The 60948-nt window shown below is 40.1% G+C and overlaps 1 protein-coding gene and 1 pseudogene across 1 annotated transcript; one reads left to right on the plus strand and one right to left on the minus strand.

Moving 5' to 3' along the window:
• Positions 1–35892: 35892 nt before the first annotated feature.
• Positions 35893–60398, minus strand: SLC16A9 (solute carrier family 16 member 9). Its single transcript, XM_003409275.4, has 5 exons — positions 59888–60398; positions 49729–49872; positions 40819–40914; positions 38415–39332; positions 35893–38007 (listed from the first exon to the last, which is right to left on the minus strand). Exons 1-5 carry the CDS (start codon positions 60081–60083, stop codon positions 37829–37831), a joined length of 1533 nt encoding a protein of 510 aa, XP_003409323.1. The 5' UTR covers positions 60084–60398; the 3' UTR covers positions 35893–37828.
• LOC100667673 (protein MIX23-like) lies at positions 56057–56769 on the plus strand (annotated as a pseudogene).
• Positions 60399–60948: the final 550 nt, after the last annotated feature.

Consider the following 60948-nt stretch of genomic DNA (forward strand, 5'->3'; position numbering starts at 1 on the left):
TCCAGGTTATTTTCTATGTACGTGTGTACATATACGTATACGTGCGTGTGTGTGCGTTTCAATGAAATAAGATAATATGCTATTTTATTACCTGTTTTTTTAGTCCATGGTCTCTACATTATTATTTCATCTAATAGCCAGATTATTTTCAGATTTTCCCTGTTGGCTCCAAAATGTCTTTTAGCTGGTTTGTTCTAACCAATATCCAATCCAGGGTAATGACTATATTGCATCTTTTATTTTTCCCTTAAATCTCTTTTAATCTAGTTCACTTCCCCGTGACTTGTCAAATTGCTGGTCCCAATTATCCTGGAGAATGTCCCACATTCTGGAGTTGAATTTGTCTTGTTGCTGTCTTGCAGGGTTTTTTTTAGCTGTTCCCATACCAGAGAAGTTAAATCTTTTAAAAGGCTTGATGGATTAGAGTTGCGTCACATCAGAAGACGTATTATATCTCAGAAGACCATTGGTGATGCCAAGCCTGACTCCAGGACTAGTGTGATGGCAGTCCGATATCACATTGCACGGTAAAATTTACCCCTTGTATCTGAGGGTATATCTCTGTGGTGTTACTCTGACACTATGGGAATGTTCAGTTGTCCCTCAACCCTTCATTTCATAATTTTTCACACAAATTGATCATGCCTGTCTGAATCAGTACTTTCATAGTCGTTTCCAAAATTGTATTTTCATCTTTCTTTCTTAGTATATTAAAAGAGTTCATTCCCTTTAGCATTATCACAACTGTTCCCGGCCATTTGTGGATTCCCTGGTGGTGCAACGGTTCAGTGCTTGCTGCTAACCAAGAAGTTGGTGATTTGAAACCACCCAGCTGCTCCATGGAGAAAGACCTTGTGGCCCCCTTCCCTAAAGATTATATCCTAGAAAACCCTTTGGGGCAATTCTATTCTGTCACATGGGGTTGCTATGAGCCAAAAATAGACTCAATGGCACCCAACCACAACACAACAACAACAGGACTTCATAACAATGGCTTCCACATCTGCCCTGTGTTATCCAGTACAGAAGTTAACCCTGGTCACTTCTTCATGAAATATCTCCCAGATGTCTCTGTGTTTTATAATGACGCTTTTTGAAGTGGAAGCTGGGATGGGGCAGTAAATCTCAACAGTGGGATCATAAAACAGTTCTTGGAAATAAGCACATTCTGAAGTGTTTTGCACATATTAATAGGAAGCATTCAATTTTTTTCCTCTTGTGGTTAACCCTCCCCCAACACCACCCTTTTTCCATGATTGTCCCTACTGTGAGGTCTAGGGGGAGGGCAACGTCCCTACCTAAGTTAAGGTCACTCATCCCCATCATTTGCCCTCTCTGGCCCTCGTGACCCAAGAGCACCTGACTACCGTTGCCACAGACTCCCAAAATTCTTGGACTATGAATGCTAGAAGGAAAAGCACACACTTTTATTGAGTTCTGTGTATCTAAACCTTCTGCTCAAAGAGTAATTCTGAAACAACTCCCAAAGTATGGATGAATAAACCAACAGCAGGAATATTAAGATTTTTGCCATGTGTTTCAGACATTTGGTTGCTATCCTGACCACATTACTCCACCCCTTCCCAGCTGGCAGAGTCCACTTCCTACTCTAGATACTAAAAAAGTCACAGTTAGGACATGAACTTGTGACCCATCCTGGCCGGTAGCACCCAAAGGAGAAGCTTTCAGGGGGCTTCTGAGATAGGTTTCCCTTCCTCATAAAAAATTTTTTTTTTAATTCCATGAGAAGAAACATCCCCCCGTGTTGATTTTGGATATGATTGTTTAGGAACGTGATGCCTGGAGCTATGGCAGCCATCTTGCTGCCATGAGAGAATATTTTTGAGGACAAAAGTCACCAGCTGGAATGGTGGAATCATTTGGAGAAGCATAGTGGTAATGGTTGCACAACATGAGGAATGTAATCAATGTCACTGAATTACACACGTAAAAATTGTTGAAATAGCAAATGTTGTATTATATGTATATCTTTTTACCACAAAAAAAAAAAAAAAAGTCACCAAGCTAATGATGGCAGAGCAGAAACATAAAGATGGAGCTGCTTACAACACTTGGGACTGCCTTGCATCCCAATCTGCGGTTATATGAGATAGTAAATATCACCACTACTTAAGCCAGTGTTAAATATAGCCCTAACATCCTAACAAATAAACCTAGGAAAGCAAGGAATAAGGGTTTGAATCCCTCTTTATCTCTCACCTGTGATAACAGGAGGTTCAAATCCATGGTTCTCCTAGTTTGTTTCTAGACCCTAGAAGATTCAAAGGAGACTCAAAGAGACTGCTACCCCTATCAAGCTCCACCCAGCTTCCCTCAAACCTGTGACTCAATGCTCAGCTCCTCACACATCTTTGCTCCCTTCCTGATAGGGGCCTATCTACGGAAAATAGCGCTTATGGCAATTAGTTTTAAATAGCTGAATGATTTCTCACAGCTGGCAATGGAAACTGCAATGGCAAATTGAAACTGCTCATTAGTGCCCCTCCTCAAGTGGCACACAGGGCACCCGCCCTACTTGCCATATCATACACCTCTGCTTCCTGAGCATGGTCTTATTCTCCAATGGTTTGGTCTGTGACTCATTGGTTAATCTTGGTCTTAAGTCTGCCCCTCCATTGAAGCTTAAACATGCCCTTAGGATGCAGCTCTGGGAAAGACATCTCAAGCACTAAACCTCCTCTTAATGGCTGCAGAGGCCCTAATAGAAGAGCCTGGTAGCGAAAGCCAAACAAATGCAGGGCAAATACTCTCAGTCTTCAGAGTATACTGCCCATGTAGCATTGCTTTGGATCATAACACTCCAGTCATCTGTTCAATGTAAGTATATTTTTCAGTTGAGAAGGAATGTTCCTACCCCTGCACTATTTCATGTTAACATTTTCCTTCAAGGTGCATTCCACCCATAGCTATCAAAACTCACGACCCACAGAGTCCATGTAATGTGCACTTCATACTAAGGTTAAAGTGGCAAATATGTGCTAAATTGCTCATTTAGCAGAATTGTGTTTTTAAGGACTCCCAATGCCTTAAAGGAGAGACTCACACAGGAACTATAGGCACTGAGGCCAGCTGGTAGGAAGAAATTTTCATCCCTGAGGTCCTTTTTCTGTGCCACATATACCTCACCACAGGCACAGTCCTCAGGAGTGACTGATATGCCTTTTGTTGTTGTTGTTGTTGTTGTTAGGTGCCCTTGAGTCAGTTCCAACTCATAGCAACCCTATATACGACAGAACAAAACACTGCCCGGTCCTACGCCATGCTCATGATCATTGTTATGCTTGAGCCCATTGTTGCAGCCACCGTGTCAATCAATCCCTTTCATTGCGGATCTTCCTCTTTTTCACTGACCCGCTACTTTACCAAGCATGATGTCCTTCTCCAGGGACTGATTTCTCCTGATAACATGTCTAAAGTATGCCTTTTAGCCCAACAAAATCTCATGAGGTGGTCCACAAATGTGAGCAGTGAGGCCAAGGGCAGACAGGACTCCACAGCATTGCCTCTGATCCAAGAAGCCTTCAAAGTCAGGAGCTATCTCTGTTTTTATTTAATATCTGACATTGCAGATGCCTTCTGACCCAGTTTGAGAAAAGCTACAACATAGGAAGTCAATAACTTGGAGGGTTTGGGGGTACATAATTTGTACAAAGCCCTGGTGTCACAGTGGTTAAGAGCTCAAGCTGTTAACCAAAAGGTCAGCAGTTCAAATCCACCAGCTGCTCCTTAGAAATCGTATGGGGCAGTTCTACTCTGTCCCATAGGGTCTCTATGAGTCGGAATCGTTGGATGGCAATGGGTTTTGTATAGCCCTGTAAATTACAACCATTGTTCCTTGTGCTTATTGCAATATGCAGTTAAAATCCTATAGACAGATGAACATTTCTTGCCATGGAAGGATCTCTACTCTGAGTCACGAAACTTCCTTCTCACTGGGCAGGCCCACTGGTCAGCAAACCAGTGCTCGGCAAAAAGTCATGAGATCATGAAACTTATCTCTAGGACTCTGTAATGGATCCCTTTCCTTCTCTCCTCTCTCACTCCTCTCAGTTCTAAGCCCATTGTCTAAGGGAGTATCTTGCACTCTGACATTTTTCACTCCCATTAAAACAAACAAACAAAAAATGCACCATTTGCCATCAGCTTGATTACAACACATAGCAAACCCATGTGTTGCAGAGTAGAACTGTGTTCCATAGGGTTTTCAAGGCTGAGACCTTTTGGAAATAGATACAAAGTGCCTCCGGGTAGGTTCGAGCTGCCAACCTTTCGGTTAGTAGTTGAGCACTTAACAGTTTGTGCCACCCAGGGACTCCTTCTTTCCCAATAGACCCTGTTAAAACTTCCTCTCAGCTAAATCTAGGAAAAATGTTCAGGGTGAGATAAGAGCTTAATGTGTTATTTCTCCCAAGCTCCTCTCATAGACCCAGAGGACAACACCTTACCCTAGGAATAATGGTGAAATCCCAGGGGAGAAAAGGATTGATTTGATCAGTGCTGCTCCTAGAATGTCTCCTTGGCCCATTTTAAACAAAACAATAACTTTTAACACTCCGAAAAATGCCAGGTAAGTATTAGCTATCATCATCATCATCGTTATCATCAGAGTCAGGACTAGAGTGAGGTGAGAGACATGCCTAGTGCACAAAATTTAGGGAGGCCATCATTCACAGAGTCATTTTGCATGCTCATTCCCTTCACCACAGTCCCCCATCATCATCAATGAATGCTCAGCAGATCCTAGGCCCTGTTCTCAGGACTTTTTATGTTATTAACTGATTTAATCAGACAAGGAAACAGAAGCACAGAAATCTCACCAATAGACAATTGGCCCAACTTACACGCCCAGTGAAGAGTGGAGCTTGGATTTGAATTGGTGGCAATAGTCAAACAGGTCCCCTAAAGTTCTGATGCTGGGAAACTGTTGGCCTCAGGGTATTGACCCTATTTGCCACTCTGAGCACAAGCATATCTGTGTGAAAATTGGATGACTTTTTTTTATAGGGGATTTGTGAAATGAATTAGTCAATTGGAAGACCCCTGGTGGCACAATGGTTAAGGCACTTGGCTGCTAACTGAAAGGTCAGCAGTTTGAACCAAAGAGTCACTCCACAGAAGATGTGGCCGTCTGCTTCTGTAAAGATTTATGGCCTTGGAAAACCTATGGGGGCAGTTCTTCTCTGTCTTATAGGGTCACTATGAGTTGGAATCAACTCAACAGCAATGGAATTTTATTAGTCAATCATTATTAAACAACAACAAAAAAAAACCTGTCACCGTTGTCTGTTCTGCCAAACTTTTGGTTAGCAGCCAAGCTCTTAACCACTGTACCAGGGCTCAAACTTAGTGGTAACTTAGTCGATAAGGTTTTGCCAGTGACTAACAGTGTGTGACCACAGGCAAATACATTGACCTGTCTGGACCAGTCAAGTATTTGCAAACTTATATGCCATTAGGGCAGAAGCAAATGATAGAAGAATTAAGGAGTATTGGTGTAAATAATAGGGAAATGTGTGGAGTTAAAGATACCAGTAAAGCCTCTGCCCTGTCGAAGGATTTTCTAATCCCATTTATTTTCAGCCTACGCTGGCCAAACCAACATCTCTGTTGGTGAAATTCAACTGTAGGTTGGGTTGCAGATCCACGAAGTGAGGTTAGTTTCTGGGGTGTATCACCAATGGCCAGGAGCTAATTCCTAGCTTGGAGCAACTGAAAACATTAGCTCAACATTTTACAGTAACAGCAGACAGAGATGCCAAGTTCTTTGGCTGAGCCGAGTCATCTGTGAAACATGGACACGATTCAATTTAAATAATAGAACAGTAGCAGCCTGGATTTTTTTCTGCATGGCTCACTACTTAGTTCAAATCGGACCCACTAAATTGCCTGGTTCCTCGGCAGGCAGTTTAGCTTGTAGGAGACATTCCATATTCAGTAACAAATCTCATTTCCTCTCAAAGTGAAGGAGACAACAAAACCCAGATGGCTCTTCAAGGCTCTTAACTATGCTCCATGGTCGCAAAATGGATGCGGCCTGATTTGGGAATTTTTCTTCTGAACCACAAGGTGGTGCTGCAGTACAGGAAATGCTTCTTAAGTGTGATGGCGTCCCCTTCCTGCAAAGCCTGCAAGGAGGGAAAAAAGTGGCTGAATAAAAAAGAAAAATGCCGTGATAGAAAGAGCTAACCTAAGAGCTGCAAGCCCTCAGCACACTGCAAGTTCCCACTTACGCCAGTAAACCCACGTGTGCCTCAGTTTCAGGCGCTCAAGGATGCAGGTAAATTAGGTATCAACATTCAAAGAAGCTTAAAGGAGGAATTAAATCTCTCTTGGATTTGGTAATGAAGGCAGCACCAAGCAGTAGGCCAGATAATTAATGTAATTGAGCTCAGCGCTGAAAGAGCTGCCATGGCTCAGTCTTAAATTCTGTGCCTGTCAAAGGGCTGTGTGTTTACAGGTGGGCTAAGCAGTGAAGGAGGAGTCCCATGCTCAACTGCTAACTGAATGGTTGGAGGTTCAAGTCCACCCAGAGGCATCTTGGAAGAAAATCCTGGTGATTTACTTCCAAAAAACCAACCATTGAAAACCCTACAGAGCAGGGTTCTACTAAGACAGAGATTCCCCAGGATGTGGAAAATTCCACTATTTGGAGCAGCTTTGTATCAGAACCCTGCTTTCTTTGCTTAGTCTACCCTGCAGCTTTTGCATTAGAATTCTGTTTCCTTTGCTTGACTTCCTCCCCCACAGCTTTACATTAGAATCCTGACTTCTTTGCTCGGAAGTTATATGTAAATCCCATTGCACCTTGAGAATGTTGCTGACTTAATTCATATGAACTTCCAACTAACAAAGGTCTTCAAAGTAACCTTCCCCCCTGCCCTCAGGGAGCAGATTTGGCAGCCACAGCTCCGACTGACTCCCTTCCTTACACAATGAAATAAAGGTGCCTTTTTTCCCTCCCTACCTCGGTCTCTTGTTTTCGGCCAATTTGAGTCATGCTGAGCAGAACCTGGGGTTTCCACCCACTAACATTCCTGGCGAGTGAGCCAGGAATCATCCGCTTAGTTCCTGAGGTGGATTGGAAAACCGACAGACCCCGATGTCTGGCGCCACCAGGAAATTTCTCCTGGACTTCTTGGAGCAGCTCTGAAAGCTGACCTGCCTCAGACTAACGGTGACTTCCCAACTGGAGGGACGAAATGTGCCTGGGTTATTTGGTAATTCCTAGGTAACACCTTAGAAGAGTCTCAACAAGTGGGAGGAATTGACCATTGAGGGCATAAAATTCTCTAGGTACCTGTTAGGTTGGTGAACCTGATTAGGTAGTGTGAGTGTGTAAGTGTGTGTATCCGGCGAACAGGAAACATTCATGGGACCCCAGAATACAGCCCACTAAGATTCATCCTTAAGAACAGAGACTTGGACAGATGTGGCTCTGGCAGCATGCATGTCCCTTTCCTACTTTTGCCTCTTTAAATATATGCCAAATAAAATCTTTCTTTTTGCTTTACTAAACTTTTTGGTGTTTTCACTATACAAGAGTTAAATGGTGTAGTCATTGCAGGGATTCTAAAGCCACAAATCCAGTCGACCTTGAGGAGACCTGGACTATGGAGCAGAAGCTTCAGAGTTCCTATCTTGCGGACCCATGCGTTCGCACCCCATGTCCCTTCGACACCAGTGGGGTGAGCTCTCATGGAAAATGAGCTTTTGCCTATTCTTTTTGTTCTCTTTTTCATGTTTTCTATCATTTTGTTCGGCATATCTGTTTTGAAAACCAACTGTTTCTTTAAGAATAATCTTTCTAGATTTTTGCTTGATTGGTTAAGAGTGACATTTACTAACTCTTTTGGTGAACTGCAGTTTAGTGTCAGGATTCAGATGCTTGAAACATTAAAGAGGTAATTCTATTTCCAAAGAGCTCTGGGTCACTATAAGCTGCAGAATTCAGACACAGGTCAACCATTAAAAGCCATTAGTGCAGTAGCTGGCACTCATCTCGAGTGTAAGACTCCCGTGAGAGGATGAGGTGGTTGAGAGACAGGCTAGGGCCTTAGGCTGCCTGCCACCCACAAGCAAACTTGAGCAACGGAGGTACACTTTGGTCCAAGTGAAACACTGTCCAAACCCTGCAGCGCTGCTCGTTCAAGATCTTTTTGTGACTCAGAGAAAACCTGGGAAATAGTGCTCTGTTTTGCCAAATTTGCAGGGGGAGGTGATAGCTCCTGACTTGTTTTATGAAATTCGCAGGGAGAAGTGGTAGCTCCAGATCTTTTATGACATAGTTTCTCAATAAAGAATCACAATGTTAAAATTAAAAAAAATTTTTTTTTTAATTATCAGTAGCCACTTTAAAAAACTTAGAGTTGAAAAAAAAAAAAAAATGAAGGAACTAGTATATTTAAGGTCTAAAATAAGACACTTGGTCTCTAGCCACCAGAATGAATTAAGTCAAAAAGAAAGAAAACCAAAAGCTTGAAACTTATAGCTTAACTTTTTTTTTTTTTTATAAATGAATGTTTTTAGAAGCTTTAGAGTCTTTTCCTTTGGGGGAACTTTTGCTTGATTCTCAGGTTTTGTCAAAAGTTCTAATATTCCTCCATCTCAGGTTCTGGCAAGTTAATACTTTTTATCTAGAACCTGTTGTTTCTATTGAATTGAGTCAATTTTACCAAAAATTGCTGTATATACTTTAAGAAGCTAGGATCCCCATACCCTCGTTTTGTGTGGTACTGTTCAGTGAATTTATGTGGTCTTTCTGTCTCCATTTGTCCTGAGAGCTTACATGTGGTCTAGAGTATTGTCTGAGTTTCTGTCTTGTGTCAGATTGGAGGAGAATGTTTTTTGTAAGGCTGTCTTAACAACCTCAGTTCTTTCCTGGTCCAAAGAAAAACTGCATCTCTGTCTGTCTTATGATTTAGACTTTTAGTAGCTACTTTGAAAAACTTCACGTTCAGTATGTCAGTCTTAAAAGCAAAACCTTTCTGAGTAACTTAAAGAAAAGTGATAATTTTGTCTTAAAGTAAAACTAGCAGTTATAGAATAGGAAAAAGGAAGCATAAGGCAAACCTAAGGGGAAGAAAAAAAAGGCTAGCCAAGAATTGATAGATTCATTTACAAAATTGCTGAAGAGCTTTGGTATTTACTGGGTAGATATCCTTTCAAAATGCCTTGTTGCTGTTGTTGTTAGGTGCTGTCGAGTTGGTTCCAACTCATAGCAACCGTGTGTACAACACAATGAAACACTGCCAGTCCTGTGCTATCCTAACAATCATTGTCATACTTGAGCCCATTGTTACAGCCATTGTGTCAATCCGTCTCCTTGAAGGTCTTCCTCTTTTCTGCCAACCCTCTATTTTACCAAGCATGATGTCCTTCTCCAGGGACTGATCCCTCCTGATAACATGTCCAAAGTATGTGAGATGTAGTCTCCCCATCCTTGCTTCTAATGAACATTCTGGTTGTACTTCTTCCAAAGAGATTTGTTTGTTCTTCTGGCAGTTAGTTCTTTTTCTAGGCCGCCCTAAACATATGTAAATGAGTTGGGATGACCCTATCTTGTCTTTCCTCAGTCAAGAGAGTGAGGGTGGGGCAGGATCAGGCCTCTCCAGCCCCCAGTCTCTAAAGTCATATAGCTCCAGGGAAGCTTTTAAAAGACCTGACTAAGTGGAGACTTTTTAAGACAAAAAAAAAGAAATGAATGTCTTAGTATAGTTAGGAGAAATTGGGTGGACTCCAAACATAAAAGAGCTGTGAAGTTCTATCTACTGTAGGGGAACTCTAAGAAGCCAAAAAATAAGAAGAAGAAGAATCACAATGAAACACACCTAAAATGGCCTACAAAAATGTTTCCACCCCTAGCCAGAGACTTGTTATATCTGTATCAGTGAATTGGTCAGTTGAGTAGAGACTTTGTGATTTCCAAAGCTGGTTGATAAAACCTTTAAGGGCTAAAATTAGGGAAATAGTAAAAGTTGAATAAAAACTTGGAGTGTTTAAACAAACTTCATTTCAACAAGTTATGTTTTATGGTATACAAACTTAAAATAATTTCTAAGACCTTTTAAGTAACTTATGGGTATTAAATTGAGTAAATAGATATTTGTCATAATTTAAGTTTATATACTTTTGCTTTTTATGATACAATAAAAGGATATATACATATATATATTTGGGTCTGCTAGTGAATGTGTTCATTTTTGTCATTTTAAAAGGATGTACTATAAGAGATATGGAACAAAGACAACATTCAAAAGGTTTATTAAAAAGAAATTTATTTAATATGGTCAAAAGTTTTATCTTACTAAGTTTAATGGTTTAATGTATGAGATTTTTAGGAGCTTTAATGTTAAAATAATACATAAAACAAAGAATTGAGTTTCTCACTGCTAAAATAAAATTTTTTTTCTTTGATTTCTGAGCTAAAGGGTTAATTTGTTCTTTGTATAATCTGCCTCGAAGACAAAGGTTCAGCCTCTCATTAGAGTAAAATTCCTGAGTTGAAAACCAAGCTGCATGGCTTGAGAAAGAAAAAGAAGAAAAAAAAGCTAAGGTTTTTACCGTTAAGATCTTTGCTTAAATAATTTAAGCATTGTTCCTCAGTGACCTATAATAAACTCGACAACTCTGAAACTTCATGGAAAGCCACAAAAAAGGAATTTTATAAAGAAAAAGTGCTAAAAAAATTTATTTAATATGTTATAAATTACATGGAATGTGTTGTCAAAATCAAGAGAAGCACTGATTGATTCCCTTTTAGTTAAAATTTATATGTTAGTATTTCGTCTTATGTTTTTGCCTGATATTAGACAGCAAATGCACAATGTTATGCCATAATTTTGTTATTATTTCTTTATTGCTAACTTGGTCACAACTTTTTTTTTTTTTTAATCTAGCCTCAAAGCCAATGGTTTGGGGAATTCACATCGTTTACTTATGAAACCTTTTTTTTATTACTATTCAGGTATTTAGAGATGTGATAATCTTGGTATATCCTAACTATCTGGTATTATGTCTCAAAATTATTATGTAATTTTTATATCTGAAGCTCTTTGAAAATAAGGTTAATCATTATATTTAGAAATATTTTTATCTAAAGTTTTTTTTTTAACTGACTTTATTTGGGTTTGAATTTTTATAATTTTTATTTATTATGTTTATAAATTAACCATGGCCATATTAAGATTTATTGTCTGCAGATAAGTTTTTACTTTGGTGATTTGCTGAAAATGTTTGACCAAAATATCTCAACAAAAAGATCGACTATATTGGAACTATGAAAAGGACCGTGACTAGACTGAATCAAGATTTCCAGAACTGTGATGTGGAAGCTGATGGGCTCACGGGCTACAGCTGATCCAGAATCATGTGGAACAGAAATTAACTACGTAAGACTGAGTAAAAGAATACTATGGGTTTTATGTGGAAATATTGGTGCTGTTCTAAGGTCTTACTTTCTGGATATGTTGTTGTTATTAGGCGCCGTCAAGTCAGTTCTAACTCATAGTGACCCCATGTACAACGGAACGAAACACTGCCCAGCCTTGCCCCAGGCTGTGGAAAATTTCACTACCCCAAGCAGGTTCACGTCAGAATTCTGCTTTCTTTGCTTAGCTTGCCCCCTAGCTTTTCCATTAGAACTCTGTTTCCTTTGCTTGACTTCCTTCCCCACAGCTTTGCGTTAGAATCCTGTTTTCTTTGCCTGAAAGTTATATGTAAACCCCATTGCATCTGCATAGTATGATTAAGAATGTTGCTGAGATAACTTATATGAAATCCCTACTTGTAAGCCCCTCAAGAGTAACCTTTCCCCTTGCCCTCAAGGAGGAGTCTTGGCAGCAGCAGCTTTGAATGATGCCCTTCCTTGCACAATGACATAAATGTGCCTTTTCTACCTTCCCACCTCAGTCTCTTGTTTCTTGGCCAGTTTGAGTCACACTGAGCAGAACTTGGGATTTCTACCTGGTAACACTGCTCTGATACTTGGGGTCGCCATGAGGCAGAGTTGACTCGATAGCAACTGGCACTGGGAAGCAGTGAAGGAAATCCCTGGCCAATTCCGAAGGAAATCCCAGGAAACTGGGAATTCACCTCTCCCAGAATCCCCAGAAGGGGGCCAAAAAAGAGGACAACCTTCTTCACAATCCCTCTAGGCCTGTGCTGTCCAATATGGTAACCACAAAGCACAGGTGGCTGTTGAGCACGTTTTGAATTGAGATGGGCTGTATGTATAAAATACACTGGATTTCAAAGGCTTAGAACAACAACAAATGTATAATATCTCATTAACAATATTGCACTTTATTACATGTTGAAATGACAATATTTTGGCTATATTGGGTGAATTAAAATATATTATTAAAAATAATTTCACCTTTTTTTAAATTGTGGCTCTTAAAAAATTTTTATTACATATGTGGCTCACATTATATTTATATTGGATATTGCTGCTCTCGGGTTCAGGTGAGAGTCTCTGAGTGGCGCAGATGGTTAATGTGCTCATCTGCTAACCAAAAGGTTGGGGATTCCAAGTTCGCCCAGAGGCATCTCAGAAGAAAGACCTGGAGATCTACTGCTGAAAAAAATCAGCCATTGAAAACCCTATGAAGCACAGTTCTACTCCAACATATATGGGGTTGCCGTGAATCCGAATTGACTCGGCAGCACCTGGTATTGGTGGGGGTAAGGCACTAATATGACTATCGTGTCTGTAAAATATTGAAATACTTTCCTAACAGTTGGATTATAGTACTCCTTTAGTCCCCCAAACCTTTCTGGTGCCTCCCGTGCCTTGGCTGCTCAGTCTCTTAGAGCCCCACAGTGCCTACCAACTAGCCAGCTTGTGGTAGGCCCCTCATGCCCTCCTATCCATCCCACCACCACCCCAGAATGAGCCTGGACCTGCAGGGGACTTGACATTCTTGGGGGCAGTGCTGGCCTCCAGCAGACAAATGTCCCATGTCTATCTAGCATCCCTACCATGCCTGTTGATGTGAAGCACAGCCTTCACAGAGACTCTAAAACCAAATCCGTTGCCATCGAGTAGAATCCAACTCACTGTGACCCTATAGGGCAGAGCAGAACTGCCCCATAGGGTTCCCATGGCTGTAAATCTTTATGGAAGCAGGCTGCCACATCATTCTCCCATGAAGCAGCTCGTAGGCTTGAATCGCCACCTTTTCGTTAGCAGCTGAGCACTATTACCACTGCACCACCAGGGATGCTTGTAGTGACTCTACCCATTGTCAAATATTTTTAATATTACCCATTTCTATAAAACGTGCACATATATCTATCATAACACCTATCAACTTGTATCCTAGTTCTAGGTGAGTCTTTCCAAGTAGAATATGAGTTCATAAGTTGTAGGGCAGGTCTTAACCAGACATAATATTCCCTGCTCCTGTACTGAGAGCATATTTACATATGTACCTTGTATCTTTGAGGTGCTTAATGACAATGGTTGAAGGTAAGAAATGTATGAACTCCTAAGCAGTGCCAGAAAGCCACACAGTGTCCTTTTGTTACCGGAATAAGGTTCTTGCCTCTCACTGGTCAAGAGTGAGCGGGTAAGGTGCGTAGTTTTCCACATGAGCAAAGCTTTATTGAAAAGGCTTGCAAGCAGAGACAAGGAGGGCCTAGAGCAGCACTTGCCCCTGTCTCGTAGAACAAAAGGCGGGCCTGAGTTTTTAAAAGCTCTTGGGTGGGAAAAGATTCATGTTTATTCATGGACACAGGCAGGGATATGTTAACTATGGTGCTCGTGCAGCAGCTTTCCAAGATGACTCCTGTCCTGGAGGCCTGTGGGATTCATAGCAGGACTTATTATGGGGTGTCGTGCCTGCGCAGCCTCTTGCTCCCCAAGTTTGATTCCCCGGCTAGGGCTGTAGCCCTACACTGCCCCTGGTGGAAGGTCACACAGCGGTCACAGGTGGATGTTCTGCACATGTCCCTAGGCCAGGTTTTCTCCGGCTGCTTCTGAAAGGCAACTTTAAAGAAGTTTGTGGGCTATTTTTAGATACCCTGCCCCATTGTTCTGGGGAATGGCTTTGTTTCTGCACCCTGGCCCATTTCTTATTACTTTGTTTGCAGATTTGGGGGGGCCCTCTGTTCTCTGTCTTACTAAGTTTCTAGGTTCTACACTCAAACCCCTATTACCTCCCTGACAGCATAGTCTATTTCTATTTTACTTGCTGCTCCTCTAACCACACCAGTCTCTTTGCTATTTCTCAAATAGGCACCCTCCAATCCCAGGGCCTTTGCTCCCTGCCTTACTTTAACTCCTGGGGCCCTGCACCCTGTTTTGCCTCTCACATCTGAAAAGGAGGCTACCATGTCCCAAAGAGTTAAGGAGGTCAGTTTCCCTCTTGGAGTTAGGCTACTTGAGAAGAACAAGGAGCAGGAAATCTCTGGGGCTGAACTGTTTTGCCAGAAATCCTCACGGCAGAAAATAACCAAGTCAATTTTACTCTGTACTTCAAGGTCTCAGTCTGATCTGGTTCTTCAAATCTCCATTAATTCAGTTTCTCAATTATAGATGTCTTTTTCTCTCCAAGCTCTCACTTGACTCAAAAATTCTCAATTATAGATGTCTTTTTCTCTCCAAGCTCTCACTTGACTCAAAAATTCCAAAACATAGGGTAGGTAAATTTGCTTCTCTCTGATTTGTAGCTCTTACATAATCTGGGCAACAAAGGGCCTTAGTGCAAAGGAAATGAAGTCATTTTCATCTAGTTTACTAGAGAAAGAGCTGATGCAGCTACCCTGGTTCAGCCAGAAATCCCTTTTCAGTTGGAAAGCATAAGGCCTTGGATTATTTTGCACCCTGGGGAGGACCAAAACAAGTCCTCAGGCCAGAATTGGACCGTGGCTTCACACCAGTGTGACTAAAGCTAGGATTTCATTGATGTGCAGAATAAGAACTGCTCCAGGGCTCTTCCTCAGCTCTCCAATCTTAACTGTGTAAAGCAGACAGAGGGTACTGAGGGAAATGGCTTGCTCATCCAAAGGCATAGTGCTTTGTGAGATTTCCGAGACAAAGATTTTTCCAGTAGGCAAGGAGGGAGCAGCAAGCAGATACCAGACTGGCCCGCAGTTACAAAAATGGGGTAACTCTGAGTAAAGAGGAACACAATGCCTTCCTAGGGATAGGCACCCAAACCACTACCAGCTTCACCAAACCAGTTGCCATTGAGTCCACTTGGACTCATGACAACCACAAGTGTGAGTAGAACTGTGCTCCATAGGGTTTTCAGTGGTTGATTTTTCAGAAGTAGATCACCAGGTACCCCTGGGTGGACTCGAACCTCCAACCTTTCGGTTAGTAGCTGAAGGCATTAACTATTTGTACCACCCAGGGAGTCCAAAGCATCTAGTAACCATCCACAAATGAAGGAACCAATCATTCACTCCGACTCTTTCCTTAATTTCCTGACTAGAAGCTCAGTAATTCAATTTCAACATTCTCATCAAATGTGATAATAAATATATATGCATTTAATTAATGGTCAGAAAAGAATGAAGGAAGGGCAAGTCTCCTTCATATCCTAGCTGCATGGCTGTCCTTACCACAGGCGACCACTGTTCATATTTTCTTCTATATTTTTCCAGAAGTAATTTATTAATTTTCATTGCATAACAGAGCATATTTTATGTGTTTATGTATGTATATACACTTTGTATATGCATGTACATTATATATATGTGTGGAGAGAGATTTATTTATATTTATGTATTTCTCCTTTTTACATAAATGGGAGATATCATGCTGATCATTCCCCATTTGCCATTCCCTACTCCCAGGACATTTTCTGTCCTATTCTTTGCTTCCAAAGGTGGCCATTGCACACCCCATCACCCAAACCCCCTTGCTGGCTGATTTCCAGGTGAATTTGTCCAGTGAGACAATGGAAGGAGGCTGGAGGATGGGAGGAGAGAGGAATTTGAGTATCTCTTCTCCCCATTTTGGCCCTTTATCTGTAGTGATAGCTGCATCCCTCCATACTGTAGCTCCTGTGTCAGCCCCTCAGCTCCTTCCACAGTACGAACATGCGTTAGATTAGGTTTCCTGGAAACAGAGCGAGATGGAGAGGTGCACGAAGAAGGCTTAATGCTCTTGGGAGACACACTAGTAAAGAAAGGAAGAGAGCAGAATTGGTCAAAAGGAGAAGCTAATCTGAAACATAGTTCAACTGAGGCCTCAGCTAATCCTCCAGAGATCTCTGGGCTTGGGATGCCCTTTGGAGTCATACAAAATTGAAGCAAAGAGGCAGGAGCCTATCAATGGAAAATAGCACCTATGGCAATTAGTTTTGTATTGCTGAATGAGCTCTCACAGCTGGCAGTGGGAACTGTGATGGCCAATAGAAACTGCTCATTAGCGCCCCTCCTCAAGTGGCACCCTACCTGCCATACCTTAGTTAGGCCTCTGCTATAAAGAGGCTGAGTTTTTGAATCCTTGCATCCCACAGCCATTGGCCAGGACCAGCCCTCTGGGGGTGGGGTGGGGGTATAATTTGAGTGAGGCTGTTTTGTTTCCTGAGAGCAATTCCCGGTGAGGGGTCAGCTGTGAGCCAACAACAGCTGATATTCCCAGCTGCCATGAATGAGTGCATCAGCCCTGAAAAAGAAACCTCAACATGCCTCAACCCACAGCTCATTCATTAAAATCTCAACATCTGAACCATCTGGGGCAAATTCTGCTTCCTATTGGCATCCTGACTGACACACGTGCTATACACACAGGGTGGAATTACCAGTAAGCAAGGTAAGCACAGGTTTAATTGTGTTTATTTACTACTCTGTAGAGCACAATTTCACATGGGTTTTACCATATAAAAGATGTGAAACATCAAAAACAAGTGAAATTGTGCACTACAGGTTAGTCAGTAAGCACAAGTGAGCCCGTGTGTACCTTGCTTATTGGCTAATCCATCCCTGTATATACACACAGCCCTTTACTGAATGTCTTTCATATCAGTACATTTCAATCTTTCTCATTCTCATGAATGGCTGCACAGTAGTTCATTGCATCAATTAAAAAAAAAAAAAAATCTGTTGCCACGGAGTCCATTTGGACTCATAGTGACCCTACAGGACAGAGTAGAACTGCCCCATAGGGTTTTCAAGGAGCGCCTGGTGGATTCGAACTGCTGCCTTTTGATTAGCAGTCACAGCACTTAATCACTACGTCACCACGGTTTCCCTATCAATATTGCATAGTGTATTTATTTAGTCCCCCATTCTCTTGTTGGAGCCCTGGTGGCACAGTAGTTAAGAGCTTGGCTGCTAACCAAAAACTCAGCAGCTCGAGTCCACTAGAAACTCTGTGGGGGCAGTTCTACTCTGGCCTACAGGGCTGCAATGAGCTGGAATGTACTCAACGGCAATGGTTTTTTGTTTTGTTTTCCTTTTCTTAGACATTGAGGTTGTTTCCAGTTTTGTTGTTACAAACAATGATGCAAAGAGCATTTGTGTACATCTTTGCACACATTTGCAAAGACCAGCATAAATCCTCAACAGTAGAATTGCTGACGAAAGCGTATATGCATTTTAATAGATATTTCTAAGTTGTCTATGAACAGTTTACTCTAATAACTGTGACTGTGAGTACATAAGAGTGGCTGTATCACCACATATTCACCAAACATGTGCTCACTACTTTTAAGGCTACCTGATTGATTTAGGGGCTCCGAAGCACATGCAAGGTACAGGGCCGGGCAGTGTTTCCTTTTGTCGTACATTGGGTCGCTATGAGTCAGAACCAACTCCACAGTACCTAACAACAACAACGAGCACATGCTGTCATATTGCCCTTCTCTTCCTCCCCCTCCATAGTCCTCCTCTGGATAGATTCTTATTGCTGGACTGGAGCAGACCAGTCTTTGATGATGTATGACTTCGCTACCCATTTCTTTCCACAGTCTTTTTTCCTTTCCCTCATCTAGACTACTTTATGATACTTGGCCCCCAGGGCAGTAATCTCAGGTGTGGTTACTGGAGGAATTCCCATCTGCCATCTCTCATCTCTGAGTGCAGCATGCCCTTGTTAATCTCAGTAAGTATCTAGAACTAGAAAACTGGAAGTTGATCTGAAATAATGAAACCTGTCATAGGTAAATGCTCCTTACAGTGCAATCAGTAATCAGCCCAGCGCCCCACATCTACAGACTTTCGGACACTCAATATGTGCTTGCTGTTTGATGATATTAGCATTCTCTCCATGGTACCTTTTTAAAGCCATTATAACATCTCAATGGAGGAAAGATCAGCTTTCAGAAAAAAATTCAGCTTCGTCACTTCTACCAGCTCAGTTCCAAATACCCCCTCTAATGCCCTCCCGTTCAAGCATAACATATGGACATGTTTTGTTTGTTTTCACTAGGATCATTACTATGTGAATTACCCTCTCTAATATTAATTCTGGAACATTCCTGGAAATTGAAAAACAATTACGTAATTTCAGGAACACAAAATGAAAGGCCACCTGTTGGGTTAATATGTCCTTTCATCTAATGCTTTAATCTCTTGTTTTGAAAGGAGCTACACTTGATTTTAATAGAGTGGATGTCATCAGTACCATCTGATAGGCTTGTCACTTCTCACCAAACTTTGAGACACAACCTGTGAAGAACAGACCATCTGAAAGGAGCAAAGAGACCAGATCTCAGGCCAGAGTAGATGGCTTTCAGACACCATGAGGCAGGGCAGGGCTGCCCAAGGCTGTTGAAGTATTACAAAAACCAAACCAAACCAAACCAAACCCATTACCGTCTAGTTGATTCCAAATCATAGTGACCCTATAGGACAGAGTAGAATGGCCCCTTAGGGTTTTTAAGGCTATAATCTTTATGGAAGCAGATTGTCACATCTTTCTCCTGCAGAGTGGCAGGTGGGCTCCAACCACTGACCTTTAGTTTAGCAGCCAAGCACTTAACCACTGCACCACAGGGCTCCCTGAAGTATCACAGGGTGAGCTAAATGCCATCCCTTATTTGGAATGAGCTATTCCCTTGTTACCAGGCAGATATTGCATAGGAGAGTAGATCTGGGTTGTTGCTCCCTCAAGCTAAGTGTAATAGGGCTGAGTCAGCCAACAGAATCCGACTGGGAACAGTAGAACACCAGGGGGTTACAGGTCCTGGGCGATCGATCAGCTGAGCTTTATGCCCACAGACTTCATCAGCCACTAGAATCCTCAGATTCCTGGTGTGTCAATGGTGATAAGGAGCCCTGGGGGCACACTGGTTAAGCACTTGGCTGCTAATGGGAAGTTTGACCGTTGGAACCCACCCTGAGCAATCGGCTCCCTTAAATATTACAGTCTAGAAAGCCCTTTGGGGCAGTTCTACTCTGTCATGTGGGGTTGCTATGAGTCAAAAACCAACTCAATGGCACCTAACAACAACAAAATGATGACAGCATCGTCTGCCTGGCCTACATAAATATGAACAAACAAACCAGTTGCCATGGAGTTAATTCCAACGCGTGGCAACTCCAGGTGTCAGACTGTTTTCTATAGGGTTTTCAGTGGCTGATCTTTTCAGAAGTAGATTGCCCGGACTTTCTTCCTAGGCACCTCTGGGTGGACTCAAACCACCACCCTTTGGTTAGTAACCCAAAACCATTGCTGTCAAGTCGATTCCAACTCAGGACAGAGCAGAACTGCCCCACAGAGTTTCCAAGGAGCACCTGGTGGATTTGAACTGCTGACCTTTTGGTTAGCAACTGTAGCTCTTAACCACTGTGCCACTAGGGCTTTCCTTCGGTTAATAGCACACCTTAACTATCTGCACCACCCAGGGACTCCCGGCTACATCGCGTGGTTATAATGAGGATAAAATGAGATCATAGATTTTAAAAAGCACTTTATAAACTAAGTAGTGCTGTAGAATCAGAGAGGGGTATTATTTTCCATCCTATCCACAGCACCTGCCCCTCAATAGCCCGACTGGAATGGCTTGTCTCCGTTAACTGCACACAGTGGGTTACCCTTCAGAGGAAAAAAGACTGGTGATCTCCCATTAGTCAAAGAAACATTTCAAGTTTTTTTTTTTAATGCTGTGGATGGGTTTTTAGGGGCCCTGGTGGTGCAGTCATTAAGCGTTTGGTTGCTAACCAAAAGGTTGGCAGTTTGAATCCACCAGCCTCTCCTTGGAAACCCAATGGGGCAGTTCTACTCTGTCCTATACAGTCACTACGAGTCAGAATCAACTCAACGGCAATGGGTTTATGGGTCGGTGGATGAGCTTGTAGTGACCTGTTCATACTCCATCAAATCATCTCCAGACGTGAATATCATGGATGCTCAAAGTTAGGTATTTGACTTTGGCCGTGATACAAAGCAAAACCTATCAGCGTTGTATTTAAACTCTACCTTATATTTTTTTATATTTAAACTCCACATAGGGTCAAAAATAGTAACTTTGAACTTGGGCTAATTAGCACCATGCCTAAGTCAGACAACCAAGTTAACAATATTTTCATCAGAAATAAAAATAAAACCGTTCAAGAATTATTTATATTACATGGTCTGTAGTCATTTTTTCCCATTCTTTCATACACTCTAATGAGACTTGTGTGCTGACCACTCCTCCAAACTGCTTGTCAACATCACCAAATAATCTCCACACAGCTAAAAGCCAACAGTTAGTTCACAGCTCTCTGCTTACTTGACTCAGCAGCATCATTTAACACAGTTGGTCACTCCTTTCTTGAATCCCCTTTTTCACTTGGCTTCTGGAACACTATCCTCTTTCTTCCTGCCTAACTGGTTGGTTTCTTTTCAGTCTCTTTTGTTGGTTCCATCTTATCTTCCAAATTTCTAAGCCATGGGCAAGCCCAGACACTGTCCTTGACTCTCTTCTCTTTTCTCTACATTTCACTCCCTAGTAATCTCATCCAGACTTATGGCTTTAAATATTTTTATATGACTGATAACTCCCAGTTTTAGATCTAATGCATTGCCAGCTCCCCTAAGGGCCATGTCTGTATATCCAGTGGACAGCTCAACATCTCCACTGGGTGTATAACAGATATCTGTAGAAATAGCGTGGTGACGTCAGAGCGCCTTGTCTAACTTCACAAGGGTGAGGAGAATCAAGATCAACATCAGCCCAAGGCTGATTCCTATCAAGTGGATGTCAGGCATACCTCCTCCCTCCATATTTCTTACCAGTTCTGATGCCAGTTGTCCCTCCCGCAGCACTCTCTACTTCTCTTCTGGGTTCAGTAATTTGTTGCAATGGTCATACAGACCATACTCATGATTATGAGGTTTATTAGGGAAGTAACAGGTTACAATTCAGGATCAGGAACCACTCAGGATACAGTTGGTCAATCAGGTCAGCTTCTTTTCAGCTGTGCCAGCAGGCAGGCCTTTCTCTGGCCCTTGGCCTCTTGGCCTCTTGGCCTCTTGGCCCCACCAGTGCCCTGTTTCGGCAAGTGTTGCAAAGCTTTAGCTCTGCCAGTAAGTACCTAGAGTCACCTCACTCTGCCAGTAAGCCTCCTGCCTGAAGGCATTCAGCTCTCTCACTCTGTGGGTCATGGGCCAGCACACCCACTGTAGCTGCCTCTCTCCATGGGCCAGGAAGCCCACTGCACCATCTCATGTTGGTCTCCTGGTTCTGCTGCTGCTGTTTTTCTGCCACCACTTCTTACCAACTTGTGCCGCCTCTGCTGTTACAGCTTTCTCTGTCCCCAGAACTAGGAGATTCTAAGCACAGAGACCCTGGGTCTAAAGGATGAGCTCTACTCCTGGCTTTTCTTTTGATGGTACTTATGTCCCCTCTCTGTTCTGTTGCTGACTCTCTTTTAAGCCTAGCAGGATGATAAAACTGTCCAATCCCCTCGTTAGGGTTCCATATGCCTTGTTTGCGTAGTCCCAACCACAGGGGTTCCATGCATCTTATTTACTGCCCAATCCCCTTAAGTGGGCCACTGTCATAGATTGAATTGTGTCTCCCGTAAATATGTATCAACTTGGCTAGGCTATGATTCCCATTATTATGTGGTTGTCCTCAATTTTGTCATCCGATGTAATTTTCCTATGTGTTGTAAATCCTATCTCTGCCTGTGGCTAATGATACAAGATTTAAAAAATGTTAAAGAGGATTAAGGTGGCATGCAACACCCTTACTCATGTCACAGACCTGATTTATGTAAGGGGTGTTTCCATGGGGGGTGGCCTGCATCACCTCTTATCTTACAAGAGATAAAAAGAGAGAGGGACATCATGCCACCAAAAAGGAAGTGCTGGGAGCAGAGCACATCCTTTGAACCCAGAGTCCCTGTGCTGATAAGCTCCTAGACCAGGGGAAGATTGATGACAAGGACCTTCCACCAGAACCAACAGAGAAAGAAAGCATTCTCCAGGAGCTGGCACCCTGAATTCAGACTTTTAGCATCCTAGAGTGTGAGAGAATAAATTTCTGTTTGTTAAAGCTATTCACTTGTGGTATTTGTTATAGCAGCACCAGATAACTAAGACAGCCACAAACACCTTATTTGCATAATTCTACTCAATCATTTTGTGGAAGTCACAAAGACTATGGCTAGAAGGGCCATATTAAGTAAGTCACTACACTGCAATGTCTCAAAATTAACATATCCGTAGTGGAAACTTTGTTTTACAACTCACGAAACCTCTCCTCACACCTCAGCAAATGGCTACTCCATTTTGTCAGCTGCTGAAGCCAAAAACTTTGGAATCATCTTTGCCCCTCTCTTTCATATTCCACAGCAAACTCATCAACAATCTTGTTGGGTCTACCTTCAAAGTATATGTAGAATCTGGTCACTTTTCACCACCTCTAATTTGCTCCAAGTCACCTTTATCTTCCAAATGAATTACTGCAATGGCTTCCTACCAGTTCTCTCTGCTTTTCCCGTTCTCTTCCTATGCGGCCTCCACACAGTAACCAGAACGATCCTCTAAAACGTTAATAAGAGCTTTAACTTCTTTCTTTCTTTATCCTTTCTTCCTTTCTTTCATCTATCTATTTTCTGTCACTGGGGTGGTCTCAGTCTCATTTAGAGTACAAGCCAAAAAGCCTTATGAGGAAGGCCTATAAGCTCCTTCACTTCTCTGACCTCATCTGCTCCTCATTCACTTCACTCCACCCACCAGTGCTAAGCACAACCCCGCCTCAGGGCCCTTGCACTTGCTGGTTCCCCAGATAACTACATAGCTCTCTTGTTTGCATTATGTCTCTACTCAAAATGCATTTCTTCAGTGAAATCTTCCCTGACAATCATATTAAAAAGTACCATCCAAAATGTATAGAGATAAACATTTCGTAGTGGTCACCAGGAGCTGGGGGGAGGGAAAAATGAAGATTTATTACTCCAGGGGTACTGAGTTTCTCTTTAGGGGGATGAGAACCATTTGAAAATGGATAGTGGTCATGGTTCCACAACATGGTGAATGTAGTTAACGCCACTGAATGGTGCACGTAAGAATAGTGAAAATAGCAAATGTTTTGTTACATGTATTTTACCACAGTTAAATATTTTAATAAGCAAAACAAAAACGAAAACCAAAACATTGCTTATACCCTATTGCCCTCATTCCCCTTACTCTATTTTTCCTCCGTTGTATGTATCTGTATGCATGTAAACACACACATACACACTTGCTTTTGTCTCTCTTCATTAACTAAATGTCAGCTTCTTCAGACCACTGTATAACTGGCACATAGTGAACGTTCATTTATTTTTTGCAATAAATAAGATGCAGTTGCATTTAATTACTCCATTTCCAAAATAACAATAGCCAACACGTCATATGACTTCTCAGCATAAGATTCTGTGGGTTTTAAGTCTTGTGCCATTGCCATACTATTTGTCTGGGATCCAGATGCAGAGAACATCATCCTTTATCAGGTGCCTACGTTGTGGATTTGCTATTGAGGCAGACAGCCTCAGAGCCCAACACTTCTGAGAGACACCTGCTCTGGCTTATCCTCCTACACTGAGCAGAATAAGCGGCATATACTTCTGAAATTGTCCTTGACAAGATAACCACAGAACAGGCCACAGATGGCCTCAACAGCCTCTGGGTGGAGACGTAACATCCTAATGAAAGAAAATCAACCTCTCCTCCATCCTGTGAATCTAACCCTTGTCTAAAGAAAATGCATAGTCATCCCCAAGCTCTGAGCACCTGCGTGAAGGTCAATCATGAATATTCACGATGAATTTGCATTCCTTGTCTGCTCTTTGTAAAAGCCCACCTCCCCAAGCTGCCTGCAAGCAGTCTTGGAGGCAGCATCCCTGACTGCTCCTTTCCTCGTACAACGAAATAAAGGCGTCTTTCTGATCTCCCACCTCGGCCTCTTGTGGCTGTAACAAGTCAGCTGAGCAAAACCTGGAATTTTCACCCGGCAACACTATGATGTGAGCAATGTGATTAGGATGCTTTCTAACAGAAATTTTATAAGAGAGGCTCTTTATATAAAAGACTTTACCCAAAACTCCCACAGTATAAGCAGATTTTCCTCAACATTTCCTTTTAGAAATTATCAGAAGAGAGGTGATTAAAAAGATAAATTGTTTAATAAATAGGACATCTTGCTAGTTGTTTAGCAAAAAAATAGCAAACTAGATTTCTAGTTCACTGACTAACAAAAAAACTGGTTGCTGAAAGGGCCACGTGAACCAGAGACTACATCATCCTGAGACCAGAAGAACTAGATGGTGCCCAGCTACAACTGATGACTGCCATGACAGGGAACACAACAGAGAACCCCTGAGGGAGCAGGAGAGCAGTGGGACGCAGACCCCAAATTCTCATAAGACCAGACTTAATGGTCTGAATGAGACTGGAAGGACCCCTGTGGTCATGGCCCCCAGACCTTCTGTTGGCCCAGGACAGGAACCATTCCCGAAGCCAACTCTTCAGACATGGATTGGACTGGACAATGGGTTGGAGAGGGATGCTGGTGAGGAGTGAGCTTCTTGGATCAGGTTGACGCTTGAGACTATGTTGGCATCTCCTGCCTGGAGGGGAGATGAGAGGGTGGAGGGGGTTAGAAGCTGGCGAAATGGACACGAAAAGAGGGAGTGGAGGGAGAGAGCAGGCTACCTCATTAGGGGGAGAGTAATTGGGAGTGAGTAGCAAGGTGTGTATGGGTTTGTTTTTTTTTTTTAATAACTTTTATTAAGCTTCAAGTGAACGTTTACAAATCCAATCAGTCTGTCACATATAAGTTTACATACATCTCACTCCCTACTCCCACTTGCTCTCCCCCTCTTGAGTCAGCCCTTTCAGTCTCTCCTTTCTTGACAATTTTGCCGGCTTCCCTCTCTCTCTATCCTCCCATCCCCCCTCCAGACAAGAGTTGCCAACACAATCTCAAGTGTCCACCTGATATAATTAGCTCACTTTTCATCAGCATCTCTCTCCCACCCGCTGACCAGTCCCTTTCATTTCTGATGAGTTGTCTTCGGGGATGGTTCCTGTCCTGTGTCAACTGAAGGTCTGGGGAGCATGGCCGCCGGGATTCCTGCAGTCTCAGTCAGACCATTAAGTTTGGTCTTTTTATGAGAATTTGGGGTCTGCATCCCACTGATCTCCTGTTCCCTCAGGGGTCCTCTGCTGTGCACCCTGTCAGGGCAGTCATCGATTGTGGCCGGGCACCAACTAGTTCCTCTGGTCTCAGGATGATGTAGGTCTCTGGTTCATGTGGCCCTTTCTGTCTCTTGGGCTCTTAGTTGTCGTGTGGCCTTGGTGTTCTTCATTTTCCTTTGCTCCAGGTGGGTTGAGACCAATTGCTGCATCTTAGATGGCCGCTTGTTAGCATTTAAGACCCCAGACGCCACATTTCAAAGTGGGATGCAGAATGATTTCATAATAGAATTATTTTGCCAATTGACTTAGAAGTCCCCGCAAACCATGTTCCCCAGACCCCCGCACTTGCTCCGCTGACCTTTGAAGCATTCATTTTATCCCGGAAACTTCTTTGCTTTTGGTCCAGTCCAATTGAGCTGACCTTCCATGTATTGAGTGTTGTCTCTCCCTTCACCTAAAGCAGTTCTTATCTACTGATTAATCAATAAAAAACCCTCTCCCACCCTCCCTCCCTCCCCCCCTCGTAACCACAAAAGTATGTGTTCTTCTCAGGTTTACTATTTCTCAAGATCTTATAATAGTGGTCTTATACAATATTTGTCCTTTTGCCTCTGACTCATTTCGCTCAGCATAATGCCTTCCAGGTTCCTCCATGTTATGAAATGTTTCAGAGATTCGTCACTGTTCTTTATCAATGCGTAGTATTCCACTGTGTGAATATACCACAATTTATTTACCCATTCATCCGTTGATGGACACCTTGGTTGCTTCCAACTTTTTGCTATTGTAAACAGAGCTGCAATAAACATGGGTGTGCATGTATCTGTTTGTATGAAGGCTCTTGTATCTCTAGGGTATATTCCTAGAAGTGGGATTTCTGGGTTGTATGGTAGTTCTATTTCTAACTGTTTAAGATAATGCCAGATAGATTTCCAAAGTGGCTGTACCATTTTACATTCCCACCAGCAGTGTATGAGAGTTCCAATCTCTCCGCAGCCTCTCCAACATTTATTATTTTGTGTTTTTTGGATTAATGCCAGCCTTGTTGAAGTGAGATGGAATCTCATCGTAGTTTTAATTTGCATTTCTCTAATGGCTAATGATCGAGAGCATTTTCTCATGTATCTGTTGGCTGCCTGAATATCATCTTTAGTGAAATGTGTGTTCATATCCTTTGCCCACTTCTTGATTGGGTTGTTTGTCTTTTTGTGGTTGAGTTTTGACAGAATCATGTAGATTTTAGAGATCAGGCGCTGGTCGGAGATGTCATAGCTGAAAATTCTTTCCCAGTCTGTAGGTGGTCTTTTTACTCTTTTGGAGAAGTCTTTAGATGAGCATAGGTGTTTGATTTTTAGGAGCTCCCAGTTATCGGGTTTCTCTTCATCATTTTTGGTAATGTTTTGTATTCTGTTTATACCTTGTATTAGGGCTCCTAGGGTTGTCCCAATTTTTTCTTCCATGATCTTTATCGTTTTAGTCTTTATGTTTAGGTCTTTGATCCACTTGGAGTTAGTTTTTGTGCATGGTGTGAGGTATGGGTCCTGTTTCATTTTTTTGCAAATGGATATCCAGTTATGCCAGCACCATTTGTTAAAAAGGCTGTCTTTTCCCCAGTTAATTGACACTGGTCCTTTGTCAAATATCAGCTGCTCATACGTGGATGGATCTATGTCTGGGTTCTCAATTCTGTTCCATTGGTCTATGTGTCTGTTGTTGTACCAATACCAGGCTGTTTTGACTACTGTGGCTGTATAATAGGTTCTGAAGTCAGGTAAGGTGAGGCCTCCCACTTTCTTCTTCTTTTTCAGTAGTGCTTTGCTTATCCGGGGCTTCTTTCCCTTCCATATGAAATTGGTGATTTGTTTCTCTATCCCCTTAAAATATGACTTTGGAATTTGGATCGGAAGTGCGTTAAATGTATAGATGGCTTTTGGTAGAATAGACATTTTTACTATGTTAAGTCTTCCTATCCATGAGCAAGGTATGTTTTTCCACTTAAGTATGTCCTTTTGAATTTCTTGTAGTAGAGCTTTGTAGTTTTCTTTGTATAGGTCTTTTACATCCTTGGTAAGATTTATTCCTAAGTATCTTATCTTCTTGGGGGCTACTGTGAATGGTATTGATTTGGTGATTTCCTCTTCGATGTTCTTTTTGTTGATGTAGAGGAATCCAAGTGATTTTTGTGTGTTTATTTTATAACCTGAGACTCTGCCAAACTCTTCTATTAGTTTCAGTAGTTTTCTGGAGGATTCCTTAGGGTTTTCTGTGTATATAATCATGTCATCTGCAAATAGTGATAACTTTACTTCTTCCTTGCCAATCCGGATACCCTTTATTTCTTTGTCTAGCCTAATTGCCCTGGCTAGGACTTCAAGTACGATGTTGAATAAGAGGGGTGATAAAGGGCATCCTTGTCTGGTTCCCGTTCTCAAGGGAAATGCTTTCAGGTTCTCTCCATTTAGAGTGATATTGGCTGTTGGCTTTGCATAGATGCCCTTTATTATGTTGAGGAATTTTCCTTCAATTCCTATTTTGGTAAGAGTTTTTATCATGAATGGGTGTTGGACTTTGTCAAATGCCTTTTCTGCATCAATTGATAAGATCATGTGGTTTTTGTCTTTTGTTTTATTTATGTGATGGATTACATTAATGGTTTTTCTGATATTAAACCAGCCTTGCATACCTGGTATAAATCCCACTTGATCAGGGTGAATTATTTTTTTGATGTGTTGTTGGATTCTATTGGCTAGAATTTTGTTGAGGATTTTTGCATCAATGTTCATGAGGGATATAGGCCTATAATTTTCTTTTTTTGTAATGTCTTTACCTGGTTTTGGTATCAGGGTGATGGTGGCTTCATAGAATGAGTTGGGTAGTATTCCGTCATTTTCTATGCTCTGGAATACCTTTAGTAGTAGTGGTGTTAACTCTTCTCTGAAAGTTTGGTAGAACTCTGCAGTGAAGCTGTCCGGGCCAGGGCTTTTTTTTGTTGGGAGTTTTTTGATTACCGTTTCAATCTCTTTTTTTGTTATGGGTCTATTTAGTTGTTCTACTTCTGAATGTGTTAGTTTAGGTAGGTAGTGTTTTTCCAGGAATTCATCCATTTCTTCTAGGTTTTCAAATTTGTTAGAGTACAATTTTTCATAATAATCTGGAATGATTCTTTTAATTTCATTTGGTTCTGTTGTGATGTGGTCCTTCTCATTTCTTATTCGGGTTAGTTGTTTCCTTTCCTGTATTTCTTTAGTCAGTCTAGCCAATGGTTTATCAATTTTGTTAATTTTTTCAAAGAACCAGCTTTTGGCTTTGTTAATTCTTTCAATTGTTTTTCTGTTCTCTAATTCATTTAGTTCAGCTCTAATTTTTATTATTTGTTTTCTTCTGGTGGCTGATGGGTTCTTTTGTTGCTCACTTTCTATTTGTTCAAGTTGTCGGGACAGTTCTCTGCTTTTGGCTCTTTCTTCTTTTTGTATGTGTGCATTTATCGATATAAATTGGCCTCTGAGCACTGCTTTTGCTGTGTCCCAGAGGTTTTGATAGGAAGTATTTTCATTCTCGTTGCTTTCTATGAATTTCCTTATTCCCTCCTTGATGTCTTCTATAACCCAGTCTTTTTTCAGGAGGGTGTTGTTCATTTTCCAAATATTTGATTTCTTTTCCCTAGTTTTTCTGTTATTGATCTCTAGTTTTATTGCCTTGTGGTCTGAGAAGATGCTTTGTAATATTTCGATGTTTTGGACTCTGCAAAGGTTTGTTTTATGACCTAATATGTGGTCTATTCTAGAGAATGTTCCATGTGTGCTAGAAAAAAAAGTATATTTTGCAGCAGTTGGGTGGAGAGTTCTGTATAAGTCAATGAGGTCAAGTTGGTTGATTGTTGTAACTAGATCTTCCATGTCTCTGTTGAGCTTCTTACTGGATGTCCTGTCCTTCTCCGAAAGTGGTGTGTTGAAGTCTCCTACTATAATTGTGGAGGTGTCTATCTCGCTTTTCAATTCTGTTAAAATTTGATTTATGTATCTTGCAGCCCTGTCATTGGGTGCATAAATATTTGTGTATGGGTTTTTGTGTGAAAGACTGACTTGATTTGTAAACTTTCACTTAAAGCACAATAAAAATTATATATGTATATATAAAACAAACCTGTTGCTGTCAAGTAGATTCTAACCCATAGATACCTATAGGACAGAGTAGAACTGCTCCATAGGGTTTCCAAGGCTGTAATCTTTACAGAAACAGACTGACACATCTTTCTTTCAAGGAGCAGCTGGTAGGTTTAAACTGTCAATCTTTCAGTTAGCAGCCTAGCACTTTAACCACTGTGCCACTAGGGCTCTGATTACACCAATATAAATTCCAGGTGAATCATAGGTTTCTACGTAAATAATAAATCTGCAAAAACATAATGGCAGGGACTAGTGGTCTCAAACTGTTTTATTTTAGAAAATTAATAGAGATACTCAGGTTTGTCATGCATAAATTCATTTAGATATTTGCAAGGTAGTCATGGTAAGTAAGACCTCACAACATTAATTTAGAAGAGGAGAACAGAATAAACAATTACAGTTACAATGTTAGTTCAATGGTTAGAAATCAGATCTTCAGATTTAAGGGTTTTAACTTTTACAAGGTGCCTCAAGAGGAAGGCTTGATCAGGGCTCAAACTCGGCAAAGGTCCCTCCTAGTTAGGATCTGAGCTCTTGGCATTGGCAGACAGAGTCTCAGCAGGCTCTCAGTGTCCAGAGAGAGTAAGAGACTAGAGAAAGGTCCCTTTGCCTGTTCTTTCTCTCAGTGAGTGAGTAGAAATTCAGGGTTTACATGTGAAATTCACACCTTGGCCTTGCATGATAAGGGCCAGTGTGATGTCAAAGATTAGTATGTCTTCTCTCCAGGGTTAGAGGTTAGCCAAATGTCCCACTTTTTTCTTCAAGGTTAGAGATTAGGGAGGTTGTTTACATTTATGTCTCAATGCTAGTTTACAAACATTAACTATGTTATGTCTTCTGTGTCACAGAATGCCAGGTCAAAGTCAATTTAAAGGTTGTTTACCACATTCTTCACACTCTTCACACACTTCTATGTCTAAGTTCAGAAGTTTTATGAGTAACTTTCTAATGACTTACAGGTTTCCAATGATTTATAGTTAATGTTAGAGAGTCTCACAAAGGTAGACAGATTTCTATTTCTAGTTCATATGATGAGTGATTATTTTACATATGTATTTTGAAGGCATAATAGTGACTTTTACCTTATAGGATTTGAGAGAATCTTAGAAACACAAGAACACCTACCTAATACCGATTTCTTCCTTCTTTCTTTCTCGCAAAACCCAGATTTTGCTCAGATGTGTGGTGATCGTTTGTTTCAGGCCCTCCTTGGTCTCATGGTGAATTCTTAGACTTTCTTGGTAATTTTATTTCCAACACTAGTGATTGCATCGGAAATGGCATGGGACTCGACTCAGACTTGTGAGACTTGTCAGGGGCTTAGCTCACTCTGATTGAGTGTGTAGTGTGGCTCTCTCATTGACCTCAGAACGATTCCTTGTTTACACATGAGATAAATTTCCTTCATGAGAATACACTCTCTAAAAAAACCCAAAAAATCCGTTGCCATCAAGTTCATTCCGCCTCATAGAGACCCTATAGGACAGAGTAGAACTGCCCCCATAGGGTTTCCAAGGAGCAGCAGGTGAATTCCAGCTGCTGACCTTTTGGTTAGCAGTTGTAACTCTTAACCACTGCATTACCAAGCCTCCACACAAGAGTAATCCTACCCTAAAAGTTCTCAAAATGGCACCTTCCAGCAGCGCTATGCAAATAAGCTGTCTGCTGTGGTCTGTTGTCTTTTAAAAGGTCTTTATAGCCAGTTCCACCTAGTCTCCTTTGTTTTTAGACCCCAAAATTCATTTGGTGAAGCCCTGGTGCCTCAGTGGTTAATAGCTGGGCTGCTAAACAAAAGCTTGGCAGTTCGAATCCACCAGCTACTCATGGAGGACCTAAGGAGCAGTTTACTCTGTTGACTCCACAGCAGTGGTTTTTTTTTTTTTTTTTTTTAAGTCATTTGATCTACTCTTAAAACTAACCACCAGTTGCCATGGATCAATTCTCACTCATGGCGACCTCGTATGTGCAAAGTAGAACTATGATGCACAGGGTTTTCAAGGTTGTGGCCTTTACGGAAGCAGATCACCATGCCTTTCATCCAAGGAAACTCTAGGTGGATTTGAACCACCAACCCTTCAGTTAGTAGTCAAGCTCTTAATCAACAGTGTCCCTAGGGATTCCAGGCTACTCTCAGACATCCCCTATGAATGCTGTAGATGTTAAGGAATTTTCAGATCTAAGCTGGAGGGGCAATGACTTGCTTTAACCCGTCAGGAACTTTTCCAGGAAGAGAAGACAGGCATTTATTTGTGACTGCAGTTTTAAGATGACCTGCAGAAGGACAGCACCTTGACCACGGTGAATTATTCTTTTATTGGAAGCATGCTGCTTACTAAAGGTTTAGAATATCGTTCAGAAAAAGAAAAATGATTAAATTTTTTAAAGTATTCTTTTTTTTTTTGCAAGGAGAAAGAATAAAAGTAAACGACTCCTTAGGACAGGGAATGCAGGCAGTAAAAATAAATCAGTGTTGGCTGTGACATGATGGGAATAGAATCTCAGAAGCCCTGGCAAGGAATTGCGCTCCCTCGAGAGAAATCTCAAAGGCAATGGGAAGATGGTGAGGTAAGGACACTGAGCGGCAGCCAATTAAAGCTCAATAAACAAATTAGAGCACTTTTGCTATCTTCTCAATTTCGGGTCCACCTTCCCAATAACTCCGATGAGAGTTCTTACAGAAAAAAAGAAGTTCAAATTCCCAAAGCAATTCCATTTACAAAGTGGGTTCTATTTGATTTGTGGAGGAACAGCATGTATTGTTTTGTGTCAGAGCTTCTGATTGGCAATTCCAGAAAAATGTGTTGAGTCATTGTCTTAGTTATGTAGTGCTGCTATCACAGAAATACCGCAAGTGAATGGCTTCAACAAAGAGAAATTTGCTCTCTCGTAGCCTAGGAAGCTAGAAGTCCAAATTCAGGGTGCCAGCTCCAGGGTAAGGCTTTCTTTCCCTGTCTGCTCTGGAGGAAGGTCCCTGTCATCAGTCTTCCCCGGTCGAGGAGTTTCTCAGCGCAGGAACCCCAGGTCCAAAGGGTGTGCTCTTCTCCTGGCTCTTGTTTCTTGGTGGTATGAGGTTCCCTTGTCTCTCTGCTTGCTTCTCTCTTTTATATCTCAAAAGCGATTGGTTTAAGATAAAACCTAATCTTGTAGATTGAATCCTGGCTCATTAACATAACTTCTGCTAATCCTACCTCAGCAACATCATAGAGGTAGGATTTACAACACCTAGGAAAAGCAAATCAGATGACAAAATGATGGACAATCACACAATACCGGGAATCATGGCCTAACCAAGCCAACACACAATTTGGGGGGACACAATTCAATCCATAACGGTCACAAATCCCTAAGGTAAAAGATTTTGACAAGAACATGCTAGGAGGAGGGCAAAAGCTGTGACAGTTGTCCAATTTAGGGATAACAGAAGGCCCATTATCATTCTTCTAAGTCATGCCCTTCAAGGCCGGCATTTACCTCACACCTTTGCCCAGAAAAACTTCGTGCTTCCCTTGAGTATTGAGAAGCCACACACTTAATGACAACAACAACAAAAAGTAGTAATAGATAATATTTACTGAACATCCACCAGGTGCTGGGCATATTTATGGATTATTTAATTTAATTCCTTCAATAGCCCTAAGCACCTTTTACAAATGAGGAAACTGAGGCTTTGAAAGTCTAAATAACTTGCTCCCAAACACCCAATCATAGGGACTGAACTAGGATTTGAACCTAGGTAATCTAGTTGTAGGGAGCCCTGGTGGTACAGCGGTTAAGTGCTTGGCTGCTAACCAAAAGGTCAGCAGTTGGAACCCACCAGCTGCCCCATGGGAGAAAGATGTGGCAATCTGCTTCTGCGAAGACGTAGAGCCTTGAAAACCCTATGGAGCAGTTCTACTCTGTCCTACAGGGTCACTGTGTGTTGGAATCGACTCCATGGTGATGGGCTTAGTTTGGGCTTGGTTTCTAGTTGTGGAATCACAAGCTTAAGGAGTATGTATACTGCATCTTCTAATATTATCTACGTATTCATAGATCTCTGATAATCTTAACTGAATTTGGTTAAACTCTGTTTGAAGAGTGATCTTACTTCTAGCATCCTTCGGCCACCATGGACTATACAGCAAAAAGGTCCCAAGGTTGTTATAAAACAACAACAACAAAAAACCAAACCCTTTGCCATCGAGTCGATTCCCACTCATAGTGACCCTATAGGATAGAGTAGAATTGCCCCATAGGGTTTCCAAGGAATGGTTGGTGGATTCAGACTGCCAAACTTTTGGCTATCAGGCAACCTTTTAACCACTGTGCCACCAGGGTTCCGCAAAGGTGTTATTAATGGAGGAGAAATTAATTGTATGGCACCATTAATGTAAATCGTGTATTTTATGTGTTTAATACAACACTCCTAAGTAAAGCCAAAGACAAGACATTATTTCCCTCTGAATAAAGCTCTCCTTTATTTCTTGGAACATTCTGAGTTAAGATAATCCTATCCTGATTGCTTGAGGCTGAAGTTATATTGGGTCAGGCCTTTAAGGCCATCACAACAGGACCAGCACAACATTCGGTTGTGACCTTAAAAATTCGGTTGTGACCTTACGGTACTGGAACTCTTGTTCTTGGGAACTGATTCTTATAAGGCCTTTAAAAGTTGGTGGTTGAGACTTCTTTCACAATGAAATGGTCATCCTAGAGAAAATCACGTCACCAGCTGGCTTATAGGAGGCTTATTGAAGAGGGAGGAGCAAAAAGCAGAAGAATGAGGAGCTGTTAAAAGTCATGGAGAGGGCCCTAACACAGTTGCTGGTTTCACACCTTTCCCAAACTCAGCCAAGACACCTCAAATGCTAAGAAGTACCTTTTGAATCACAAAAGAAAGATTACATTCTAATTAATACCGTTTCATTATTAAGTGTGTTTTTAAAAATGCTGCTTCTTGGGAAATGGGCAAGTCATAAAGAGTTGTTTACATAAATGTGACTTTTTTAGTCACAACAGGATTGGCTTTATACCACCCCTCGCACAGTGGTTTCTTAGGTTAGAAATCCAAAGCTTTACTAGAAACCTTTCTCATTTTGCTTTTGGAAATTTTTGTTGTTGTTGGGTACTGTCAAGTCGATTCCTGTCCATAAAAACCACATGTGAAAGAGTAGAAATGTCCCATTGGGTTTTCTTGGCTGTAATCTTTACCAAAGCAGATCACTGGGTCTTTCTCCCAAGGAGCTTCTGTGTGGTTGCCTTTTGGTTAGCAGCCAAGCACTTAACAGTTTGCCCCATGAGGGATTCTTTTAAGGAAATTTGTTATACATTTACGACATGCTGTCCATGCTAGGAAACCCTGGTGGCATAGTGGTTAAGCACTACAGCTGCTGACCAAGAGGTCAGCAGTTCGAATCTGTCAGGCACTCCTTGTAAACTCTATGGTGCAGTTCTACTCTGTCCTATAGGGTCGCTATGAGTCGGAATCCACTCAATGGCAGTGGGTTTGGTTTTTTTGGCTTTGTCCATGCTAGTACCACCAGATGCCATAGAGTTAACTCCTACTCATGGTGACCCCATGTGTGTCAACTAGAACTGTGCTCCGTAGGGTTTTCAATGGCTGATTTTTTGGAAGTAGATCACCAGGCCTTTTTTCTGAGGCACCTCTGGGTGGACTTGAACTGCCAACCTTTCAGTTAGCAGCCAAGAGCATTAACTATCAGCACCACCCAGAGACTCCATGTTGTCCATAGTATTATGAAAGCTGTGTTTCATACTATAAAATGAGGATGTCGATACCCACATCACAGGGTTATTATGAGAGGTGAGTGGTATAAAGTGTTTGGAATATACTGAGAATTTTATAAATGATCACTACGTATGAAATCATTATTAAGAATTTGAGAGGAATCCGTCTCTTTTCCTCAAGAGGGTTCTATAGGACTGGCATACTAACTTTTTGGAAGGCAACGATGAACATATTTCAGCAAATTGTCTTGTGAATCTGTTGTCCTGTTGCCAAGGGTAGGTGTCTGAACTGAACATCGGGTTATTTAAATTTTTAAATTCAAGTGAAATGCCACCGTAATTGGGAGAAAAATGGCTAAGAGGAGAAAAAGCAACCAAAATGATCCAAAACGAACAAAAAATATAGTTTATTGTAACTTACAATTCATTCTCTAGACAACGAATAATGCACACATTGGATGAAATTAGGAGACAGAGTTAAGATACAGTTGGACAATTATCAACATTGATGAATGTGTAGATGCCATAGAGGTTAAGTTTTTCCAGGTTACTGGATTTCCCGCACAAAATACTGGCAAAAAAGAAACTTCAACACAAAAACATGTTTTTTTAATGTCACTTATTTTATGTACTTTCTTTGATAGAGACTAAAGAATGAGGTACAGAAAATATTCCAGAAGACTGAGTAGGGAGCAGAAGTCCCAAGGCACCTCGCGGCCCCCTTCTAGTGTTACTGAGTAGGCATAAATAGGTTATGAAATTCTCCATACCACAGATTTACTGTATAGAAAAGTGCTATCTACCTACATCGCAGAGGTGTTGTGAGGGTGCAGGTTTGTAAAGTGCTTTAGGTGCCTTTGAAGAAAGGCAACATAGAAGTATAAAATAGTCTTACATATTTCAAAAGAAATGATAAAAACAATTTTAGCACAGTGGAAAGGGGGCCTCTCATTTAACGAACCATACTTGACTATTTATAAAACCTCTTACTCAATAGTGTCTTCACTTATTTATTATTGTTTAAGAGAATATTGCCAATCTTCTAGCAGCTGCTCTCTGCCCAGGCTGTGTTCTTACAATCACTTGAAGAACTTGTTAAAAATATAGACCCTTGGGCCACAGCCTAAACCACAGAATTAAAATCTCTCCAGGTGGGACCCAGTCACCTATATTTTTAAAAGGACTCACAAGGGATTCTGATTCATACCAAAGTTGAAAAAACATTTCTTTTTAGAAAAATAACAATGTATTAAACTTTGATCTGCTTCTTAGAACATTGTTCGAAAGATTAAAAGAAGTTGGACTAGGTTATCAATTTCTAATTGACTTCTTCCCTTCCCACATCCCACAAAGACTCCAAGCACAACATATACACACATACACACACATACACTTTTTAGTTCTTCCCATGAATTAAAATTTGAGAGTGGTAAAATCTGTCAGTAATACATAAGTGCTTCATCGGGAAGATAATGTAAAGACTTGCAATCCATCCCCACTGGGCCCAAAGCAAATGGATGCTTCCCATTTGCAGGAACGGAATGGTTGAAACAGGTCAAGTCAGCGCTTCCTGGGAAACGTTAGATGAGTGGATGCTAACGCACAAAAATGCGCGGCGTTATAGTGGCCAGCCAAGAAGGAAGACTCCAATGATGATGACTCTGTTTGGAGCTGGCCTGCATCTCAGCAAAAGGAATTGAAACAGTTTATGTTCAGTGCGCACCAAACAACGTGTGGATGCTTCATCAAGGTGAATAAAAATAATGAAAACTGGTGGCTGCAATTAAAAAAAAAAAAAAATTTTTTTTTTAAATGATCCGTTTGCTCCACTGTGATTCATAAGGCTGTCCTGGTAACCACTATCATTTCCTGGTTGGCTTGAAGTCTTCTATTTACTAGTTAGTCTACCATAGAGGAGAGAGTGGTTTAGTCCCTAGTGTCTGTCACACATATCTCATCACGCTGATTGCATTTGTTTTAAAATAGAAGCATCCCTTCTGGGTGCCTGGCAGTGGAATTGATGGAGTCTGTAGGGAAACTATGCTTCTTTACACAGAGGAGGCCTTCTGAGGGTGGCCAAAATTTTTTACAATTTCAATAACTAGTGATAACAATATAACAAAATAGTCCCACTTCTTGGAAAAAGAAAGAAATACAGGAGATAGAGGTTACATATACAGTACATGGAGAACAGAAGAATGTAAAAAATAAAAATTCATTCAGAGTCAGCCACAGTGAAATATTGCTCTGAGAAAAGTCTTGACTCTTGAGAATTGGCCTAAGACGTTGTTAAAATATTTTTGCTCTATGACATAAAATGGCAAATAGGGTGCGTTTCAATATTCCTCTAAACATTAGAGGCAACTTTGTACAAATAAGTTGTTGGAGCTGGCTTGGGGAGTTGCTTGTGGCATGTATCCCAGGGAGGCAAGGCTGCCAGCAGCAGGATGAAGCCTCCCAGCAGGACGCAGAGGCCACTAAAATAAAATGCAGTGTCATAGGTCTGGGTCCAGTCATAAAACCACCCTGAAAAGAAAGTGAGAAAAAAGTGAATGTCACAGAAGTAGTGTGAATATTAAGCCCGTATGCTATTTCATCGATTTTCTATACTGTACGATTTAGGATATACGTCACCCCACCTCCTCCCAAGTGGCCTACTGGGAGTTAGAAAATGAGACTTTTTCAAATATTTGGACAAGAATAATCAGGTATTTTGAGTTTCTCCCAAATAAAGGATGAACATGAATCCTGGAGTGAATATATTGAGTTTCTTAATTATGTCAAAAGTAATTCTGAATAAATCATTACCATAAGACATTTCATGCAGATTTATTTTGTGCCAATCTGTGCTATTATTACAACTGGAATTTCTACATCTGGAGATGGAGAATGAAGGTAAGTAAGATGGGTTGACTTGAACATAAATATCTTACCAACAATTGGTGGTCCAAGGCTATTTCCAAGTCCAGCAAAGAACATTAATATTCCATAGGCATGGGCTAATTTTTCAATTCCCACAGTCTTGGTGGTCACATATGGAAAAATGGACCAATTACCAGTAAGAAACCCTAGGATCCCAGAAAGTATTGCCAACGTGGCATAACTTTTGGCAAATGGAATTGCACACAAGGCCAGGCCCATGATTATTAAGGTGGCTACATAAAGATATAAAGTATTAATCCACTTGAAGTCAGCCAATATTCCTAAAAGGAGTTTACCAACTGCTGTCATAATGCCTATAATGGAAACAAGAGGCATAATAAAATCTTCTTCTTTCACATTTGAACTTCTTGCTACGTCTTCCATAAGTAATGAAGGTGGAAACCCTCCAATGTCAAAAAGTAAGATGGCGATAAAAAGTGCTGAAAAGACTTTGTTTTTAAAAAGAGCCAAGGTTTCTCCGCAGTAGCTCCTATATAATTGCCAATTCTTCTTGGCAAGCTGTTTGCAGAGATAGGTCTGTTCTACAACTTTCTTTTTGTACGTTTCAGTCTCTTTTGTGTGTGCCATTGTTGTTGAGTTTTTATGAAGTGGGTCCTCCTGTTTCCAGTCTCCATTGGCTAAAGTGCTCTTGCATTTTTCCACATTACTGTAACTCTTTTCAAAAATGCATATGTTTTCTTCCAGGCTCTTTTCTTTTTCATTGTAAATGAAATATCTCTCTGGAATATTTTCTACAGCTGTTTTGTCAGGCAAAGGACAATCAGAGGACTGGAGGGGTCTCATCAGGCTGCCACAGGCTAATATATTTAAAGCCAAAGCACCCACAATCAGCAAGCATCCATCCAGTCCATAGATTTCAATCAGTAACCTTTGCAGAGCAGCATATATAAAAAGTCCAACACTTGAACCTAAAAAGGAAATGGGACTGTTCAATCTTATAATTCAAGGCTCTTAAGACAAGCATTCATAGTACCAAATTCAAATGCTTTTTTACACTGGCATTCATATGTACCTTATATTAAAATGACAAAAAGAATATTGAAGATAGTGATAAACTCATTACGTCGAGTCAATTCCAACTCCTAGTGATCCTGTAGGACAGGGCAGAACTCCCCCACAGGGTTTGCAAGGCTGTAAACCTTTACAGAAGCAAACTGCCACATCTTTCTCCCGTGGAGCAGCTCATGGGTTTGAACTGCCTTTTGCTTATTAACAACTAGCATATGTGAACTCATAACTTTTAGAAAATTTGGAAGCTGTCTCCTAAATAAGCTCATAAAATTTTGGACAGAAATTTTCAATAAGTTCCCTAAAGAGCTAGGGGAAAAAAAAAAAGAAATCTGAAAAGTCCAACACCACTTTAAGATGTCAGAGAGAGTGCCAGAACCAAACCAAATCCACCACCATTGAGTCCATTCCAACTCACAGCAACCTTATAAGACAGAGTAGAACTGTCCTGTAGGGTTTCCAAGGCTGTAAATCTTTACGGAAGCAGATTGCCACATCTGTCTTCCACAGAGTGGCTTGTAGGTTTGAGCCTCTGACCTTTCTGTTAGCAGCTGAGCGCTTACTCACTGCACCATCAGGGCTCCTTAGAGAAAGTGCAGAAAGCTTTTATATTTACATTTTTCCCTTCATTGACCATCTATTGAGTATTAAAAGAATATCAGGAGTGAACAGCCTGTCATTTGGATATGCACATAGGCCAATGAGATATATTCATGAATCAGTACCTCAAGGAAAATTGTAATTTATATAAAAATTATAATCTACCTAAATTATAATTAAAATTATACATCACTATAATATTTAATTATATATTATTACATAGTAATTATATAATAGTATTAATAGTAATTATATAATAGTATTAATACTATATAATAGCCAATAATAATTGATACTACTAGTTATGTTATTAAATTTTTATATAAAATTATAATTCTAAATTAAAAACCTTATTTCTTATTTAGAAAAATTATAAGTTCCACAATAAACTAGACGAGAGATGATCAGCACTAATCTTTCTGGGACCTCCATTTTCCTTCCATTTCTCCCAAGGGGCTTTACACAAATGCTCTCTGCTTCTTTAAGCAAAGTCCTCACCAGCATTTGACCCTCAATTTATTAGGCCCATAACCTTTCTTTTCCTATGTTATATTGGACATCTAATACCCCAGATTTATCATATATGCAACTTAGGATTTTTTGAAAGCTGCTTCCATATTTACAGTGGAAAACAGGATTTTCCTTCTAGAAGTAGGGTAAAATAATTATTTTTCCACCTAAATGGTAGCTGCGGAATAGTTGGTTAAACATTCCTGGGCTTGGGAACTTTTAACTTTGTCTAGATGGCTAAATAGGGACTGTACTATATTTATTATGAATATGTACCTGTTGAAATCAGGCCAAGTGCAAGGCCTCGACGGCTGTCAAAATACTGACAGGTAATGGTCACTGTTGCAGTGTATAATAAACCACAGCCAAGACCTAAACATATGAAGACATTGCATGAATTAAGACAGATAGCATTACTTCAGCATAAATTTTTAAAAAGGACAATTTTAAAAATTTCCCTATTTCCAGTTGGACATACTGTTATTTACTACGTAAAACTGTTAGAGCACAGATCCCTAAACTCCTTCCATGGGAGTTGTATTTGGCAGCCTCAGTTTTCACTCCTCACCCATACTGAGGCCAAGGTTCACATCTAAAAAACAATCCAATTTCTAAAGCATTAATGAACAGTGCAAGTTAAAATTAAGACATCATGGGATATTTGAATCACACACCAAATAGCAAAATTTAATCAAACTTGTCCATTAGGTATTTCTGTCCATCCACCAACCCCGTACCCTCAGCTCAATGTTCTTCCTCCTTTAAGTTCCCTAAACAATTTCTTTAAAAAAAAAAAAAATCCCCTTCATCACACCAGACTATTTTGCTAGAGCCCATAGCTTGTAACTCCAGTCTGTAAAACAAAGGATCTCCAGCAGGTCCTCTGGGGTTCTCAGATCTTTCCATCACCATAAAGTTTATATTTGTAAGTCTTTATCTTTTAGAGATATACACTACATTATTTAATAGTAAAATGCCATGATGTCTATAATTTCACTTAAGATACTTTGACACACACACGTAAAATGCAGCAAATACAAGAAACCAGTAACAACTGTTCAATTTATGTGGTGAGCATAGGGGGGGTTGCAATGTTATTCTCTTTACTTTCCCATAAATTTGAAATCCTTTGATGACTAGGGAAAAATCTTTTAACTAAATTTTCCTCTCTTGAGTCTCAAGGGCAATATATTCCTCTAGCTCATCTCCAAGGCTCTTTTGCCTGTTAGCTTAATCTTTTCTTCCTTATTAAGTACCTGATAACCCCAGTTTGTTTTTCTTAAAAATTTCCTCTTGCTTCTAACTCATTATGATTTGCCTTTCTTCTGCAACATTAGTTGTTCTTGAGGCTCACTCTATAAACATCATATAAGCCATCATCTAAAAATTGAGTTGAAACCATGGCCCATTAAGTGAATTATTAGTATTGTTTTCATCATTATTATAGCTATCTGGGCTATGACTAGAAAGACTACATGGGCCTAACAAATATACTGTATAAACATTTTAGGAAAGTAGCATTGGAAACAACCTCAGACTCAGATGATCATCTGTGATTGTATAAAAAGTCTTCTAGAAAATGAGATAGATGAAAACAATTACATTTTAAATAACCTTTTAAAATAAAGTGCCCTTTTGGATGATTTAAGGGAAAAAATACTATCTCCCTAACTGAAACATGAGTTGGATTAATTCCATATAGAACATTTCAAGGCATGAAATAAAGCCTGTTCCTGAACAATCAATTTCTTGGAGCCCAAATATGTCACCTTTAACTATACTGTTGAGAGCCTTGAGAGGGGGAATGAATTTATTTCTCTGTGGTTTGGTTGTCAGAGCTCTGTCAAATATTTGATATTAAAGACAAGAAAAAAGAGACATTTTTGATTACTAAATGCCAGTGCCAGAAAAGTTAAAACAGTAACTCTTAAACCTTTAACCTTAGACTAAAAAGAAAGAATTAAAAAAAAAAAAAGATTCAAGGTCATAAGTTTCAGATAAGATTATTTCTCTCTCTCTTTATTTTTTTAATGTAGCAGAAGTTTGAAGTACCTTTTCTTTAAACTTTGCAAAAAGCATAAGGTAGCACAATGATTTCCTACATCTTTATCAGATAACTTTAAACCTTAGACCCTCTAAAAGAGAGACCAGTGGACCTACAGATTACCAGAGACCTTTCATAGAGTCCATGAAGCAAAACTATTTTTATAATAATACTAAGACAGTCTTTGCCTTTTTCACTGTGTTCACATTTACTGTGATGGTGCAAAAAAAATGTTGAGTAAAACTGCCAGAGTTTTAACACAAATCGAGGTATTGGTACCAAACTTTACCCCTTGTGTGCTTTACTATTACACAGTCACAGTAAAAACAAACAATGACAAAAAAATTTAAATGCTTCATCTGAATTACAATGACTGCTGCAAGAAAAAAGCACTCCTGTGATTTGAGTAGCCAGCTGAACTAGCCGCTTTCTTCATGCATCACTGTTCCTATTTGGAAGAATGTCTTTTCTCCTGAGTAGCAGCAGCTGAGCTCTTAACCAGAGTTCCTTTGGGTCTCCCTCACGGAAGCAGAGAATTCTACCACTGAACCACCATTCTATTCTGGCAGTCTTAACAAATGATAAGAGTGGGGCTACAGAGCCCGACTCTGCACATACAATGAGATGAGCAACTTGTCCAGGTTTGACTGGGACTTTCCCGGTTTGAGCACTGAAAGTCTTGTGTCCTGGGAAATCCCTCTTCTCTGGGCAAACCAAGATAGTTTGTCACTGTAGTGTGTGGGGACCTGTCTCTTGGTCATTGGGAGAATTCTTCTCCTGTATATTCTGAAATAAGCATTTGAACAACTTATAATAGCTGAGCAATTATTATCCTGACCAGTAGTTAAGGCAGTCAATTGCATACACTATTCAAAAATATCTAGTTCTGGAAATAAAATTGTGAGCATGTAATTTGAATGCTGAAACAGATAAATTTAAATTAGAGTGTTCAGAGGTAGGTACTACTTGAGTTTATATGCATAGAACATCTGCATGGAATGTTTAAAAGTTTAAAACACTGAGTTATGGGTTGACATAGCTCTAAACTTGGATGCACTTGGCGTGAGTACCCTGAATGTGATGCTGGCTGGTTAAGAGCACAGGCTTGGAGAGCAGGCAGCTTGGATTCAAATCCCAACTCTACCATTTATTGTCTACATGACTTTGGGAAACTTACTTAACTTCTCTAATTCTTAATTTCTTTATCTTTGAAATAATCTTATAAGACAGTTGTATGGATTAAGTGATATAAAAATGTAAAAGATTTAGTATCTGTACCTGAAATATAGTAAGTGCTAAAAAAATAGCCATTATTTCAGTATCTTATTTCACTTTTCACCTGAGATTAGGGAATTATGTAGATATAGCCTCAGACTAATTAGACTAATTAGAAAATCATAGTTCTGTATTATGACTGCTCATCCATGAGAGTCAAAAGACTACCTTTAATGACAGAACTATAAAGAAAAAGCTTATAAAACTCTACCTCTGCTGAAATGAATATACAGGAAATGGTCTTTATCTCATTTTCCATAATTAGTGTAGGAGAATCAATCAGACTGTCTACTAGAGTGATTTTTTTTTTCCCTTCCCAGTCTCAATAAGCTACATAGATATTGCCAAGAAAATGAAGGAAGAGAAAATTGAATTTTTCCAAAACTTAAGAAGAGAGTATTAAGTAAACAGTAGTCAGGTAACAATATATTCTGCAGAAAAGAAAATTCAAGGAGTTGATTTTGAGTTTTGTTCTTCAGAAAAGCAAAGAAAAATTATTAGAAGCTTGAGCAATTCATTAAGGGCACATTTCTTGCCCCACCCCCTTCCCATTCTATTCCCAGTCCCTCCACCATACTTTCTTTATACTAATTTAGTAAGATCATTGAGAAAATAGGAAGCTGAACTATTAAATTTGGTCTTGTGACATCAAGTCACTTGAAATTTGGTAAGTTGCCATTTTATTTCAGGTACAAAAACCTAACATGAACAGCGTTTTTAAGATTTTTTTTGAAAGATCAATTAAATGGTAGAGAAGAATTGTGCCCATTAATATATTTTTAGTACTCTTTTGATATTTTATATTGTAATTAAACATTCTATGAACTTTAATTTCTTTTTCTATATTCCTCAATATTTTATACAAATATTTCTGATCCAATAGAGCTACTTCAACAGCAAAAAACAGCAGCTGTGGTCATAAACTGGGAGGTCAGAAAGGAACTTAAGGGGAAGGAAACAAATATGGATTAAACACCTCTGTGTGCCTGTTAATATATGTTATCTCAGGAATAGTCACAATATTACTGTGAAATCATATTAGTCCCATTTACTAAAAACAGAAATGAGATTCCAGAGAGATTGAGTAATTTTCCAGAGTCACAGAACTAATAATAATGGTGGTTCTAGCTGATGTTTTATTGCATTTTCTAATTTAACCTTCACAAAACCCTATAAGGTGGATACTATTATTATGCTCAGTTTACCAATGAGGAAAAGAAGTAATTTGCCTAAACTCACACAGCTGGCAAGTGGATTAGATAAGATTAACCCACACAGTCCAACCCCAGAGCCTGTCTGTCAATGCTTACTCTTTCCCTATGCCATACTGTCTACCTTAAGAGGCCATCTAGTTCATTGCAGACAAATGAAAGTGCTCAAGATAAGACTCTGCACAGCATAGGGGCTCAATGAATGTTACCATTGGACTGAATCTTTTCTGCTTTTTCCTGAAGAATTTATAATTATAGAAATGAGAATGAGTTTAGACTGTGTAATAATTTGCTGTCATTTCCTTTTCAACTGAACTCTCTACTTCAAATGGTGGCAGAATGAAAGTATTATTACTATGCCACTTATTATTTCCACAAATATTCTATGAGACCCACACAATGAGCCTGAGGAAAAAAACTAGGACCACACAGAAGCAAAGAATAGTTCACAGGCCCCCAATAACTACCAGAGTGAGTTTGTTGGTTTTTTTTTTTTTTTTTAATTGAAATCTAACACAATCCTTTCATTTATCTGTTTATTTGCTAGTTACTGTGCAGGCCACTTTTACAGACTTGACTTCGTTTAGTCCTCACAACACACAGGTGAGGACCCACTTTTACACATGAAGGGACAATCATTCACAGAGATAAGGGGCTTGCTCAAGCTCACAGGACCTAGGTCTCCTGACCCAAAGTCCAGTGCTTCCTCCATGTGTAGACAGTTTCCTTGCAGTAACTGGGGTTCAGAACCTATTGCCAAATCAGAGTCGTGTACTGTCTCCTGACTGAGCTTGTTTCTTGACCCAGAATCTACTACCTGAAGGAGAGGCTGGAAGCCCAGGAGGAAGGACTTTACAACAAACACTATGACAAGTATACGTGGTAAGGATACCCTGAGTCTTTCCTCAAAAAGAACAGTGGCCATTTATTTAGGTAATTGTACACTGAGGAAAATGTTCCTAGGTGGTACAAACAGTTTGCACTCGACTGCTAACCTGAAGTTTGAAGGTTCAAACCTACCCAGGCATCACAGAAAAAAAAGGCCCGGTAGTCTGCTTCTGTTAAGATTACAGCCAAGAAAACCTTATGGAGCAGTTCTGCTCTGTAAAACATGGGGTTGCTATGAGTTGGAATAGACTCAATGGCAACTAACAACAACAACACATGGAGAAAGTGGAATAGCTTTTGAGCACTGTTAGACACAGGGTACTAGTTGACACTGTTAACCAGGAACCCAAAGCATTATCATGGCCTCCCCTTTGGATGGGGTCATCTGGGAGCCAGGTAATAAGTGGAACCATGGCCCACATCTGGCTCCCAGTGGGTCCACTGTGTCCATGGACCACCCATTGGTCATTTCCTGCTACTGGTATATAACTGGAGTTCACATACATGGTAGTTGGTATAACCCCCTACATTGTTCCTTGGCGGGTGGAGTAAGAGCTATCATAGTGAGAAAAGCCAAATGGAAGCCTCTGTAATTCCTGCCCCTGCTCCACCAGCCAAGAAAGTAAATCAAAACCAAAATCCAATCCCATCTAGAAAACTCTACAAAATCCAGGGGATGGGGGGATATTGGCTGTTGAAGTGTTCCAACATGAGGCGTACCTTGTCAAAATCAATTCTCTATTGCTACAGAAAAGTTGAAATTTAGGTATGGGAGTTAGTTAATTTTGTCTTTTTCTTTCTATATATCCTTAGATGTTCTTCCAACACAATCAAATGTATATAGATCTTAGGTGATGTAAGCTAATTTTTTTTCTTTTTAAAAACTCATTTCTATCTGTAGAAATTACAAATATTCATCAATTTTTAAGTCAGTGACATCTTTGAATAGTCCCTAGCACATAGTAAGTACTCACTGCTATTATTTCTATTATTTATTAAGAGAAAAAAGAGGGATATTGGCAGTCAATAAAATTAGGTTCTTTCGCACACGAAGATGAAACATTTGAAAGCTGGAGGTTATTTCTTCAAATTCCTTATTAACAGCTAGCAATATGAGTATGGTGATTTTTAACATTTAATGCAATTAGTACAATACATCACAGATGCATTACCCCCCAAAATTGCCAGTGATCTCTGCCCTGCCATCCAGTTTTCTTCACTCATGTTCCATTTAAAATAATAATAATAATCAAGTGCTTTAAAATCTACTCTTTGATATACACACCTACACTCATTGCAGCATTTTTCACAATAGCAAAAAGATGGAAACAATCTAAGTGCCCATCAACGGAAGAATGGATGAACAAAATCTGGTACATGTATACAATGGAATACTATACAGCCATAAAGAATAATGTTGAGTCCTCAAAACATCTTATAACATGGATGAATCAGGAGGATATTGTGAGGAGTGAAATAAGTCATTCACAAAAGGACAAGTATTTCGTGATCGTACTTTCACAAGAAGACAAGAATGTATATACAGACACCAAAGCTCATTGGTGGTTACCAGGGATGGAGAGATGGGGAAAGGGAACCACTCTGGAGATAGTAGACACTTCCTATTTTTGGTGATGGGAAAGGTAGCATCAAATGTGGGTGAAGTGCACACAGCTTGACCAAGTAAGCAATGTCACTAAGAAGTGCACAAGAGAAAAGGATATTTTTGGTAAAGGATATGACAAATATAATTTTGTCACAACACCAGAAACAACCAAAAAATATGTGTGTGGTTACACAGATATGTATATAAGCACATATATGTATGAGTATGTGGGTGCGAATGTGTGCACAGATAGAAGTATCTATAGGCGTATGTACATACAGGTATGTGTGTGCATGCATGTATATACATATATATAATAAACCACATAGGACACACGGTTATGGATACTTCTTAGATATAACCAAACACCTCACAAGATTGGTTTTCTGGGTTTGAAGGCTTAGGACCATAGCATCGTGTGACAATTAAGTAATTGGCATAATATAGTTCATAAGATATATGTTCTACATTCCAGTGTGGTGAGTAGTGTCTGGGGACTTAAAAGCTTGTGAGCAGCCATCTAAGATACAACTATTGATCTCTACTCATCCAGGACGAAAGGGAAAGAGGAAACCAAAGACTTACAGAAGAAAGTAGTCTACAGGACTAACAGTCTGCACAAGTCATGTCTTCATCCACCCTGAGACCAGAAGAACTAGATGATGCCTGGCTACCACTACCGACCATTCTGATCAGGGCTACAATAGATGAATCCTGATAAAACAGGAGAAAGATGTGGAACAGAACTCAAATTCTTAAAAAGTCCAGACTTACTTGACCAGTTGAGACTAGAGGGCTCACGAGACTATCGCCCTGAGATATACTTTAAACCTTAAACCAAAATTATCTCTCAATGTCACCTTTTAGCTAAATAATAAATTGGCTCATAAAGTAACGGATTCACCCATGGCTAATGAGCTTCTTTAAAAAATCCCCTATAGGAGACCAAATGGTCAAAAATTACTCTAAAGCAAAGATGAGAAGGTAAGGGGGCAGGGAAACCAGAGTACTGGAAATGGTACAACTAGAATGGAATGAATGAGAATAATGACATGTTGTGAAAAATGTAACTAATATCACTGAATAATTCACGTAGAAATTGTTAAATGGGAACCTAATTTGCTTTGTGGAAAACAAAAGAATCGATGGCAAAAATTGCATGTGATGCTACTATGGGTGTCTCATATTGTAAATTGCTAAATGGCACAGCCAAGTCTTTGGTATTTCTCAGAGAGACAGTTATGTGAACCTGGAGATAAACGGAAGAATAAACACAAGAAACCAATAAACAATTTGCTGGATTGTGAACCAGGCTTTCGTGTTATACATTTTTCAACAACAAATGACATGGCAAGTTGATGTCAGTGCCATCCGTGAATCATTAGAAAATTCATACTTAAGTGAAGTTTTCTAAGTATTTCAAAAGCTCAAAAATAGTTACTATAATGTACTAATCTTAGAATATAAAACTATTGATGAAAGCATCAATAAAACCCATCTATAACTGAAAAAAGAAGTTTTTTTTACTCTTTGCTTCACCTGTGACTTTTTTATTTGCCTGTGGCAATGGATGCTGTGAAGAGCAGGTCATTTAGCACGTGAACAGCTCAACTGAGCTTGTTGTTGTTGTGGCCGTTGATTCTGACTCTAGGACTCTAACTCTAGAACTTCCCCATAGAGCTTCCAAGGCTGTAAATCTTTACAGAAGCAGATTGTCACATCTTTCTCCGGTGGAGTGGCTGGTGGGTTAGATCCGCCAACCTTTAGGTTAGCAGCAGAATGCTTAACGTCTGTGCCACCAGGGCTTGTTCAACGGAGCTTAACTGCCCAATATACAAGGGACTATTTCTTAAGTCAGAAGAACATTCTGACATCTGAGTTTTCTGCTCCACCTCCTCGTTTTCCTTGTTTGTGTCATAGAGACGAGCACTGAAATGAAAAGCCTTTCTGAGTCCTGCAAGAAAACATAGTGTGGAATGTTTATCCTTTCAAACATTTTGATTCGGGTAGGTGGACAAGCAATTTGTGGTGAAGTGGCCATTGAAAGTAAGTTATTAACGCAAATTTTCACTCATTCTATTAACTGAACAACAAAACTAACACCGGGGGAATGATGTTTAACTTTAAATGATTACAATAGTTGTAGCAGCCAGATTCCTTACCTACAACAATCCCATAGGAAAAAAACAGAAAGTAGATATTCGGGGCAAAACTGCTCAACATCAAACCTCCAGCCACCAGGAAGCCACTGAAGATTGTAACGAGTCTTGCTCCAAAAGACGAGACACAGAGGCTGCAGACAGGACCTAAAAATACAAATGAAACTTTCACTTATTTAACAGTAACCTCCTTTCCACCATAATAGGATCCATCCCATCATGAATTTAAAATGATACTTTCTATCATAAAACAACAACAAAAATAATAAACATCCACTGAGTATTTCTATGTGCTAGGCACTATTTTAGATACTTTGCAATAGCTATTATTCTCTTCCCCAGTATTTTGATGAGGAAATTCAGGTTTCAGGGTGGTAAGATCACACAGTTAAGACATGGGAGCTCTAGAGTCAGACATTTTTCAAAATTCTAGCTCTACCACTTGCTAGCTGTTTGATCTCAAGCAATTTATTTTATCTCCCTAGGCCTCAGTTTTCTTAACTAAAAATTGGAATAATAGTAGTACCCACATCATAGTATTACTGTGAGGACAAACAAAATCATGAATATAAGGTTCTCACAAGACCCAGCACAAGTGCGTCCAACCAATGCTAACTTTTCAATGATGATAGCAGAAGCATTGGCAGTAACCAGAGTGTTATTAGAGGAAGAACTAAAAGCACAAGGTGTTTAGCTCTTGAACCCACCTAATAACCTGTATGTCCTTCTGAGAATTTTTTGTCTCCTGGCATGTTCCATGCATCTTTCTACCCAGTGCTCCTTTTCTGCCAAAACCTGTCATATAATTTGGTGAATAATTGAATTACACCAGTAGCAACTCCGTAGAGGAGTGAGGTGGGGGTGAGGTTGTTACTCCCTGCTTGTAGAAGATTCTGGCAGGTGAAGCCAATTGGAGGTGCATCCTATCCATCCAGGAATGGGTCTGTCAGCAATACTGTCCCAGCAAAGATGACCACTACCAGGACCTGTTCTATGCATAAAACCCATTGCCATAGGGTCAATTCTGGCTCATAGCGACCCTATAGGACACTACTAAAATTCTGTGCATTAGTGGGCAATAAGGAAGTGTTCTACTCATAAATGATAACGAAATCCTTTCCTGCTAGCTCTGCACTTTGAAAGCATCCAAAACTACAGAACTTAAGCATATTCGAAATAAAAAGGCATTACGATTATTCAGCCTAATAGTCTCATTTTACACAGAAGGAAACTGAAGCTCAGAGAGGTTGTCCAAGCCTGTGGCTGGCAGCAGACAGGTAGAAGGATTTAGATTCAGAAGCAAAGAGAAGCATGCTTTCCTTAAATTGACAACAACCTTTCAAGGTTCAAATTATTATCTCGGGTTTTTAAAAAGCACACTCAGCAGAATAGCTAAAGACAAACCATACCAAGTGTTAGCAAAGATGTGGCATCACCAGAACCCTCATACACTGCCGGCGTTATCTGCTAAAGGTGAACACAGCACACTCTATAGGCCAGAAATCCCACTGCTATGTATACGCCCAACTTAAATGCCTATGTCAAAAGTCATCTATACAAATGTTCATGGCAGAGCTATTTATCATAGGCAGAACCTAGAAACTCAGAGGTAGAATGAATAAATAGATTCTGGTATAGTCATAGACCAGACTACTGTACGGCACTGAGAATGAATGATTTGCAACTATAAGTAACACTATGGATGCATCTCACAAGCATGCTGAGTGAATGACATCCAACGCACAACAAAGTACATACTGTATAATTCCAATTATAAAAAGTATAAAAATAGGCAAAACCAATCTACAGTGTTAGAAGTTCAGACAGTGATCACCCTTGGGTAGTGGAGGGGAGTTATAACAGAAAAAAGCATAGCTGGACTTGCAGGGTGTGCCTAATGTTCTATTTCTTGACCTCAATGTGCTGATTACATAGGTGTGTACAGTTTATAAAAATTTGTTGAGCTATACTCTTAATGATATTTTTCTTTTTTTCTGTATATATCTTTCATGTCAATAAAATTTTTTTGAAGTAAACTGTAATGAAGAAATGATGTAATCCCTCCACAGTCTCACTGCAAGTAAGCTGCAGAGCTAGGATTTGACGCCAAGCCCAACATTCTTTCCGACACTATAGAATCTCCTAAAACAAAACCTGTTGCCACTGAGTCGATTTCTCCTAAGCACATATTAAAACCAGGTTCTGACCACTGAGCAACCACAGAGCTCGCAATACCTAAGGCTTGCCCACATTCCTGCCCAGCCATGAACTGGTCCCTGCCATTTTCAGGTCTTCTTGTCTAAGCCAGTACTGAAGAGTAGCCTGAGATAATTACTTCAAAAATAGAGATGATTTTAAGAGTTGAATTTCATGCCTGACATCATAAAGGCATGACCCTTCTCTGTTGTTTACCAAATTTCATTGGCATTGAGAGTGTTTGCAAAATTAAGAGGCACAACAGAGTTTAAAGGCAGAGATTATTACTGATATACTTGAAATTTTTCAAGTTTTATGCTCAAAGGAGGACCTTGAATCTATGCTTCTTAATTCGTATTGATAATTCACACATAGCATGTGCAACCAGAACTACTGTTTTATAAAATATATACGGTAAAACCTGTGAAAGCTGGAACCTGTGTAAGGCGGAAACGTGTCAGAGAAGGAAAAATGACATATTTTCTGCTAAAACAAGAGACAGAAAAGTGGTAAGGTTATACCCTGTCAAAGGTGGAAAACTTGTGAGACACAGAAAAACAAGCCAGTCCCATCGAGTTCCAGCTCTCACAGGTTTCACTGTAATATTATCAATTACGTAATAAATTCTTAAATCATCTTTGCCTAACACCTGGTTCTTTTTAAAATTTTAAGCATTAGGAAGAAATGAGCAGAAATTCTTTGACAGATGAAAGCAGTACGTTGAAAGCTGCCTTTTAAAATATTCTCTAATTTTACACTGCCACCTGCTGCATATTTAGGGAAAAATATCTGGATGCCAAAGATCAAAGACAAAAATTCCAGAGCTGAAAAGTCCTTGGAAATGATCCAGGCACCTCATTTTTAAAATGATGAAACCGGCACACAGAAACACCATGTGAATTGACCAGGAATCCATAACTAATCAATGACAGGGCACAACTGAGAAGTATTTCAATGGGTACTTTAATTTTTTTCTAGAAATAAAAATATTAATGAAGAACACCAATATACGTTTGTTAGTATCTTACAGTTAAGTAGTTCTATGAATTTAGGGCAAATGAAGACATAATACTTATGCTCATTTTGGTATTTAAAGGTTTAGAACAAATTCTTTTACTCTCATACTTAGAACCAAGATATTTATAAATTCCTGGTTTAAACCATAAAAAAATAGCCTCATATTTCATCAGTAATGATTAGGGTAAAGCATAACTAACTGAAGGTATTCAGCAAGTGACCATCTGCAAAACATATGACGTATCTGTGTGTTTAACCCTTTGAAAAAAACATGCAAAAAGTCCCTGGGTGGTGCAAACAGTTAGGCACTAGGCCACTAACTGAAAGGTTGGCAGTTCGAATCCACCCACTGGCACCTCAGAAGAAAGCCCCAGTAATCTACTTCTGAAAAATAAGCCATTGAAAGCTCCATGGAGCACAGTTACCTTCTGACACCCATGGGGTCACCATGAGTCAGAATCGACTCAATGGCAACTAGTTAGTCGCCAACTCAAACGATTAAGCTCTCAGGTTCTAACCAAAAGCTTGGCTGTTCAAATCGACCCAGAGGTGCCTCAGTAGAAAAGCCTGGCAATCTAATTCCAAAAGATCACAGCCATTCCAAACCCTATGGAGTATAGTTCTACTCTGAAACACATGGGGTTGACTTGAGCCTGAATCAACTCAATGGCAACTTTTTTTTTTTTTTTTTTAAAGAATGTGCAAGGTTTCCACTGTGATAAACTGGACGTTACTCTCCAGCACTGGGTTAGTTTCAAGAAATTAATCAAATCAAAGGACCACTCTTAGGGAAGATTTTTTACAATGCTGCTGGTCTGTCACTTTGTAGAAGAGACATTTGGAACAAAAGTTGGTAAAATTTCAGAATAAAAAATTTATTCCACACTTTGGGATTTGTAAAACTGTGAAATAAAAGGGTATAGGGCCTCATTACGTCGATGCTCATTTTTTTATTTTAATAAATAAGGACTTAAAAAAAAAGTAATAGCCATCTATTATCATCACCATTTCATAAAAGAAGGACTATTTTAATAATAGTGAAAGGTGTAACTTTCAGAAGGAAGTATAAGACAGTAAGAAGACAATCTGAACCTCACGTGCACACACACAGCACAACTACCATTGCCTTTATGTTCGTTCTGTCTTCAGTGAAAATTGTTTAACTTACAGCTGTCTATGTATTGGTGTTTGGGAGTCATTGCTACTATTTCTGGTATTGGTATTTAGCAGCCACTAAAAGCATTAATAGTAGTAAAAAACTAAAAAAAAAAAAAAAAAATTTTTTTTTTTTTAGTTTTTTATTACTATTAATGCTTTCTGTTTGGGAGATTAATCTTGACTGGTTGAACTAAAAATCATGGGCTTAACTGGTAAAGAAGAAACCTGGCAGTCAGCATCGAGGAACGGTCTGAGGATGGCAGATGGCTGTATAGGGCACTGGAAGCTGAACAGCTCTGTCCTTTCTAAGTAGTGCCCAGGGCTCTTAAAAGGTGTTCTATCTTCCCACAAACCCTGGTGGTATAGTAGTTAAGAGCTCACCTGCTAAACAAAAGGTCAGCAGTTCGAATGTACCAGGTGCTCCTTAGAAACTCTATGGGGCAGTTCTACTCTGTTCTATAGGGTTGCTATGAGTCGGAATCGACTCAATGGCAGTATGTTACCTTCCCACACAGTGACCTGGCAACATTTTCGGCATAGGACTAACACAGTCACTCAAATAAAGGCAGGAACTTGCAGGTTAGGGAAAGCAGGTAGCTCTATAAACCAAAGTGAGAAGGAGTGAAGAAAGAAAAGAGGATCAGAATGGGATTTTGAGGACTGTAACCTCTTAAACACAGAACAAAAATACTCTGTTAAAAATCACCCATAATCAGACTGACATAATTTTTCAGCCAATAAGGGAAATGAAAATTAAAACTCTGAGAAAGTTTTCTGTTATGATTACAGGTGAATTACAGAAATGAGCAGAATGAATTGCTTTCAAGGAAATCAGAAAGGTATATAAGTAAATTGTTTCCATCAGCCCTTTGGGATAATTTGGAAAGAAGCAACAGAGTTAAATTTTTGTTAGCTGTTAAAATAAGTGTGGAAGCAGAATACATTTTTTTTAATTTAAAAAGTTTATAAATAACATATTATGTCTGTGTTAATCAACCAAAAGAGTTGGCCCCTGTCATTCCTTCAGTATTTACCAAGCATCCTCTAGAGAATTGCTATAAAACAGAAATATAAGAAGTCAATAATGTTAGCCACATGTGAAATTTTTAGTTTTCTAGTAGTCACATTAGAAAAATAAAAAGGTAGCATTTAATAATATATTTTGTATAGTCTCCTATACTCAAAATACTATCATTTCAACATCGTTAATGAGATATTTTGCATTCCTTTTAGTTTTTTTTTACTAAGTCTTTGAGAGCTAGTGCATGTTTTACACTTAGACCCTATTAACTCAGACTAGCCACATTTCAAATGCTCCATTGTCACATGTGGCCAGTGGCTATTGTATTAAACACAGTGACGCTAGAGTATACTATGTTAGCTGCTGTAAAGGACACAGAGAAGACTATATACCTAGTTTGGAAGGCAAACAACACATATCAAGAATTAAACTAAAATCGAACTGGCGTAGGTTCTGCTGTGTATATTCTCAAAAACAACAAAATAAAATAAATTATATATTTTAAAATCTGTTTAAAAAATTAAACTAAAACCCAAGACCACAGGCAGTAAGAACCAAAAGAAAGGCTTAGACCCCAAAAGAAGGATTTCAGATAATGTGTTTTGGAATCTCAGAAGAGGGTCATCACTGTGGGCCAAGGAACTGAGACTAGAACTGGGCCTTGAGTATAGTTACATCAGCAAGAGATGAAATGACATTCTAAATGGAGGGAATAGAAACATAATGTGGTTTTCCAGTTTGCAATTCCTAAACAAGACAAGATTTTGGAAACAAAAAAACAACAAAATCTATTCCCTTTGGGAAATAAACTCAACTTCTATGCATTTATCTCCCAAAAAATTTCAGAGTCCCAAGAGTGGTAGGATGGCCAGGCCTGTTGCATTGAAGCTGTAAGGAGACCAATGGTAGTGAGAAAAAAAATATAGGAGCAGGTCCAGTATGGTGGCTTCCAGTGGCATTGTGAACTGTAAAGAGTTCGCCAAGTTCCAGGAAATTACCCAAGATGATAAGGACTATTGATGCCAGAATAGTACAGAAATTACATACTACAGTTCCAACAGCTTCTTTTGCAGGGAAAATTGATGCCAGCCAAGCCTGTAAACAAGTTTATGAGTCTCTGATGGCAACTCATGCCAGTAGGGACAGACTCATAAAAAGCTGTAGAGCTCAGACCTTAGCAATAGTAAAAAAAAAAAAAAAAATAGAAAAGAAAAAACCTCCGAGAAGAGAGAGAAAAGAGTTTGGATGATTTAACATTATTAAAGCAACTTAGAAAAGAACAGACAAAGTTGAAATGGGTGCAGTCAGAACCGAATGCTGAAGCCTGAAGCTGCATGGTGTTAATGGTGTTTAATGAACACTGCCAACTTCACTTCAAGTCTCCAAAGAATAAATAAAGTAAGAGAGATACTGTTTTTTAAAGGACGGGTCATCTCAAAAGAGCTAAGCACAGCAGACAGCAATGGGGTGGGCTTCCTAGAATGATTTCTGAGCCAATGGTCCAAGACTGTTTCTTGATTTCAGCCCCACTTAGCCAAGACCTCAAATAAAAATAATTCTGATAATTATGGAGATGTCAACCGCTATTTTATACTGATTCTGTTCCTTAAAAATTTTTGTAACTATAAAATAATGTTCTGATTAAAAGTAAACTATACATATACATAGGAGCAACACGGTTGTACACCTGCAGCCCAGCAAGGATTTCCTAACAGAGTAGACAGATTGGCCCATGAGACCCCTTCCATCCTAAAATGCAGGGAGCCCACAAAGCAGATTTCTCATTCCTTGCTTTCTGCTGTCACCATGAACTACAAGTGCATCTCCCCATGGAACAGAAAGGCACTAAGGTGCCACACCCACTTGAATCCTTGATCTCATGTACATCGACTGCACTGCTTGTTGGTTGGCTTGGTGTTATACAGAGATGGAGGGAAGTACCTGGGTGGTGCAAACAATGTTTTCATTTTAAGCATATTTTCACGAAATCATTTTAAAGCTGCAAAATACCTTACAAATCACGACATTCAATGTCTTTGTTTTCCTAGTAAGAATAACTAGCTGCCATTGAGTCGACTCCAACTCCTGGTGACCCCACGTGTGTCAGAGTAGAACTGTGCTGCTCTATAGGGTTTTCAGTGGCTGACTTTTCAGAAGTAGAGCTCCAGGCCTTTCTCCTAAGGCACCTGTGGGTGGTCTTGAACCTCCAACCTTTTGGTTAGAAGCCAAGCGCATTAACCCACCACCCAGGGTCTCCCACTAAGAGACTATGATTTGCTCAACAAATCATGGTAAGTTTATAGAATACAGGAAGAGATCCCAGGGTCTCTGATACTATCTAGGTCGCTGTCTTAGCACATTTGTGCTTAAACAGTTCCAAATGAGTTAGGTTGAGGATCACAGATCTCTGCACTTTGTTCTCAAATAATTCCAAGTGCATGTTACTTCAAGGACTAAGGTACCTGACCCAAGCTGTGGTGTTTTTAACTGCCTCATACGCATGGGAAATCTAGACAATAAATAAGGAAGACCAAAGAAGAATCGATTCCCTTGAATTATGGTATTGGCAAAGAATATTGAAGATACCATGAACTGCCAGAAGAACAAACAAATCTGTCTTGGAAGAAGTACAGCCAGAATGCTCCCTAGAAGCAAGGATGGCAAGACTTCGTCTTCTGTACTTTGGACATGTTATCAGGAGGGACCAGTCCCTGGAGCAGGACATCATGCTTGGTAAAGTAGAAGATCAGTGAAAAAGATAAAGACCCTCAACGAGATGGACTGACACAGAGGCTGCAACAATCAGCTCGAGCATAACAAATATTACAAGGATGCCACAGGACCCAGCAGTGTTTCATTCTGTTGTACATAGGGTCACGATGAGTTGAAACCAACTCAAGGGCACCTAACAACAACTCCAAGTACAGTGCAATGGATCACTTTTGTGTGGCCTTTCTCACATGGTCTTGTCAGCCAGGTGGGACTGTGCAAATAGGGTAATTGTGGTCCACCAAGGGGATTGGTCAGTTTTGCCATCGTGCTGGGCTGCTCAAAATGAGCCATCTCAGAGACGGGAAAGAAAGGATTTCAATACGACCAAGGAAGAAGAGCCAGTAACTGAACGCATCCTTTGGTTCTGGGATCTCTGTGCTGAGAAGCTCCTGGAACCAGGAGACTGAGAGAGAGAAATAGAGAGCTGTAACACTGAAGATGGTGAGAACTGGTGGCAGAGAAAACTGTGGCAGGAGCAACCAGCAGGAGATGGCACAGTGGGCTTCCTGACTCTCGGAGGAAGAGAGCTGAGTGCCTTCAGGCCAAGGCTTACTGGCTGAGTGGGGTGCCTCTGGGCACTTACTGGCAGAGCTAAAAGAACTTTGTAACATTTGCCTGAGCAGGGTAGGGGCTGAGGGGCCAGAGAGAGTCGTGCCTGTGGCATGGCTGGGAAGAGGTTATCCTGATGGAACTGTACCCTAAGTATTCCTGAACCTGTATTATAACCTGTTACTTCCCTGATAAACCCCATAATCATGAATATTGTCTATGAGTTCTGTGTGACCATTACAATGAATTATGAACCCAGCAGAGAAGTGAGAGTGCCTTGGTGGGGACAGGAGGCTTGTCTGATCTCTGCCTCATAGGGATCAGCCTTGGGCTGTTGATCTCTTTCCTCCTTCCCCCTTGTGAAGTTAGAGGAGGTCAGATGCTGCCCACACGCCATTTTTACAGCTAGCAAGTTAGGCTAATGATCACTAAATATTACCGTACAGTTCAATCTGTGACTTCAGAAACTGAAATGTCATATGATTTTTATCATAATAGAGGAAAATAAAAACCCTCTAATGTTCTTCTTGGATCCATGGTGGCACAGTGGTTAAGTGCTCAGCTGTTAACCAAAAGGTCGGCAGTTCAAAGCCGCCAGCCCCTCTGCCAGAGAGAGATGTGGCAGTCTATTTCTATAAAGAGTTACAGCCTTGGCAATCCTATGGGGGCAGTTCTACTCTATCCTACAAGATCGCTATGAGTAGGAATCAACTTGATGGCACACGACAGCAACAACAATGTTCTCTCTAAAGACATTAGGCATCACTATTTCATCATATTAACCAATGATCAAGAATTACTTTTAGAGACATTATACAAAAGAAAATGTGTCACATATAGCTTATACAAAATACTACATTAAAACACTTAATGGCTTCATTGTTGTGAGACAGAACTGCTCTTTGCTATGTCAGATTTTCCTTATGCAGTTATCATGAATGTAGGGAATGCAAATAGGCCGCGGTGTATCCAAACCAGAGAAGGTAATCATGAAGCATGGTGGAACTTCTTACAGGAGTGTTGAGCATCATATGGTCCTTTGGCCACCAGAGTACCTGAGACATGCCTAGATTGTTGTCTTCATCTCCCTATACTATTCTTACTCATGGAAGTATGTGTGTCTCCCACTAGATTATAAACTTCTTAAGGGCAGGAAGCATGTGTTTGCTGTTCATTTTTTTCATTTTCAGCATCTAGCACACTGCCTGGCACACACAGTAGCAAATAAAATCAATAAAGAAATGAATTAGTGATTGGATATCTTATGATCCCTATATTTCCACACAGATTAGAGTGAAAAAGTGGTGCTCTAGTTTGAGTGAAGACAGGAAAATATGTCTCACACTTAAAAAAATAAAAAAGTCCCATGTACTTCGCACAGTGTTAAAAATGCTGCAAACGTTATTAAATGGTTACTTAATAACGAAAGGCATAGATTAATCCACTTACTTGCAAGCAAGCCAACTCCACTTGCAAGGGATCCGACCCAAGCTGTTTTTCCTTTCCCTTCACCAAAAGCATCCAACCATTCTATGTACAAGACTCCAACAGCTAATGGGGATCCGTAACACAAAAACTGAGTGAAGAAGGAGACAAACACAATCACCCAGCCCCATCCTCCATCAGGTGACTTTTTTAATTCCATTGTAAGATGAAATCAAGAAAGTGTCTCTTCTTAGGTCCTGGACAAAAACAAAGAGAGAAGAAAAGCATAGTTAAGATATTGTGAAGCACAGTATTTTGGGTTAAAAATGTTTCCTCCTAAATAAAAAAAAAAGAAAATGCTTTTCTAAAAACATACATGGAAAATCATAAATTAACACGGACACATCAAATTACATTTTAATTATTTATTTATTTTCTGAATAACTAATACATTCACATGGTTCCAATTTTTTTTTTTAATTATAAAAAGTCATATAGTGAAAGCCTCCTTCCCAATCTTGTCCCCATCCATCAAACTCCCACCCTCATTCAACCATAGGAAACCACTGTTTTTAGTTTATTGCCACAGGGGTTCTTGAGGAAGCAGATGCTTAGCATGAAGGGGGTTATTAGGAACACTCTTGGGAATCAGTGGAGTCCCTGGGTGGTGCCAGTGGTTAATGTACTCTGCAGTTAACCGAAAGGTTGGTGGTTCAAGTCCACCCAGAGTTACCTTGAAAGAAAGGCTAGGCGATATACTTCTGAAAAGTCAGCCACTGAAAACCCTGTGGAGCACAGTTCTACTCTGACACGCATGGGTTACCAAGAGTCAGAGCTGACTCAAAAGCCAGGGGGAGGTGTCAACAGCTGTGAAAGGGAAAGGAAAGAACCTGGAGGGAGAAGTTAAACTGTAATGTACTCTTAAAAAAGGAGATTTCTAAAGCTGGATGACTCTTCAGAATTGCACTTGGTTGGGCTTGGAGGACGGGGCCTTCAAACTCCCGGGCTGATCTTTCACCAGGAGCTGACAAGGCCTTAGGTGAGGCAGCTCTCTTCAAATGAGGCAATCTACCCCACAAGGGCTG

This window comes from Loxodonta africana, chromosome 16 (assembly GCF_030014295.1).
Source record: "Loxodonta africana isolate mLoxAfr1 chromosome 16, mLoxAfr1.hap2, whole genome shotgun sequence".
Classification (NCBI taxonomy): domain Eukaryota; kingdom Metazoa; phylum Chordata; class Mammalia; order Proboscidea; family Elephantidae; genus Loxodonta; species Loxodonta africana.

What these genes read in the sequence shown, in the direction of transcription:
- SLC16A9 (XM_003409275.4), bottom strand. Translation starts at nt 60,083, where the DNA reads ATGGAATTAAAAAAGTCACCTGATGGAGGATGGGGCTGGGTGATTGTG. An exon ending in TGGAGTTGGCTTGCTTGCAA is followed by an intron (nt 49,873 to 59,887) that starts GTAAGTGGATTA and finishes TTGTATTTTTAG; the next exon opens with GTCCTGTCTGCAGCCTCTGT. An exon ending in CCTTGGACCACCAATTGTTG is followed by an intron (nt 38,008 to 38,414) that starts GTAAGATATTTA and finishes CTTTCTTTTCAG; the next exon opens with GGTGGTTTTATGACTGGACC.